The 51,230-nt window shown below is 46.1% G+C and overlaps 2 protein-coding genes across 2 annotated transcripts in view; both read right to left on the reverse strand.

Moving 5' to 3' along the window:
- Positions 1-5,725: 5,725 nt before the first annotated feature.
- Positions 5,726-29,339, reverse strand: LOC137896174 (L-threonine ammonia-lyase). Its single transcript, XM_068741705.1, has 11 exons — positions 29,233-29,339; positions 24,941-25,262; positions 22,286-22,402; positions 16,747-16,988; positions 15,334-15,499; positions 13,135-13,234; positions 12,966-13,041; positions 12,647-12,772; positions 9,892-10,059; positions 7,548-7,605; positions 5,726-5,824 (listed from the first exon to the last, which is right to left on the reverse strand). The coding sequence occupies exons 1-11, from the start codon at positions 29,337-29,339 to the stop codon at positions 5,726-5,728; spliced, it is 1,581 nt and encodes a 526-aa protein (XP_068597806.1).
- An 18,548-nt stretch (positions 29,340-47,887) lies between these two features.
- LOC137895738 (serine/threonine-protein kinase 32C-like) overlaps positions 47,888-51,230 on the reverse strand; it is a 57,742-nt gene continuing 54,399 nt past the window's right edge. Inside the window, exons 11-12 of the mRNA XM_068741240.1 lie at positions 49,918-49,985; positions 47,888-48,068 (exon numbers count right to left, since the gene is read on the reverse strand). Coding sequence (XP_068597341.1) covers positions 47,888-48,068; positions 49,918-49,985 — 249 coding nt within the window. The remainder of the gene's footprint in view (positions 48,069-49,917; positions 49,986-51,230) is intronic.

Consider the following 51,230-nt stretch of genomic DNA (forward strand, 5'->3'; position numbering starts at 1 on the left):
TACGTCCATATTTTCAAGGGAAACCTGAATTAACCAGGCATCTAATCGGATTTTGAGCAGGACAGTAACCTACTTGCAAACTGCTGTGGGACTGAGTGTCCTCATGAAGACCTGATATTCGTTTATGAGCCTCCCTACCTTGGATGTTTACACTTCAAAGGATGCTACTTTGATATTTGATTACAATATTTGGCATTGCCTTCAAAACAATGATAATGGAGAAGTGTCTCCGAATACTTTGTGGGATGGAGCAAAGGCCGTCATCCGTCATTACAGCCTCTCGGAAAAAAAGACGAATTGAATTAGAAAAAGAAATGATGTTAGTAGAAGTTAAACACACTAAACGAAAAGACCCACAAATATTAAATAGAATGAATAAAACCAAAAAAGACAGTAATGGGATGAGAACATTTTAAAACAACCCAAATTCACTAAACAAGTGTGGTGAGACAGGGTCCAGGGCCGGGGGGCAACGCGTGCCTCTTTACAATGTACTAAGCCCCAGAGCGCCATCAATTACTTCTTTAATGGAATCATTTGTAAATGATCTGTTTTTATGTTTTATTGCAGTATTTAAGCGTGTTCACTAACTAACTAGCATTTTGGCTCAGTTGGTAGAGTTGGTCAGAACCGATCAGAAAGTCGGTGGTTCGAATCCCAGCTCTGACTGTCCGCATATTGAAGTGTCCTTGAGCAAGACACTGAACACCAAATGTCTCCCAGTGGGTCTGGCAGCACCCTGCATGGCAGCAGTCGCCCACTGGAGGGTGAATGGGTGAATGTGAGGCCTCATGTAAAGTGCAGTCCGTTTACCATTCACCTCCTAATCCATCACGTGTTCGGCATACTATGTTGCATTAAAGTAGTTTGATTACATGTTTTTAAAACCAGACTCGTACTTGGAGAAGAAGTCACAAACCTCAAGAACATTTCCTCCTGATTCTGACCGTCCCTCCCTGCGTCCACGAAATGGCGATCTGAGTTTAGACAGTCGCCTCATCATGTCCATGACCTTGACCTTGACCTAGGATCTGTTCTGTTCAACAGCAGACTTGTGGCTTTCAGAGCGTTTGGCTGCTTATTTTATATTACATAAATACAACAAAAAACACAGAACTAGTGAGGGCAAGGTCATTACGGTATTATGGTACAATTTGTAGAAATGATGAGAAACATCAGGTACAGTTCAGAATAAAGTCAACAAAGGTCTTTAAGGACGGTCCCGTTGTCCCAGAGTTTATCCCCCTTCTCCTGCAGGCGGAGAGAAAAAGTCATTTTCTCCGTACTACGGACAGAGTTGATAATATTTTGAAGTAGTTTGATGGTCGGAGGATTCTTCTGGAGCCAGATTTTTATTATTGCCTTCTTGCTTGCAGCCATGAGAATCTTCAGGAGACACTCATCTGTCTTTCTGAGACCGTCTGGGAGTTTCCCGAGGTACAGAAAGACAAAGGAATATTGAAATAATATTCCTAAAATCTAAAAAATTAAACGTTCCACACTCCTCAGGAAGGGCTGGAGGAGTGGACAAGACCAACACACATGTACGAAGTCGGCAGTGTCTGCTCCACACTCCCTCCAGCACGAATACTGTGACCCGCTCGATTTTGCCTTCTGGTGAGGGGTAATAAAAAAACGAATAATATTTTTCCAACATAAGTCTCTCCAAAAAAAGGAATTTGTGGATGCGGTTTGAGTTTGCCATATTTGAAGCCACCTTTCATCAGATAGATCAGTGTTGGCTTCTTTTTCCCAACGTTGTTTTATACATGTTGTATTGTTACCCCCGCCGAAGGGGAGGTGAGGGTATTGCAATTGGGTCCGTTTGTCTGTTTGTTTGTTTGTCTGTCCGCGCGCATAACTCAAAAACTAGTAACCCAATCGACTTGAAAATTTTACACAAGCAAGGTTCTGTCCGTGGCTCGGTCCTCCCCGAGAATGGCGTTGATCCGGATCTGGATCCAGATTCTAGAATTATTTTTACATCTGGAATTGTGCCTGTGCTGTAAACTGCCACTTTAAGAGGGAGGGACACGAATGGCATGATGGGAAAAAGAGTCCAGAAGGAGTCTTGTAGTACGTTCCGGAGCAGCAAGCTAGAGCAGGTTTGGCCCCTCTGATCCGGAAGCCCTGTTTACTGTCTCACAAGATCCAATAGTCTATTGGAGGCGGGGTCTGCAGTCTCTGATTGTCTCTCTAGTTTTTCTTGAGGTTGAGTCCTCTGTACAATTGACCAACACTTCCTCTGGTACCCTTTGAACTATAAGCATCAATGAATAATCGTATTACTTTTGATGGTTTTATATCAACAGAAGCTCGCATCTCCTTATGAAAGAAGTGGCGGATCTGTAAATATCTCTAAAAATCCTCTTTGTCCAACTCGTAAGTCTGGCATAGATCCTCAAAACGCATTAACCTTCCTTCCTTTACGACTAAACAAAAGGCAGTGATGCCCCGCTTGGCCCGTTGCACTCTCTTTGAAGCTGCTCCGTTTAACCAGTTCAGGTGTGCATGCTTGTTCAGTTTACGGCCCAATTCACTGTCACTGATGCCCGTGTGAAAGGAGTCCCCCACGCCACCGTCACTCTGGAAGGGGCGCCATGCAAAGCAGAAGACGACATCCTTCCAAGAAAAACAGCATTTTGATTTGTTTATTGGTTGTTTCATGTGTTATATTATATTTTTTAAAATTACAATAATTTAGCAACAAAATATGTGTTAACTAGGTTTTAAGGACAGGGGGGGCTTAGCCCCCAGGACATGTACACAGAGCCGGCCCTAACCATTTTGGTGCCCTAGGCGAGATTATGATTTTGCGCCCCCCCATACACGGCAAACATTATATATATAAAACATTAATAACAACAGCCATATGATGGACCTTAAAAGTTTAACTATTCTTCAAAACAACTAGCACACGCTATACAATACAAATAATAATAATAAAATAAAATAAATAAACAGAAATAAAACAGGGTTACTGTTCAGATTAAGAGGAAATTAAAAGTCCTGACAGCTTCCACACAAACAATGCAAAACAGATACAGAGCAAATAATTTAGCCATGATAGCTTACATTTAAAATGTTACACGTCTGGACTTCCTTGCAGCAAAGGCATCGATGGTATCATCAAATGATACCTGTCTGAAAGCTCATGATTTATGCTTATTAAAGCAAGTCCATTGAGACGCTCTTGTGACATCGTGGATCTCAGGTCAGATTTTATAAGCTTTAGTTTGGAGAAGCTCCTCTCTGCAGCAGCAACTGTCAACCTCCACGGCTCCATGGCCTTACAAACCGTTGATTTCTTCCTTACAAAATACAAAATAACCTTACACCATATATTTTTTTTCAAATGCGTTTATTTATGTACATAGTTGGAAATTATTAATTAGGATACAGTTTAATTTTGATATTTTAACTAAACTAAAATAACCATTAATAATGCTTGTAATTTAAATTTTTAAATAAGAAACAGATATTTCGGGGGGGGGGAAATCGTTAGCATTTTTATTTTTGTAAACCAAACTTAAGTATCGATCAATGATGCTTGTAATTTAAATTTCAAACAGGGGTTAACGATTAATAAAAGCTTGTTCTGAGACCCATCTCGTCCTTGTTTCAGCGTCCGACGGACGCTACAAATTTGCGTTTTCCCGTACAGATGTTCTTCTACGCCGTACACGTCTTAGAATGCATAAAAACGTACTGGTTGACAGGTATGCTGCAGCAGCAACTGTCACGGTCTAGCCGAGGTGCGCACTGATAAATCCCCCCCCCCCCTCTTCTTGGACGGTCAAGGCATTGTGTTTCAGGTCATACCAAGAATGACACACAACGAGGGGGGGGTGTTGGTTTTCATTTTTTCTGTATTTGTTTGTTTTTTATTTTCTAGGGCAGAGCATGAGAAAAGGGCGCCCGTTGGGGCAATAAATTATAACTATTATTAGTTTATTTTCATTTTTTTTTTATATATATATAATTTTTTTTCGAGGCTTGGAGTGGCGCCCCCTCCAGCTGGTGGCGCCCTAGGCAACCGCCTAGTTCGCCTATGCCTCTGCATGTACAGGATGTGAGCAAATGTAGCGAACGAGCACAAAACCCCTCCAGGTCTCACTGTCATTGCCAACATGGGCGTTGAAGTCCCCCAACAGAACGAGGGAATCCCCAGAAGGAGCACTCTCCAGTACCCCCTCCAGGGACTCCAAAAAGGGTGGATACTCTGAACTGCTGTTTGGACCATAGGCACAAACAACAGTCAGCATCCGTCCCCCCACCCGAAGGCAGAGGGAGGCTACCCTCTCATTTATTGGAGTAAACTCCAACATACAGGCACTGAGCCGGGGGGCAATAAGTATTGCCACCCCTGCCCGGCGCCTCTCACCAGTGGCAACTCCAGAGTGGAAGAGAGTCCAACCCCTCTCAAGAAGGGTGGTTCCGGAGCCCTTGCTGTGTGTCGAGGTGAGGCCAACTATATCCAGTCGGAACTTCTCAACCTCGCACACCAGCTCAGGCTCCTTCCCCGCCAGAGAGGTGAAGTTCCACGTCCCTAGAGCTAGTTTCTGGAGCCGAGGGTCAGACCGCCAAGGTCCCCGCCTTCGGCTGCCGCCCAGCTCACATCGCACCCGACCCCTCTGGTCCCTCCTATGGGTGGTGAGCCCACGGGAAGAAGGTCCCATGTTGCTTCTTCAGCCTGTGCCCGACCAGGCCCCATGGGTGAAGGCCCGGCCACCAGGCGCTCGCCATCGTGCCCCGCCCCCAGGCCTGGCTCCAGGAGGGGGCCCCGGTGACCCACGTCCGGGCGAGGGAAGCCCAGGACCAATTATTGTATTCATCATAATGGGTTTTTGGAGCCAGGACAGGATGTGTGACTGTACTTGTACTGTAATACATGCTACTGTGTGACTGTACTTGTACTGTAATACATGCTACTGTGTGACTGTACTTGTACTCCAACATTCTATCTAATAAATATATTCATCATCACGCGCCTACCAGGCATGACACACGTGTCTTAGGATGCCGGGGCCAGCAAACGTTTTAACCTTTTAGAACCTTTTATAAGCACGCATGGCCTTGTTAAAACCAATAAATAAATCTAACCACGCTGGATGGATGTTGCTTCCTCTAATATGAGTAACAGAATAGAAATAATCAAAATGAATGTAGTGCCATGAATTATCTATCTCTTCCAGTCAATGCTTTTGGAAGCTGATGAGGCGATGCAGGGGTGAGGATGAAAAATGGGTCTGTGCGATGTCGTCGGGCTCCGCCACAGGTAGCTGTACCTGAAAAGGTTTGTTCTAAGTTTTAGGGAAAATATAAAAAATGAGTGACTTCTAAAAATAAAGAACGCCTGTCTTCTGTGGCTCTTCCTTACACTCACAAGCCACACCTCTATACCAGTTTGGTTATTAATGCACAAATATCACCGAACATCACAAAACCAGCATAACCTGTAATTAAATTAGTCTTTTTATTGTGGAATATTAACTTTGACTCTTATCATCTCAGACAATAAATACAGAAACATGTGCAAAAATGAAATCCATTGAAAACCCGTCTTTTATTCCTGCTGCTACAGTGTTCATCTAAAGTAATATATCGTTGCATTTAACAGGCGCAGCATAAAGTCGTCTGTGTACTGCTTGCTCTATATACTTGAAGCTATTCTGTATACAGGTACCCGTGGTCTTCATCCATGGTTGATGTGTTCACATCGTACTCAGTGGTCCAGCCAGCATATCGACGGATAGCGCTCATTCAGGGTCTTGCGCAGCTGAGCGCTCTGTGTCTTGTCCCTGGTTTCCACCACGCACTCCACCTGTCAACACGCGGTCATAAGGTTAGTATTTGGGCGGGGCGGGGGAGGGGCTGGAATCAATCTAGCAGTTTCACTATATTATGAAAAAACTTCAGTCGTATTTGTATTCATTCATTTTCTTAGCTGCCTCATTCGAAAGGTTACCAAGGCCTATCCCAGCCGTCCCCGGGTCATCGCGGGGTCACACATAGACAGCCATTCAAGCACATACACACCTATGGACAATTTAGCTTAACCAATTCCCCTAACGTGCGTGTTTTTGCTGGTGGGAGAACCCGGAGAGAACCCACGCAGACACGTGGAGAACATGCAAACTCCACACAGAAAGGGCACGAGTCGGATTCGAACCTGCGACCTTCTCGCTGTGAGGCGACTGCGCTACCTACCCACCTATAATTACTATAAGTAGTTGAATAGTCTTTTTATTATCCATTTTTGCATTATGAAATAAATAAAACTAGAACATTTTAAATCTGTGATATGTGTGTTTATTTGTGATTCATCAGGATGCTTTGTCACCATAATACTAGTAATATTAATAATATTATGAACATAATTCTCCACTGTTGAACGTTTCAGATTTTTATGAACACCTAGTTCTAGTGACACGGATGAACAAAGCGAGAGGAAGCTAGCGGCTTGTACTGGTCTTCCCTCCACTCATCCATTCACAGATGTTTCACTATCAGCATATGAATTTATAGATGGCTGAACAGGACCGTTTACTAGCCATAAATATATGTACACGAGTACTGGGCTTTGCCCCCTCAGTCTTAAGATTTCCTTCCAGCCAATGGCAATTATGCAACACGAACACAGCTGGTCTTCACTGAACTCGTTTAACGACGACTCCGCGTTATGGCGAGCGTTCTGAAATGTACAATTCTGTTTCGTTTTTCCTCGCCACTCATTGCTTGAGGGATAGTTTGGTTCGAATAAAAAGCCAGTCTAGACCTACTCTTTGAGGATTCCAGAAGTATTTCTGTGAATGTTTAGCAAAAAATGTACAAGACGGGAAAATCAGTCGGAGAGCACAGACCTCCCCCAAGCAGCTGACCTCATTCTGGATCTGATCCGGATGAAATTCGGTGATGAGATAGAGACCCCCCCCCCCCCCCCCCCCTACATGACTGTGTCAAATTCCATAAACATCGGTCAATATTCAACCGAGATATTGAGGAACAGATTTTAAAGCTCTATTGAATGCATTGTTAATGGAAATTTCAAAGTGATCCAGAATCCAGAATCTCTTCTGGATCATCACCCAAATTTACTCGATTGTTTCTGGTAACATTCCCAAAATCAAGATCTGTCCGTGAATCTTTGCGTCATCTTGCTAACAGAACCAAAACATAACCTCGGCTGATCGTGAAATATTGTTTGGAAGATTAGAATACAATCTGTATATTTGTGTGTATATATATACATGTGTATGGATATATATGTATGTATTGATATATGTATGGATATACGCTGACAATTTCTGAGAAACAAGAAAAAATAACTTTTTTGTGATGTTCTCGTAAGGGAAGGGGGCGGTTCCAAATCAAATCAACCCACCCCCACCCGGTTCATTTGGGTTAAAAAGCCTTTGAAATATTGTCCTTGGTCTCTGTTTCATTGAAAAGTGAACCGAAATAAAAAATCATTCAAGTGTGGTCTGGCTGAACTAGATGAGCAGGCGGAATTATGATGAGGCGTTGGGAACGAGTCAGTCGCCGACCTTTGCCTTGAAGAGTTCCGACTTGTCGCTTTGCCTCCGATGGCAGACGTCCAACAACCTGGAAGGCAAAACAGAGAGCAACAATTTAAGGGTGGGGGGGAAGCGATTATTTGGTGAGTTTGGTTAATTTGTGGTTATTACTCGGTGGGACCCGGTTAATAAGAAGGGGGCTGTCACGGGCTTCTCCTGACTTGTTTTGCCCCATCTGCTGGTCTTTATTGTTACCTGCAGGTGACTCTGGAGAAGGGGGAGGAGCTCTTGGTCAGCGTCCACCTGGGCTGATTGAGGCTAGTGATGGTAAACTCGATTCTTTTTACTGAATCGAGTTTAAATGAGTCACTCACTAAAGTGAATCGAGTCATTTGAGTCAGTTACCCAGAAGGAGAAACTTGTGAATACAAGTAATAAATAAAAAAGTTGTATCTTTATTTTTATTAATTATGTTTCCACCAATATTCCAAAAATATATTTTCTAATTTAAATTAAATAATAAAAAGGCTGAGTTAAATCGCTTCTGTTAAGTTTCACCTTTTCATTACAGTAGCTGCAGCGGCAAAAGGCCGCCGGACACTAAAGCGTATCTTCACAATAAACAGTGGACGAACTGACTGAATATATATTTTACTTTAGCATCTTAATGATCTTTGCGAGACAAACATAACGTGCGGAGCAGCAGCCCCTCGGCTCCGGCGAGGAAGGACCCCCCAGGCCCAAGTCGAGTGGCTGCTGCCGCTGAAAGCGGGGGGAGGGGGTCAGTGAGTCGTTCAGAAGAGTATGTGAGCTTCGACTCAGTGACTCGTATGTGAGTACAAGTTATGTTAGAACAGCAGCTAACTAGCGGTAGCATGGAGGAGTCAGTGAACGATTCAGTGGGGACTGAAAATCGTGACTCGTGAGTCAGTAAAGCGCACTAATTGAGGCTGAAGGCTTGACGCGCCAGCTTTGACTGCTGTTCTGGGGCACCGAGATGGATTGGTTTGGTTCTCCTCTTTTGCACCCGAGCGCACCGGCAAACCACTGTGAAGGTCATGTTGCTGCACCTCATGATTTGCCTTATTACGCACACCTGTGTCTGCCTTATTATGCACACCTGTGTCTGCCTTATCACGCACACCTGTGTCTGCCTTATTACGCACACCTGTGTCTGCCTTATTACGCACACCTGTGTCCGCCTTATTACGCACACCTGTGTCTGCCTTGTTACGCACACCTGTGTCTGCCTTATTACGCACACCTGTGTCTGCCTTATTACGCACACCTGTGTCTGCCTTATTACGCACACCTGTGTCTGCCTTATTACGCACACCTGTGTCTGCCTTATCACGCACACCTGTGTCTGCCTTATTACGCACACCTGTGTCTGCCTTATCACGCACACCTGTGTCTGCCTTGTTACGCACACCTGTCTGCCTTATTACTCACACCTGTGTCTGCCTTATTACGCACACCTGTGTCTGCCTTATTACGCACACCTGTGTCTGCCTTATTACGCACACCTGTGTCTGCCTTATTACGCACACCTGTGTCTGCCTTATCACGCACACCTGTGTCTGCCTTATTACGCACACCTGTGTCTGCCTTATTACGCACACCTGTGTCTGCCTTATTACGCACACCTGTGTCTGCCTTATTACGCACACCTGTGTCTGCCTTATTACGCACACCTGTGTCTGCCCCTCGCTCCTGGACCTGCGGCGTGCGGATTGGCTGCGGTCACCCCGGACACACCTGAGGCAGATTGAGGCAAATCTCCACCAGCCCTCATAAGCCCTGCTCCGCCCGGTCGGACGATTCTTTGGATTTTGCCTCGGTGCAAAATGTCTTTCTGCCGCTCCCCGTCCCCGCTCCCCGCTCCCCGTCCCCGTCCCCGTCCCCGGGTCTCGCCTCGCCTTGCCGACCGCCGCTGATTCGTGCGCCCGGGTCTTGCGTAGCGTTTTCCTTTTGTTTTGCGAACGGCTGTGAGTAGAGCTGGCTTTTTGTTATTCTTTCTCGGCTGTGTCTTGTGTTATGTAGATATTTTCGTTGGGCTCCAGCCACCCCGCGATCCTGCGTACAGCTCCAGGAAGTTGAGCTTTCTTCAGTAAAATATAAAGTACACGTTCGCACCGTCTCCGCCCTCTGGTCCCTGGGGTCCCCTCGCCTCAGTCCGTAATAACCTTACTGCTTTACACATGACAGATATGTTGCTTGCTTCTCTTTTGGTGATTATTAATTATTCAGTTTAGACCTGGAACTGTCTGGGGGGTCCCCTTTTGACCTTCCCATTGAGCCAAGGTCAATGACAGATTTATCGTTAAACACATTGACCCTGAGGTATTTCGAACTTGGCGAGCATTGCATTTACCTCATGTCTTCTCTAGACAGGAGCTCCAGCAGCTTGGCCATGTCTCGAGGCCATTCTCCTAACTGCACAGAAAACTTTTTGACACGTTCGTCCAGCACCAGCGCCCGGTCCACACACTGCCTCACCAAGTCCAGTTCCATGTTGGCACTGCTCACCACCACAGCAACCCTGCAGCAGACAATGGGAGACTGCTGCGTCAGCTACTGCTTTGTGATTCAAATATTTAGACATGACAAAAATACTCCTTCGTCACCATTCAAAATACTAAAACAGTTATTTTTCATTTGATGGACAGTGTTCATCAGCAACGCACTGAGATATTTCCTCCCAGGAATGTAACATCATACGTGGCCAATGTTGACGTTCAATCAACATTAGCATCAAAAGATGTATGCACTGATCTTTTCTGTATTTTTGTACTTTGTAGCGGATATTCCTTCTGTCCGTGGTGCTGCAGAACCTGGACCTGTGTCCCTCAGCGCTGATGTCCACGTCGCTAGCATTAGCATTTATAGCATTATATCGCTAGCATTAGCATTTTGTTTTTGTCTGCTCCTGCTCTGTCTCGCTATCACTTCCCTATCCATCTCCTTGACTCGTCTCCGACCTGCCATTCTCTCTCTCTCTCTCTCTCTCTCTCTCAACCCAGCCGGTCAGACAGATGGCCGTCCACCATGAGCCTAGGTTCTGTCCAAGGTTTCTGCCCGGTAAAGGGAAGTTTTTCCTTGCCTCCGTTGCGCTTGTGGGTCAAGTTGGGTTCTGTGTTTCCCTGCAGGTCTTTCCCTGCTAATCCTGTAAAGTGCCTTGAGACGACTTTATGTTGTGATCTGGCGCTATAGAAATAAAACTGAATTGAACTGAATTGAATTCTTTCACTCATCTTCTACTGCTTTTCTGTTTTGCTGGTCACCGGAGTCGCTGGAGCCTTTCCCAGCTTGCTTCACTTCACTTCACTTTTATTGATTTGTCCCTCGGAGGGCAATTTGCTCCTGTCCACCTGGAATTTAGCGGGGGCTTTGGCCAGGAGGCGGAGCCACACGGAGACAGACAACCAATCTGGAGGTGGGAAGAAACAGGAACCTGGTACCCTCTGGCCATGTGGACATGCAGGTTCATTTTAAAGTGGTTAAAAAAACAATTCCGTCTGTAGCTGGCCTCCTTACTCCGTTGAGGGGGGGGTAGAGCTGAACTGGTTAAAGTGTCAGCCATCATGGACAGCACCCCCCACCCCCAGCGAGCACCTTAAACTCCTTCTGTGACAGACCGAAAGTGTAAGAGGGAGAGCCTCTTCATTCCGACTGCAGCCAGGCTGCAAAGTGACTTCCTGTAGCCTGGCAAGGGTTTTAATAGCATTGTACTACCAGTAATACCAGTACCTCAATGTTTCTAGAGGTAAATGTTTCAGTAAATCAGTAAAGTATCTTAACTTACCCTTTAGGGCAGGGGTGTCAAACTCATTTTCTCCGAGGGCCACATCAGCATTATGTTGACCCTTAACAGTGCAAATGTAACTAAATATAATGTAAAATAAATGTAACTACTCCTTAACATGCTGTTAAACAACTGTACTTATTACTTAATTAAGTTAAAAACATTACATATACAATTGCATAGTTGTAAAAATATATGGATACCTTATTGCTGTAATTATAAATCCTTTCAATTTATCAGGTTAATAAAACCACACCAACAACCAAACTTATTCAAGTAAATAATATTCAATGATAAATACAGAAAAATATCCAACAAGTTATGACATTAACTTTGTTCAACTCTTTAGTCACAGCTGAGAAGCAGAAGCAACGATTGTGAGCTGTTAAGAACACGTGTGACCGATGCAGCATTTCACAAGAACAAACGTCGGCACACAGCTCTCGAGGGCCGCAAACAATGACGTGGAGGGCCACATTTGGCCCCCGGGCCTTGAGTTTGACACCTGTGCTTTAGGGCAGTGGTCCCCAACCACCGGTCCGTGGCCCGGTACCGGTCCGTGAGGCAATTGTTACCGGGCCGCACAGAAAGAATAACTAGTGTAAACAATTTCCGTCGTATTGATGATTAGCGTCTAAAAGGTGTTTTAGGGTTAGGTTTAAGGATTTTCGCCAACGTAAAACAATCGCCTGTGACTTTACATGCTTTACGTGATACGTTACTAAAACAGCTGTAAACTAGTGAACATTTATTTAAAAAACAAACGTCTTTGGAGAGCTTCTTTGCTAAGGGGAAAGTCCAACTGAGGAGGAAGGAGAGGAGTCGACGACCTCCAAGAAAAGAAAACTTATTTTAGCAGACAAACCAGGAGTCAGACTTAAAACTCGGGTTTATCTCCAGCTGCCTTGCTTCAGTAACGAGGCAATGAAGGGTTCAAAAAGGGTTCGGGACAGAGAGACCAAGAACCCGGATTAAGAGACAAGAACCTGGATTAGAAAACAAGAATGTGGAATTTATGAAGCAAAAAAATGCGAACATGAAGGACAGAAGCAGTTATTGGTAAGATTATATTCCTGTTTTTTTTATAAAATTACACACACACACCCCCGCCCCCGGTCCGCTTGTGTCTGTAATGTTACAACCTTAAGCCACAGTCAGATTTCCCTCACATGAAGCAGGAATCTTCCATGAACTTCGTGCTCTAAGCTGTTCGTATATTAAAAGCTACTAATTTAGACGTTTTTCCTCTGCTTTGCCTTGAAGAGGAAATTAAGAGCAATTCTGTTTCCTGGACTCCGGCGGGTTCAATAATGAACTGACCCACCTTTTGCCTCTCAGTTCAGGTAGTTTCCCAGCCAAGATGGCCGCCAGGCCCATTGCTCCCTCCGTGTCCACAGTCGAGTGCTCGTACTCCTGAATCCGCAGCATCGCCAGCAACGTGTCCTCCTCACTGTCAGGCAGAAAGAAAAGTGTTGCTGCTTTTTCAACCAAAGTTCATATATTTCTATTTATTTCATGTTGGGAGATAATCCTATAATAATTAAGTTCTGCATCATAATATCTGGAATTCAGTCATTTTACAAGCGTCAACCAAAATCTGAACGTCAACACATATTTGTAGATGTCCTGTGCAGAAGCAGTACCTGACACAAAGGATTTGATCAACAAGGGTCTTTGCCAGCTGGAAGATGTTAACACCCAGTGAATGCTCCATCAAATCTGAGGTAAAACAAATCAGCCCAATAGAGGTTGCTCATTTTTCAACATTCAATCAACATTCTATTACATATGTGGAAGCACGGCTGACGTCACCTCTGTAGAGTTTCTTATTGGGGTTGCAGGACATGTCTTTGAGTGGGCTGTCAGTTTTGAGAGATTTCAGCAGCAGAGGAAAATCTTCTGGTTCAATTCCCTGTTGAATAGTTTAAATAATTACAATTTTGCTGATACAATATTTTCATGATGTTTCCAAATGTCGTGAGATATTATGGGCTCTGTTCACTGTGCAAGTGTGAAAGCAATTGTCCAACTTTTGTCGTTATATTTGTCCTACTATTTAAAGGACTGTGACACCTTTATTGTCTTATTTTATTACTACACTCACACCTTCCATCTGGGGGTAATCTGATCAGGACCTGTCCTTTCAGTCCCAGATAAAGCACGTTTCAAGGACTGCGTTCTTTCACCTTCGGAATATCTCAAAGGTCAGGCACCTCCTAACCCGAAAAGATGCAGAACAAATAGTCCATGCTTTTGTGACTTCCAGACTGGACTACTGCAACTCCTTACTGTCCGGCTGCCCAAAAAGGTCTATTAAACATCTCCAGCTAATCCAGAATGCAGCAGCTCAGGTTCTGATCCAGAATGCAGCAGCTCGTGTTCTGATCCAGAATGCAGCAGCTCAGGTTCTGATCCAGAACGCAGCAGCTCAGGTTCTGATCCAGAACGCAGCAGCTCGAGTTCTAACGGGAACCAGACTGAGAGAACACATTTCCCCTGTTCTGGCGTCTCTGCATTGGCTTCCTGTTAGGGAACGGATTGAATATAAAATCCTTCTACTTACTTTTAAAGCCCTCACTGGCCAGGCCCCTCCTTACCTTACAGAGATGATTATCCCGTATTGCCCCACTAGAACCCTGCGGTCCCAAAATGCTGGCCTGCTCGTGGTTCCTAAAATATCCAAGAGCAGACAGGGGGGCGGAGCTTCCAGTTATCAAGCTCCTTTAATGTGGAATCAGCTCCCTGATTGGTTCGTGAGACAGACACCATCTCTATGTTCAAGAGTAGACTAAAGACTTTCCTTTTTAACAAAGCTTATAACTAATCGATGCAGTAATCAATATAATCAATATGCTGTCATTAGGCAGCACTGGTGGCTTAACATCATGACACACTGAGCTCCTCCCCCTTTATCTGGTTATTCATGTTATAAATATATGTCAGTAATCTCTCTCTCTTCCTGTAGTCTTGTTCTCTCTCTCCCTCTGTTTGTCCCTCTCTCTCTTTCAGGTCCTTCTGTCCGTGGTGCTGCAGAACCTGGACCTGTGTCCCTCAACGCTGATGTCCACGTCGCTAGCATTAGCATTTATAGCTTTATATCGCTAGCATTAGCATTTATAGCTTTATATCGCTAGCATTAGCATTTATAGCTTTACATCGCTAGCATTAGCATTTATAGTTTCATACATCTCCTTGTTTCTGTCTCTCCTCCGACCTGCCATTCTCTCTCTCTCTCGCTCTCTCTCTCTCTCTACCCAGCCGGTCAGACAGATGGCCGTCCACCATGAGCCTAGGTTCTGTCTAAGGTTTCTGCCTGTTAAAGGGAAGTTTTTCCTTGCCTCCGTCTCCAAAGTTCTTGCTCTTGTGGGTCAAGTTGGGTTCTGTGTTTCCCTGCTAATCCTGTAAAGTCCTTAAGACGACTTCCTGTTCTGATCTGGCGCTATATAAATAAAACAGAATTGAATTGAATTGAATCTGCATAAACATTTCACCTCAAATACATGAATATGTATTTTAAGATGAATGTATTAATAGTTTAGGATCCAAATACAAACCCTGCACCCAAATTCTATGACATACCTGTTAGCGGCTCATTGTATGTGACACAATAGTGCTAAATGTGACCATGAACATGTCATGTTACAAAGCTAGCACACAGATGATTAACATCGAGGAGGTTTCTACCATCCATTTCCTATTGTCGGTGTGACTGAATGTTTCTAGACTGCGGGAGATACCAGAGAACTCAGAGGGAACATTTGGAGTGAGCCACTCTTTTGAGTCTTTGAAGACACAATTGCCTGCCAAATGGGGAATCCAGGACCAGTCCATTTGATTGGGTTTCCCTTGTCCCGTCCAACAAATACAACAAATACACAGACAGAGGACGAGCAAGAGGGTTTGAGATAGCCACACAGATTCACCATCTTGTGCTTTATAAGTATTGTGAATTTGACATCAATGAACTTTTTTTATTCTTCATTCCATGAATTACCATAGCTGCTAACTTACTATGACCAGAATTTTAGAATTGAGGTGCTTGATAGCTGCAGCTGTTCCAGCCAAGAGACCATATTGTCCAACAGCAGGTACAAGAACTGCATCCAGTTTCGGCACTTGGTCAAAGATCTCCATGCCCATTGTGCCCAATCCAGCTAGGTATGCTGGGCTTTCATCTCTGGAACACAGAAAGGTAAAGCTATGCATCATGTAAAGGCCACTAGTCTCCGAAGGATCATTAGAAAAAATAGAAGGGGTCATTTTATTAAAAGCATTCTCAATTATGTTCACTCAGATCTACACTGTTCAAAAAGGTTCCAAACCGCTTTGTCCGTTACCGGGTCGCGGGTCGTGCTGGAGACTATCCCAGGTCGCCAGGTCATTCCAGAGCGCTCACAACTACCGTGGGACAAAAAGGTTTGGCAGCTACCGATTGTGAAAGTTATCCCACTTAAACAGATGAGAGAGGTCTGTAATTTTCATCGTAGGTACACTTCAACTGCGAGACAGAATGTTAAAAAAATCCACATTGTATGTTTTTTAAACAATTTATTTTTATAATGGTGTAGAAAATAAATATTTAGTCAATAGCAAACGTTCAACTCAATACATTGTAGTGTAACCTTGGTGGTAGAGGTCAAATGTTTCCTCTAGTTCTTGACCCGGTTTGGACTCAAGCTGGTATTTTTACCCACTTCCACGCAGATCTTCTCTCGAGCTGTGATGTTTTGGGGCTGTTGCTGGGCAACACTGACTTTCAACTCCCTCCACTGATTTTCTTCTTCTTTTTTACCTTGTCTGCATTCGTGCTCCACAGTGACGTACACAACGTCAGTCTCTGCTAGAGTTCTCTGCTTTTTATTCTGATAGTGATTGTGACCGTCACCTGCCCTCTTGGCAGACTAGCCTATTCATATTTTATTAGTTTTATTACCTGCTTACCGCCGTAGAGGGCTGTGCACACCGCAGTGAACACACAACATGGACAAACACAAAGTGACAAATACACAGTGTTCTGAGGAGAGAGTGCAACGGATTTATTTGTGCCCCTTAATTCTACCCCTTCATCCAACCATCACCAAGAATTATCCCAAAACACTGTAAGTTATGCACTAACATACCAAGCCTCAAGTAGACGAACTGTTCTCGAGGTAGACAAATTGCACCCAGATACAGACAGACTAACCATAGGACCCGGGGTTAGGGACAGGACAGATTGTATTTGTATTTAGATATCACATGTTTTTAGGTGCCACATTTGTACCCTACGAGGTGAGACACCTGTAAAGTGCCTTGAGATATTTTTTTGTCATGATCTGGTGCTATATAAATTAAAATGAATTGAATTGACTACAATTTTGGTGAAATTACATTCTGGCTACATTAAAACAGTGAAAGTGAAAGGTCATCATTTGTAGCACCTACTCTTCAAGGTAGAGATATCCATTTTCTTTGGCCAGATGGTGGGCATGGTTCCTCGAGTCTTGGAACGTGCTGCCATATGAGATGAGCATGGCACCATAGTCTCTGTAAATCCTGAGGCGAGGCAAAGTGCAGCTCAACGGCATGATAACAAACACAGGGATTTTCAGCTCCACTGCATGATGAGCCATGGCCATGGAGAAGTTACAGTCATTGGCCACAATTACACCATTCCTCTGCTGCTTCTGGAAGGATATGAACACAATAAAAGGTAGTCATTTCTGCTGGCCTGGAGATCGTCAGAATTAGACAATTCTAATTTTATAAATTGTTTGTTTGGTTTGTAATTATCGAATGCAGATGGTTAGATGTTGTTTTTCTTTAACAGGGGTAAGGATTATTGCACGCTTGAGAGAAATGAGAGAAAACCCACTTTTCAATAATGAATACTGAATTATACTGTTTCGGATGTCGCCTGAGGCAAAAAAGGCTCACGTTTGGTATCCAGCACAACCTGATGAGAAATGGGCTGCTGGAACAGGATATCACTGGACACGGGTGAATACTTTGAAACCGACAAACAAAGAAGCAGCTGTTCGCCCAGTGTTCCAACATCCGTTGGCAAAAACTATTCACAACCAGAGATTGATGAAATACTACAACAATGCGATGGCACGTGGGAACCATGATGCCATGTCAGTGGTGTCATCATCAACCCCGCAATCAGAGATGGGGCACCAAGCCCCAGCTGATAACAACAACCTTTTTCCAAGAGTTGTTCATCTGAGACAGAATATCGTGAACCAACTAGAAGAGTGGAGGCCCCGGCAAAAACCAAAGCACAGTTGCCAATTACCTTCAGAAGACCTGATAGCGGAAGTAAATACTGCACTAAGAGGTATCCCTATGGGAACCATCACTGACTCCAATAAACTGATACAAAGTACAGCAACCATAATCCTTGAGAAGCCTAGGTACAAGATGGGCTTGGACCATAACAAGCAGTATCCGCCATGGAAGAGACGGTTGGAGACCAAGATAATGACAAGACAGAGCGTTAGCCAGCTAACAGAGCACCAGAAAGGGTACATGTGTGGTGACCACTTAGTAATAGGTCTCTCACCCAAGAGGTTTATGGGTAGTGGGCATGGTGTTGCACCCATAATGTTTTGGCGCTCAGATTGTCATTCATTCTGTTGTTGGCATCTGAAGAGTAAAGAGCAGTAACCCACCTTGGTCTCAGAGTCATTCCTCATCCTGCCACATGGTGACCCCAAATTGAACATGTTCGAAGCAGCAGATGGCAGCGCTTCCTCGTCAGCCATGTCGCCCCGACTCGCACAACCGTCCGGTTTCACCGCATCAGTGAAACTTCCAGAGTTCTGGCACAACGACCCGGCTCAGTGGTTCCAGCACGTCAAGGCGCTTTTCCACCTTCGAGGAATCACCAAGGACGACTCAAGGTACTACCCGGTGGTCGCAGCCCTGGACCAGCAGTCCACACGCCACGTAATGCAGCTGTTACGCGCCCCTCCACCACTCGGGAAATACGCCGCGCTCAAACAGCTCCTGCTCCGGAGATTCAGTCTGTCCGCCGCGGAGAGAGCGGACAGACCCCTGTCTCTGCCCGGATTGGGCGACCTCGACCTCATGGACAATATGCTGTCATTGTTGGGCTCGGATGAAGATGGCTTCATTTTCCCGCAAATTTTCCTGCGCCAGCTTCCGCCTCCGGTGCGCGCAGCCCTGGCCAATTCCCCGTGCCTGGCCGCTAACGATCTCCGGGGTTTGGCTGAAGAAGCGGATAGGGTCCTGCTGACGTCCAGACGTCCCACCGGGCAGTGGGTGGCGTCAACTTCCCTGCAGCCGACGGCCATGGCGGCTGGAGTCGCCGCGCGTAAACAGCACAGAGGTGACCTGTGTTTTTTCCACCAGCGTTTTGGCTGCAAGGCTCGGCGTCGTGTTCCACCGTGCACGTTTGAGGCGCCGGGAAACGCCAACGCCAGCGCTCAGTGGCAGCTGTGAGCGCTGGTGAGCAGGAAGAGCTGCTGTTCGTGAAGGACTCCCTATCAGGACGCCGTTTTCTGGTGGACTCCGGCTCTCAGAAGAGCATCCTCCCTCCAGCTGACTCGGACCTGTCAGCCCGCGGCAGCGGGCCGCAATTGAGTGCTGCCAACGGATCCACTATTGGGACATTTGGGACCAGGTCTGCGTCTGTCTGTTTCCATGGCCGCAGGTTTGAGTGGGACTTCGTTATAGCCTCCACGACTGTTCCCATCATCGGTGCAGATTTTCTGTGTGCAAATGGTTTACTGGTTGATGTTGCTAATAGATGATTGATTGATGCTGTGTCTTTTGCAACTTTTCCATGCCAGACAGGGGGATCTGGGCCGCTGATGCATGCCAGTTTTTCAACGTCGGGCGATGCGTTTCTGCGGTTACTGGCAGATTTTCCGTCGTTGACCACACCGGCCTTTTCTACCGCGGTTGCTAAGCATGGGGTAGAGCACTTCATTCCCACTGTAGGTCCACCAGTCTTTGCACGCACACGGCGCCTTGACACTGTCAAGTTGGCTTCGGCGAGGGAAGAGTTTGCTACTATGGAGCGTCTGGGCATAGTGAGGCGTTCGAACAGTCCTTGGGCTTCGCCGCTCCATATGGTACCCAAAGCGGATGGGTCGTGGCGGCCATGCGGCGATTTTCGCCGCTTAAACAATATCACCACACATGACCGCCATCCCATTCCGCATATCCAGGATTTTTCTGTTCACCTGGCGGGAACAACGGTTTTCTAAGGTAGACCTGGTGTGCGTTTATCACCAGGTACCGGTACGTGCAGAGGATGTGCCCAAGACCGCTGTCATTACTCCGTTCGGGCTTTTTGAGTTCATGCGCATGCCTTTTGGCCTGAAGGGGACGGCACAAACGTTTCAGAGACTCGTGGACTCAGTGAATTTTTCTGCCATGGCTGCTGTCCAGCCTGGTGATCGGGACATCCTCAACCTTAAATCTGCTGGTACAGGCCTCAGGCTTGAGGATGTTGTGGTGCAAGCAGGCGGTCCTAGCCTCCTCTGCGACGTCTCCATGGGCCGTCCTCGCCCGGTCATCCCAGTCACCTGGCGCCATTGGGTTTTTGACTCTGGTCACTCCCTCTCGCATCCAGGAGTCCGTGCTTCTGTGAGGCTGGTCAGTTGTAAGTTTGTGTGGCCCGGTCTTCGCAAAGAGGTAAAGGAGTGGGCTGCTGCATGTGTGGCATGCCAGCATGCGAAGGTTCACCAGCACACCAAGACTCCACTCGAACCGTTCTCAATTCCGGAACGGCGGTTCAACCATGTGCATGTGGACCTGGTGGGCCCCTTGCCTCCCTCTCAGGGTTTTACGCACCTGCTGACGATGGTGGACCGTACCACCCGGTGGCCAGAGGCGGTTCTGCTGTCCTCAACGACTTCTGCAGCCGTGGCGCGTGCATTTGTGTCGTCTTGGGTTGCACGTTTCGGTGCCCCGTCTGACATCACTTCTGACAGAAGCCCTCAGTTTGTTTCAGAGCTCTGGTCAGCAACAGCGAGTTCCCTGGGCACGCAGGTTCACCGCACTACCGCGTACCATCCTCAGGCTAACGGCTTAGGTGAACGTTGTCACCGCTCGCTCAAGGCTGCTTTGTAACTGGGTAGATTGTTTGCCTTGGGTGATGCTGGGGTTCAGCTCCAAAGGAGGACCTTTTTTTTAATTTTTATTTTTTTTATTTTTTTGATGCTTCACCTGCTGAGTTGGTGTTCGGGCAACCGCTCCGCATTCCGGGTTAGTTTTTTACGGAGAGTTCTGCCCCGCAGTAACATCGTTTTTCGTCAAACGCTGCTCTGTCTCCAGTGCCTGTTCATCACTGTTTTCCACGGCCGTTCGTGCCGCTGGAGCTCGCAAAAGCTCGCAAAAGCTCGCAAAAGCTCATTTTGTTTTCCTGCGAAGAGGTGTGTCCGGCCCAGGTTCCCCGTCGGGGTCGTCCCCCTTCCAGACTCACTGAGGTTGAAGGTCCTGAAAGGAAGCCTTCTGCGGATGTTGTGACTCCTAACTGTGATGCGAGTGGACGCCTGGCGCTACAGGTTCCTACGGTCGGACAGCATAGCCGATATGGCAGGCGGATCAGGCCCGCTGTCAGATATTGACTGGTTATCCAGATGTTCCCTCTGGGTGTCCAGGGGGGGGCTGTGTGGTGACCACTTAGGGTGCTTTCACACTGCACCAAGAGGACTCGGTTCCTTTGGGAACAAATTCCTGCATTTATAATTCGCTGAAAGGTCTGCGTTCACACTGATTTCTTCACGAAACGAACTTTCTGAGCAGCGTCGCGTGGCTGAAAGGGCGCTCGTCGATTGGACACAGTAGAAGGGGAAGTCCCGCCCTCTCCCATGTTTTTTTGAGTGCCCAGTTGCAGCTGCTGTTCATTCAAGGAGGGAAGCTCATTTAGTTCTGGCCTAAATCATAAATGTTACACAACGCTAGTCGTTGGGGATCCATAAAGTCTCAGGATCAGTTCAGAACAACGGAATGAAAAACTACAGCTGATTCTCCGCTCTGCGCTTGACTGTGTTAAAGCGCTGTGGAGCTGCGGGGAGAAGTCGTGTCAGTTACCGCTGATAAGTAGCTGGTTCTGAAAAAAATATTAAGGTATTATAACGCATATTTAGTAAATGAAATCTACACACAGTGGTACAGTGTCCCTTTATTTACACATGGTAAATAAAGGGGAACTCAGGAAATACAACAAGCTCTCCATATCTGAGGCACTCAAAAACTGCCAAAGACTAACAGCGCTGGTCACCCGGTTGAAGAGATTCATAAAAGAGCTAGAGGCAAAGAGAATAAACAAGTTCTTCTCTACTGAACCCATTGTCAGCTTGAGGAGGATCTGTATTTTCTTCATTTATTAACATATCCTGTCTCATCAGATCCTCCCCCCTACAGTCAGTTCATTCCAGTCACCTGTGCTCCGGTCATCAACTGCAAATCATCTCTCATCAGCCTTGCTGCCACATTGGTTAGTGATGATACCTACTTTTCAGTGTTCCAGATTCACCTCCTTTGTTTTGACCCTGCCTGATTCTTGGATTCTGTACACTTACCTGGCCCTTTGTATTCAGTTGCCTGATTATCCTCATTACGGGGTTTGTGACCTCTGCCTGATTAATGGAACTATCATTTGGTCTGCCCTTATCCTGATCTTTCTGCTGGATTTGACTGGGATCATAAGATGGCCAAAGGAGAAGATAGAAGAGACAGGTATCAAGACAAGAAAGCTCCTCACCAGCACCCTGGGACTGTACACTAAGCAAAAAGAGGGAGTGAAAGGACTAGTAGTATCAAGGCCACGATCAGCCTCGGGTGTCAGAGGACCAGTACGATATCTCTGCATTGTAATGGTCTCACTTTAATTTTTCTTTGGCGGATGAATAGCTTTCTTGCAGGACTTGAATGAGTTTGTGATGTTGAAAGATGCAATATTCTAGAAATTTGGAATGCCCCTCTCATGTGGTTTGTGTGTGTTTACCTGTTCTAAGCAAGTGAGCAAGTACAGAGCTCCTCTCTCTTTCACAGACCCTGTGTAGTGCAGGTGCTCCTTCTTAAGGTAGATCTCAAGTCCGTACTGCTTTGACAATCTAGAATACTTAAAACACAAAACAGCAGCATTTTAGCATTTCCAGTTTAATCTTGCATGTAAATGCAATTTTACAGAAGGTAACATAAGCACAAACTGTATTTTATTTATTTCTAAAACAGAGATAGTACACAATCATTCCCCATGGAAAGAATTTGTGTCTTTGCATTTTCTTTTTAATTAATGGTCACAGAATGAAAACTGTGTTCTTACATTCAAAAGCTGTAAATAAATTGTATAAGAGTAGACTTGAATATACTGTAGTCCCTCGATATAATACGGTTCATTTTCCGCGACTTCGCTGCTTTGCGGAGTTTTTTAGTGCAATTTCAGATTTTTTTTTTGCACTTGAACGCGCCTTGAAACGGTGAAGACGAATGTGCCGGTCGGAGGAACTGTGAAATACGCGCGGGTTGCTATTAATAACTTCTCATGTGTTCAACCTCGTAGGTTGATCATTAAAATTAAATTCGTTATTTCTAAAAGCTATCATATTTATTTGTTAAGCGTTTGTTTAATAGCGCTCTTATTCTCTGTGTAAAAAGAGGCTTTTATTTTGTAGGAGCATAAACGTCGCGTCCCTTTTGGGTTTTGTTTCTTCCTGTTGATACATGTAGCCGCTGCCGTTCCGCTGTGCTAAGCTATCCAATAAAGCAGCATGAGAGGCTAAAGACAGCACGAGTAGAATATTTGTTCTTCTGCACTCCAAGCGGCTCTTTCCTCGACCTGCACGCCTTAACATTATTAACAGGAAAACGTTTACTGTACGTACTATATATTTATATTCCTCAAACCAATGTTTAGTTCTGAAAAGCTGGGTGCATGGCTCCAGTAGTGATCGGAACACTTGGGGCAGTAACCCCCAAGCTGGGTGCATGGCTCCAGTAGTGATCAGGGCACTAGGGGCAGTAACCCCCAAGCTGGGTGCATGGCTCCAGTAGTGATCAGGGCACTAGGGGCAGTAACCCCCAAGCTGGGTGCATGGCTCCAGTAGTGATCGGAACACTTGGGGCAGTAACCCCCAAGCTGGGTGCATGGCTCCAGTAGTGATCAGGGCACTAGGGGCAGTAACCCCCAAGCTGGGTGCATGGCTCCAGTAGTGATCAGGGCACTAGGGGCAGTAACCCCCAAGCTGGGTGCATGGCTCCAGTAGTGATCGGAACACTTGGGGCAGTAACCCCAAGCCGGGGAGAAGGAAGTCTGAACTTCCCTGCTTGGGCTGCGGCCCCCCCGACCCGGCCCCGGATAAGCAGTTGAAGATGGATGGACAAACTGTATGTGGCAGTAAGCTGTAAAATGGGCCACTTTACTGGGTATCACTAAAAGGTCTTCCCTGTATTACTGACATGAATGTATTCTTATTTATCAATTTGTAGATTCATTCATGGATTGTTGTCAACAAATTTACCGGTAGTTACTTTGAAGTTTGTTCTCCTGTGTGTGTTACAGTTTCCATTTATTTCTCTGGCAATTCATAAGAGAAAACATTCTAATATTCAGAAAACATTTGTGAGATAGATAGATAGATAGATAGATAGATAGATAGATAGATAGATAGATAGATAGATAGATAGATAGATAGATAGATAGATAGATAGATAGATAGATAGATAGATAGATAGATAGATAGATAGATAGATAGATAGATAGATAGATAGATAGATAGATAGATAGATAGATAGATAGATAGATAGATAGATAGATAGATAGATAGATAGATAGATAGATAGATAGATAGATAGATAGATAGATAGATAGATAGATAGATAGATAGATAGATAGATAGATAGATAGATAGATAGATAGATAGATAGATAGATAGATAGATAGATGATAGATAGATAGATAGATAGATAGATAGATAGATAGATAGATAGATAGATAGATAGATAGATAGATAGATAGATAGATAGATAGATAGACAGATAGATAGATAGACAGATTAATAGATAGATAGATAGATAGATGTTAGATAGATGATAGATAGATAGACAGATAGATAGATGTTAGATAGATAGATAGATAGATAGATAGATAGATAGATAGATAGATAGACAGATTAATAGATAGACAGATAGATAGATAGATAGATAGATAGATAGATAGATAGATAGATAGATAGATAGATAGATAGATAGATGTTAGATAGATAGATAGATAGATAGATAGATAGATAGATAGATAATAGATAGATTAATAGATAGATAGATAGATAGATAGATAGATAGATAGATTGGTGTGTGAATGCTCAATGGAATGCTTATTTGTATTTGGAGGTATTTGGTACATTCACTCCATTTTTTAACACTTTACCCTAATAACCGACTCTGTGATGGACTGAAATTTTTGGTCATCTTCATTTCAAGTATGATTTTTATCTAACTTTGCATTGCATTAATCAGACAACGAATACTGATCTTATCATTTAAAATTACATAACTACACACCTTTTTTTCAGCTCAATTTGAGACCATTTTTCAGTGTGCAGCAATCATTGCTCTCTTTCTTTCCTACAATACAATATCAGATCTCAGTACTTTAGCATACCGTGCAGGGTGTTTTCTGGATCCCTGTCTGGATCCGGACAGCTGCGGCGCTGATGTCCTCAAAGCGGACGTACTGAGGTTTCGGGACAAACCTGAACTCGCTGATGCGTCTGGTTTTTGGAGGGTCTCTTAGAGTGATCTCAAGCCCTCCCACCACTTTGGTTTCAACAGCCTTTACGTCCCCATTAAGAAGCTCCTCCTCACCAAAGTCCTTCAGTCTCTCTGGTTCAATGAGGGTGGCTCTGCGGCCTGCAGTGCTATTACTGACAGCACTGCATTTGGAAAAGCTTCCAGGCTGACTGGGGCCCAGTTGCAATTCTTCTCTGGGAGAGAAGAGAACAGGAATATGCTAAGATTAAAAAAACAGATATCGTGTGGTTAGTTTTTGTTAGAGTGACTATATAGATTATACCAGGTAGGAAGTGAAAGGTTTTCAAAAAGATAGTGTTGAATTCTGCAAAGCTATAATTTCACAGTGACGTTTGGAATCCATTCAAAACATTAATTTAATCATTCAAAACATTTACAGCGAATTCTATACAATAGAGACACACATATAATCCATCAGCATAAAATGAAGAATCATTTTTCATGTGGCCCAAGCTTTCATTGGGCAGCATGAAATGATTCATTTGGACACTTGGTACATTTGTAACACTACTAAATGGGCATTGAACTTAATTAAACATAACACATCTAATATTATACTAAAAATATGATATGAAACAGGCAGATGAAAGCATAGGACCTAAATGTACATAAATAACTAGAAAATCTCAGAGAGCACAGACCTCCCCCAAGCAGCTCGCTCCCCTCCTAACTGGATCTACACCGTCCACACGGTGATCTGGATCAGCACCAGAAGCTTCTAGATTGTTCTCGGTATCTTTATACACCAACATGAAAAGTGAAAGTGAATCAGAGTTGGTGTGTATTGTGTGGTGATTTTGAATCAGTAAATCAATGATAAGATTTTACATTTTTTCCTGACTTCATTCTGGATCACATCCAGATGAAATAAGAAACCTCCACCCGACATGACTGTGTCAAATTCCATAAACATTGGCCAATAATCAACCGAGCTACTGAGGAACACATTTTGAAGCTCCGTTGACTCCAATGTTAATGAAAAATTCAAAGTAATCTGTAATCCAGGATCTCTGTTCCTGGTAACATTCTCAACATTTCCTAAAAAATGTCATCAAGATCCGTCGCTAACGTTTTGAGTTATCCTTCTAACAGACAAACAAACCAACGCCGGCGATTACATAACTCCTGCCTTCATTAATTTACTTTCATTTATTGTATTATTTTGAGCATGATATAAACAGACGTGCAATACAGCACAAAACTGCGATGAAAACAATGATCAAACGCAAGCTTTGCTGCTGCCTTGGCGGAGGTAAGAAAGCATTTCATTCTTTGTTCGTCACTGATCCCTTCAATCAGCCTTCAACCCTTTAAACTTTTGCAAAATCCAGAATTTATTTCATGGATACATGTGTTGGCTTGTATCTATCAGCTTTTTCGGGGGAAAAAAATCAAACTTCTGAAGTAGAAGTCTCAAAATCCTGAAAGGCCATGTGTACCAAATATGATATGTTTGGCAATAAAGGATTAATGCAGCTCACCACCAGGTATCAATACAGTGGTTAAGATCCTGAACATTCTCAGCAGGGATTTCTAGTATTGCTGTCAACCATGAAAACATTTGAGGGATTAATAAATTATGATCTGAGTTACCGGTACATGTCGATGATTTATGTACGAAGGACTTTCAACGGAAACAAGACCGCAAGGGCTTTTTAGAAATGCTCCTCTTAGACAGGATGTTTGACTGTACTTGTACTGTAATACATGCTACTGTGTGACTGTACTTGTACTGTAATACATGCTACTGTGTGACTGTATTTGTACTGTAATACATGCTACTGTGTGACTGTACTTGTACTGTAATACATGCTACTGTGTGACTGTACTTGTACTGTAATACACGCTACTGTGTGACTGTATTTGTACTGTAATACATGCTACTGTGTGACTGTACTAAATAAATTTATTCATCATCTGTAATTACCTCCCTGTGAAACCATCACCTTATTGTGGTGAAGAGGTTTGTGTGTCCCTATGCTGTGTTGTCTGGAGCCTGGTGCTCCTGGTAGGGTCTCCCATGGCAAATTGGTCTCAGGTGAGGGGCCAGACTAAGAATGGTTTATGAAGAACCTATGAGAAACCGAGGAAGAGGAGATATGACCCGGCACAGAGGAAGCCCGGGGCCCCGGCCGGGACAAGCCCGAAAGAGAGACGTGGCTCCATCTCCATCCTGTGGGTTCACCACCTGCGAGAGGACCCAATAGGGTCGAGTGCGCTGTCATAAGGCGTCCAGGGACCTCGACTGACCAGACCCAGGCAGCAGAGACTGGCTCTGGGGACGTGGAATGACACCGCTCTGTGGGGGAAGGAGCCTGAGCTTCTGCTGGAGGTGGAGGGGTACCAGTTAAATCTGGTGGGGCTTACCTCTACGCACAGCCTCGGCCCCGGAACCATTCTCCTGGATGGAGGTTGGACTCTATTCTTCTCCGGAGTTGCACAAGGTGTGAGGTGCTGGGCGGGTTTGGGGATACTCAGAAGTCCCTGGCTGAGTGCTGCTACGTTGGGGTTTACCCCAGTGGCAAGAGGGTCACCTCCCTACGCCTTTGGGTTATTGCGGGGGGGGCGGGGGGGGATTCTGTCTTTTATCTGTGCATATGCACCGAATAGCAGTTCAGCTTATCAGGCCTTCTTGGAGAACCTGTATGGGGCTCCAGTAAGGGACTCCACAGTTCTGCTGGGGGGACTTCAATGTACACATGGGCAATGATGGCAACACCTGGAAAGGCGTGATTGGGAGGAATGGCCCCCCGATCTAAACCCGAGCTGTCGTTTGTTATTGGACTTCTGTGATAGTGATGGACTGTCCATAATGAACACATGTTCAAACAGAAGGATGATCATACGTGTACCGGTACATGGTACCAGAGCATGTACAGTAAAGATGGGACACAGGGGGGTTGATGAGATCCATACAGATCCAGCTTTTTACTCTCGCAAGCATCCTGGATGGGGCCTGGGAGTATGCCCATCCAGTCTACATGTGTTTTGTGGACTTGGAGAAAGTGTATGACCGGGTTCCCCGGGAGTAAGAACATTTAAGTATTGTTACGTTTCCTCTGCTTCAGATAATGTAAAGTAATACAGACCCATCAATTACAGTGCTCTAAGTTAGCACATCAACAATGGATGGATGGATTGTTGGTGTGTAAAGATACCGAGAACAATCTAGAACTTTCTGGTGCTGATCCAGATCACCGTGTGGACGGTGTAGATCCAGTTACTAAATACTTTTTATTGATTTGTCCCTCGGAGGGCAATTTGGTTTACAGTTGCAGTCTAACTGTAGTCTGCTGCTGGTCGCCGCATGCGCATGCGCCCAGGCAATGTGGGTGAAGTGTCTTGCCTAAGGACACAACGAGCCGGGAATCGAACCGCCAACCTCTCAATCACAGGACGACACTCTCAACCGTCGCCCCCCGGCATGCTCTGAGTGAGTTCTAGTTTATTTTTTACTTCATTGCTAGCATTTTCATTGCTGTTGCTTTTGACGTTGTTGTTATTCAAATAGTGCAAAACAGTATTTTCATTCCACGCTGGCTCTGAAGAATGAATAACTATTTGCTGTATTTCGTCCTTGTTATTTATTTGCCACCATTCAATGTTCAATCAGTGCTCCGTGACTTATAATTTGTTTTAGCACACATACATACCAATAAAGTGCATTTGCTTCATTGTTTTTTCTCTCAATGTGTCCAAAGTGACAAACACAGGAACGCTTTCTGGACTCGATGCCATCTCATTTACATATTGCACATTGCATCAGAAGAGATCTCAAATGGACGGCCTTTTTCATTGCATTACACTGATTTCATTCATGAGCACCAAGATGGGAAGACGTTTGTAGAACGATATTGCTCACTGCTACAAGGAGTTGGTTTAAAACATTGGGGATTGCAGCAATCAAGTCAAAGGAAAACAAGTTGACAAGTCACCAAAGTAAGGAGGAATTTAAGGTGGAATATATCATTTCAGAGTGTTTTTTTTCTGGGTGGGCTGCAGAAAATGCAAATGAGGAAGAGGAATGGAAGTGAAAAACAGATACTTAACATGTGGATGCAGTAAGAAGGAAACTCTGTCGCGAAGAGCTGGTTTAGAGAGAGGTGAGGAGGTTCAAGGCGACGACATGTTCTAAGCTCCAACCTTTGCCAGAAGGGATCCTTCTCCTCTCTGTCTTTCAGTGCCGACCTGGACCTGAACAAGCGTTCAGTAAAATAGCTTGAGTAGAATAACTGGGCAGCAAAATTCATCCTGATTGCAATAATGCACTCCTGAAATCCAGAAAGTCTTCTCCTGCTGTGGGGTGAAAGAAATAACACTGGTTGGAGCTGCTGCCACAGTGACACATGCCCCCGCCAGCTCCCTCCCTCCTTCCATGCCCTGGAGCTACTTAAGTAAGGATTAGCTAGCCACACATCTCCAGTGACGTCGCTCTTCCCAGGGCTCTATTCCGAGTCCCAGACCAAGATTACTTCCACTTTCAATGACGCGATGCTAATCAGACAGTCTAAGGAGATGTGCCCACACCTTTTAGCTTGAGAGCTACTTTTAAAATGACAAAGTCAAAACGATCTACCACGAGAAAAATGTAAAACATGCACGCACACACACGCACACACACACACATATGTATTTATACCGAATATACCTTATATTTACAATATATATAGCTGCACCTTGCATGACAGTATGAACTTAAGACAATGCTGTGCATTACCTACTCTGCTGACTTGCACTCAGTGGACATCACAGTAGCTGTGTGTTGTTTAGTGTCTGTGTGTGTGTGTGTGTTGTTTAGTGTCTGTGTGTGTGTGTGTTGTTTAGTGTTGGGGTGTGTGTGTGTGTTGTTGAGTGTTGGGGTGTGTGTGTGTGTTGTTGAGTGTCTGTGTGTGTGTGTGTGTTGTTGAGTGTCTGTGTGTGTGTGTGTGTTGTTGAGTGTCGGGGTGTGTGTGTGTGTTGTTTAGTGTCGGGGTGTGTGTGTGTTGTTTAGTGTCGGGGTGTGTGTGTGTGTTGTTTAGTGTCGGGGTGTGTGTGTGTGTTGTTGAGTGTCGGGATGTGTGTGTGTTGTTGAGTGTCGGGGTGTGTGTGTGTGTTGTTGAGTGTCGGGGTGTGTGTGTGTGTTGTTTAGCATCGGGGTGTGTGTGTGTGTTGTTGAGTGTCGGGGTGTGTGTGTGTGTGTGTTGTTTAGTGTCGGGGTGTGTGTGTGTGTTGTTTAGTGTCGGGGTGTGTGTGTGTTGTTTAGTGTCGGGGTGTGTGTGTGTGTTGTTGAGTGTCGGGGTGTGTGTGTTGTTGAGTGTCGGGGGGTGTGTGTGTTGTTGAGTGTCGGGGTGTGTGTGTGTTGTTGAGTGTCTGTGTGTGTGTGTGTGTTGTTTAGTGTCTGTGTGTGTGTGTGTGTTGTTTAGTGTCGGGGTGTGTGTGTGTTGTTTAGTGTCGGGGTGTGTGTGTGTGTTGTTGAGTGTCGGGGTGTGTGTGTGCTGTTGAGTGTCGGGGTGTGTGTGTGTTGCTTAGTGTCGGGGGGTGTGTGTGTTGTTGAGTGTCGGGGTGTGTGTGTGTTGTTGAGTGTCGGGGTGTGTGTGTGCTGTTGAGTGTCGGGGTGTGTGTGTGTTGCTTAGTGTCGGGGGGTGTGTGTGTTGTTGAGTGTCGGGGTGTGTGTGTGTTGTTGAGTGTCTGTGTGTGTGTGTGTGTTGTTGAGTGTCTGTGTGTGTGTGTGTGTTGTTTAGTGTCGGGGTGTGTGTGTGTTGTTTAGTGTCGGGGTGTGTGTGTGTGTTGTTGAGTGTCGGGGTGTGTGTGTGCTGTTGAGTGTCGGGGTGTGTGTGTGTTGCTTAGTGTCGGGGGGTGTGTGTGTTGTTGAGTGTTGGGGTGTGTGTGTGTTGTTGAGTGTCGGGGTGTGTGTGTGTTGTTGAGTGGCGGGGTGTGTGTGTGTTGTTGAGTGTCGGGGTGTGTGTGTTGCTTAGTGTCGGGGTGTGTGTGTTGTTGAGTGTCGGGGTGTGTGTGTGTGTTGCTTAGTGTCGGGGTGTGTGTGTTGTTGAGTGTCGGGGTGTGTGTGTGTTGCTTAGTGTCGGTGTGTGTGTGTGTTGTTGAGTGTCGGGGTGTGTGTGTTGTTGAGTGTCGGGGTGTGTGTGTGTTGTTGAGTGTCGGGGTGTGTGTGTGTTGTTGAGTGTCGGGGTGTGTGTGTGTGTGTGTTGTTGAGTGTCGGGGTGTGTGTGTGTTGTTGAGTGTCGGGGTGTGTGTGTGTTGTTGAGTGTCGGGTGTGTGTGTGCTGTTGAGTGTCGGGGTGTGTGTGTGTTGCTTAGTGTCGGGGTGTGTGTGTTGTTGAGTGTCGGGGTGTGTGTGTGTTGCTTAGTGTCGGGGTGTGTGTGTGTTGTTTAGTGTCGGGGTGTGTGTGTGTTGTTTAGTGTCGGGGTGTGTGTGTGTTGCTTAGTGTCGGGGTGTGTGTGTGTTGTTTAGTGTCGGGGTGTGTGTGTGTTGTTTAGTGTCGGGGTGTGTGTGTTGTTGAGTGTCGGGGTGTGTGTTGTTTAGTGTCGGGGTGTGTGTGCTGTTGAGTGTCGGGGTGTGTGTGTGTTGCTTAGTGTCGGGGTGTGTGTGCTGTTGAGTGTCGGGGTGTGTGTGTGTTGCTTAGTGTCGGGGTGTGTGTGTTGTTTAGTGTCGGGGTGTGTGTGTGTTGTTGAGTGTCGGGGTGTGTGTGTTGCTTAGTGTCGGGGTGTGTGTGCTGTTGAGTGTCGGGGTGTGTGTGTGTTGCTTAGTGTCGGGGTGTGTGTGTTGTTTAGTGTCGGGGTGTGTGTGTTGTTTAGTGTCGGGGTGTGTGTGTTGCTTAGTGTCGGGGTGTGTGTGCTGTTGAGTGTCGGGGTGTGTGTGTGTTGCTTAGTGTCGGGGTGTGTGTGTTGTTTAGTGTCGGGTGTGTGTGTTGTTTAGTGTCGGGGTGTGTGTGTTGTTTAGTGTCGGGGTGTGTGTGTTGTTGAGTGTCGGGGTGTGTGTTGTTTAGTGTCGGGGTGTGTGTGTTGTTTAGTGTCGGGGTGTGTGTGTTGTTGAGTGTCGGGGTGTGTGTTGCTTAGTGTCGGTGTGTGTGTGTGTTGTTGAGTGTCGGGGTGTGTGTGTGTTGCTTAGTGTCGGGGTGTGTGTGTTGTTTAGTGTCGGGGTGTGTGTGTGTGTGTTGTTGAGTGTCGGGGTGTGTGTGTGTGTGTGTTGTTTAGTGTCGGGGTGTGTGTGTTGTTGAGTGTCGGGGTGTGTGTGTGTTGTTGAGTGTCGGGGTGTGTGTGTGTGTGTGTTGTTGAGTGTCGGGGTGTGTGTGTGTGTGTGTTGTTGAGTGTCGGGGTGTGTGTGTGTGTTGTTGAGTGTCGGGGTGTGTGTGTGTGTGTGTTGTTGAGTGTCGGGGTGTGTGTGTGTGTGTGTTGTTGAGTGTCGGGGTGTGTGTGTGTTGTTGAGTGTCGGGGTGTGTGTGTGTGTGTGTTGTTGAGTGTCGGGGTGTGTGTGTGTTGTTGAGTGTCGGGGTGTGTGTGTGTGTGTGTTGTTGAGTGTCGGGGTGTGTGTGTGTGTGTGTTGTTTAGTGTCGGGGTGTGTGTTGTTTAGTGTCGGGGTGTGTGTGTGTGTGTGTTGTTGAGTGTCGGGGTGTGTGTGTGTTGTTGAGTGTCGGGGTGTGTGTGTGTGTTGTTTAGTGTCGGGGTGTGTGTGTTGTTTAGTGTCGGGGTGTGTGTGTTGTTTAGTGTCGGGGTGTGTGTGTTGTTGAGTGTCGGGGTGTGTGTGTGTTGCTTAGTGTGTGTGTGTGTGTGTTGTTTAGTGTCGGGGTGTGTGTGTGTGTGTGTTGTTGAGTGTCGGGGTGTGTGTGTGTGTGTGTTGTTTAGTGTCGGGGTGTGTGTGTGTGTGTGTTGTTGAGTGTCGGGGTGTGTGTGTGTTGTTGAGTGTCGGGGTGTGTGTGTGTGTGTTGTTTAGTGTCGGGGTGTGTGTGTTGTTTAGTGTCGGGGTGTGTGTGTTGTTTAGTGTCGGGGTGTGTGTGTTGTTGAGTGTCGGGGTGTGTGTGTGTTGCTTAGTGTGTGTGTGTGTGTGTTGTTTAGTGTCGGGGTGTGTGTGTGTGTGTTGTTGAGTGTCGGGGTGTGTGTGTGTGTGTTGTTGAGTGTCGGGGTGTGTGTGTGTGTGTGTTGTTGAGTGTCGGGGTGTGTGTGTGTGTGTGTTGTTGAGTGTCGGGGTGTGTGTGTGTGTGTTGTTTAGTGTCGGGGTGTGTGTGTGTTGTTGAGTGTCGGGGTGTGTGTGCGTTGTTGAGTGTCGGGGTGTGTGTGTGTTGTTGAGTGTCGGGGTGTGTGTGTGTGTGTGTTGTTGAGTGTCGGGGTGTGTGTGTGTGTGTTGTTGAGTGTCGGGGTGTGTGTGTGTGTTGTTGAGTGTCGGGGTGTGTGTGTGTGTTGTTTAGTGTCGGGGTGTGTGTGTGTGTGTGTTGTTGAGTGTCGGGGTGTGTGTGTGTGTGTGTGTTGTTTAGTGTCGGGGTGTGTGTGTGTGTTGTTGAGTGTCGGGGTGTGTGTGTGTGTGTGTTGTTGAGTGTCGGGGTGTGTGTGTGTGTGTGTTGTTGAGTGTCGGGGTGTGTGTGTGTTGTTGAGTGTCGGGGTGTGTGTGTGTGTGTTGTTGAGTGTCGGGGTGTGTGTGTGTTGTTGAGTGTCGGGGTGTGTGTGTGTGTGTTGTTGAGTGTCGGGGTGTGTGTGTGTTGTTGAGTGTCGGGGTGTGTGTGTGTTGTTTAGTGTCGGGGTGTGTGTGTGTGTGTTGTTGAGTGTCGGGGTGTGTGTGTGTGTGTTGTTGAGTGTCGGGGTGTGTGTGTGTGTGTGTTGTTGAGTGTCGGGGTGTGTGTGTGTGTGTGTTGTTGAGTGTCGGGGTGTGTGTGTGTGTGTTGTTTAGTGTCGGGGTGTGTGTGTGTTGTTGAGTGTCGGGGTGTGTGTGCGTTGTTGAGTGTCGGGGTGTGTGTGTGTTGTTGAGTGTCGGGGTGTGTGTGTGTGTGTGTTGTTGAGTGTCGGGGTGTGTGTGTGTGTGTTGTTGAGTGTCGGGGTGTGTGTGTGTGTTGTTGAGTGTCGGGGTGTGTGTGTGTGTTGTTTAGTGTCGGGGTGTGTGTGTGTGTGTGTTGTTGAGTGTCGGGGTGTGTGTGTGTGTGTGTGTTGTTTAGTGTCGGGGTGTGTGTGTGTGTTGTTGAGTGTCGGGGTGTGTGTGTGTGTGTGTTGTTGAGTGTCGGGGTGTGTGTGTGTGTGTGTTGTTGAGTGTCGGGGTGTGTGTGCGTTGTTGAGTGTCGGGGTGTGTGTGTGTTGTTGAGTGTCGGGGTGTGTGTGTGTGTGTGTTGTTGAGTGTCGGGGTGTGTGTGTGTGTGTTGTTGAGTGTCGGGGTGTGTGTGTGTGTTGTTGAGTGTCGGGGTGTGTGTGTGTGTTGTTTAGTGTCGGGGTGTGTGTGTGTGTGTGTTGTTGAGTGTCGGGGTGTGTGTGTGTGTGTGTTGTTTAGTGTCGGGGTGTGTGTGTGTGTTGTTGAGTGTCGGGGTGTGTGTGTGTGTGTGTTGTTGAGTGTCGGGGTGTGTGTGTGTGTGTGTTGTTGAGTGTCGGGGTGTGTGTGTGTTGTTGAGTGTCGGGGTGTGTGTGTGTGTGTTGTTGAGTGTCGGGGTGTGTGTGTGTTGTTGAGTGTCGGGGTGTGTGTGTGTGTGTTGTTGAGTGTCGGGGTGTGTGTGTGTGTGTTGTTGAGTGTCGGGGTGTGTGTGTGTGTGTGTTGTTGAGTGTCGGGGTGTGTGTGTGTGTGTGTTGTTTAGTGTCGGGGTGTGTGTGTGTTGTTGAGTGTCGGGGTGTGTGTGTGTGTGTTGTTGAGTGTCGGGGTGTGTGTGTGTTGTTGAGTGTCGGGGTGTGTGTGTGTGTGTGTTGTTGAGTGTCGGGGTGTGTGTGTGTTGCTGTCCTGCTCCTCATGCTTCTTCACTTTGCTTTCTGTAACTAACCGGGTCAAACTCACACGTATCACAAACACAGCAGCCAGAATCACCTCACAGAGCTAAACAGCAGGTCCAAACTCCATAATACAAGACATTACCCACTGAACCAGTGCTTCTCAGTTATTTTCTGTTACCCCCCCCCAGGAAAAAAAAACATTTTGTGACCCCGCCCCCAACTATAGATAATATAATTTGCCAATAAAATGGTTCAGTGTACCTCTGCATAACATTGTATCTATTAACAATAAAGAAAATTAAAGAAATATAGATCAACTTACAACAAATAATAACTTTATTAACATTGTTTTTAAATTTGAATGAAATGAAATTAAAATAAATAAATACATTAAATCCTTATTTAAACTACAACTTTTTTGCTAAATTGAACCATTTGATACTGAAAAATAAAATAAAACAAAAAAATTATAAATTAAAACTGATCAGCAACATTAACTCAGGTGTGCAATATATATATATATATATATATATATATATTAACTCCCACCGTCGTCACTCTGAAGCTAAACGCTACAGACACTTTGTCATATTTCCTCGTCTTAGCTTCCGGTTGTCTCGCTGCTCGTTACGTTATAACTCCCGCTCTTTGCTGTGTGCACGGTGAAACCACAAACATTCGCCACAGAGAGAGAGAGGACCGGTGCACTAAACCAACACATCATCCCACTACCATCAGGACACAGATACAGGACCAACAAGTTGAGAAGGGCTCGACTCAGGAAAAGTCGGATGCCTGCGGTTACAGCTGCCCTGAACAGCAGACCTTCTGATCAGCCTGTCTGCTCCTGAATGTCTGTTTTCTGGATGTTGTGTCACACGTGGTTTATTATTGGTTGTTGTCTGTGATGTGTGATGATGCCGTTGATGTTCAGTCAGTGAAGACAAATTTCCCTACAGGGGCTAATAAAATCTATCAATCTAAAAGAGAGATCACTGACTGGCTGCACTGCACGTCAATCAAGTGGCAAACGCCATCGTGAGGACGGATGTTCTTGAAACAGATTTCTTGATTTTTATTTTCATGCGATCTAGTCATACGACCTACGATCAACCGGTTGATAGCGATTAACGCAGAGGTCTCCAACCTTTGTCTATACTTTCTTTTGGAAAGGAAAGCCTGCTAATGAGCCTCGAATCCATGGTGTGGGTTTTGCTATCAAGAACTGCCTCATCAACCACCTCCATGAACTCCCTGTGGGCGTCAGCGAGCGCCTGATGACCGGACGTCTGATGCTTTCAAGCAGTCAGATGGCCACTGTTATTAGTGCCTACGCCCCAACGCTTGATGCACAGGACGAAGTAAAGGAGGCCTTCTGCGCTGACCTGGACAAAATCCTACCAGAAGTGCCCAAGGAGGACAAGTTAATCCTGCTTGGAGATTTTAACGCCAGAGTGGGTTAAACCACCACCTATGGAGGGGTACGCTGGGGAGAGAAGGGGTTGGAAACACCAACTCCAACGGCTTACTACTGCTAACCAAGTGCTCAGAGCACAACCTGGCCATCACCAACACACATTTCCGTCAGAGAACAAAGTTCAAAACATCATGGATGCATCCTCGCTCCAAACTGTGGCATCTGATCGACTCTGTCATTGTCCGCTCCAAAGACCGCCGTGATGTCATCAACACCAGAGCAATGACCGGTGCAGACGACTGCTGGACTGACCACCGCCTCATTCGCTCCATCATGTCTATCCGCTTAATGCGGAAAAGGAGGGTGCAGAAAAGGCAGAGCCGGCCGAAGCTTAACCTCGAGCGGCTGGATGACACCGCCTACCGACAACGGCTGCAGGACGCTCTCGGCGCTGCCTTGCCCAAACAGTATCCGGAGGATACTGAGACACACTGGCTCACGCTTTCCACTGCCATCACGGACTCCTGTAAAAACATCCTCGGTCACAAAAAGCGGAGACATCAAGACTGGTATGATGAGAACGACAAAATTCAACAGCTCATTGACATCAAGCGGCAAACGTTCATAACCTGGCAGAATAACATCCACTGCAAGGTTAAAAGAGCAGCCCATGCTAAAGCGAAGGCATCTGTCCAAAAGCTAGTCAGGAAACTGAAGAACCAGTGGTGGACAACGAAGGCTCTGGAGATTCAGCAACTTGCTGACTCTGGAGATACGAGAGGTTTCTGCGATGCCACGCGAGCGGTATATGGCCCCAGCTACCGCCGCCTGACCCCCCTTCGCTCCAAAGATGGGCTTATGCTGCTGAAGGACAAGGAGGCAATTTCTAAAAGGTGGAAAGAGCATTATGAGGATCTCTTAAACAGGGACACGATTCCTGAGATGGAGGCCCTTAACAAACTCCCTCAACAGCCCATGGTTGAAAGCATGGGAGAACCACCTAGCCTGGATGAGGTGCAGGATGCTATCAGGAAGATGAGGAACAACAAGGCTGCTGGGCCAGACGGCATCCCAGCAGAAGTCCTGAAGAAAGGCGGGCCCGATCTTCTTAACAACGTCCATGCCCTGCTTCTCAACATATGGCAAGAGGAGAAAATCCCTGCCCCGCTCAGGGATGCCTTAATTGTCTCCATATTCAAGAAGGGAGACAAGGCAGACTGCGGGAATTACCGTGGCATTTCTCTCCTGTCCACCATAGGGAAAGCCCTTGCTCGGGTCTTGGCCGACAGACTCACCCCCCTGTCAGAAAGCATCCTTCCTGAGTCTGAGTGGATTTCGCCCAAGCAGAGGAACCACAGACATGATTTTCATCGCTCGACAACTGCAAGAAAAATGCCGGGAACAGAATCAACCACTATACATGGCCTTCATAGACCTCAGCAAAGCCTTTGACTCGGTAAACCGTCAGGCCCTTTGGCTGGTTCTGGCAAAGATTGGCTGCCCTGACAAATACATCCGGGTACTGAGACTGCTGCATGACAATACGTCAGCCACGGTGCTCAGTGGCGGTGGAGACGAATCGGAACCCTTCCGGGTTGACACTGGAGGCAAACAGGGCTGTGTCATCGCTCCATCATTATTCTCCATCTTTGTTGCTGCTATACTCCATCTCATAAGCAAGCATCTGCCACGGGGAGTCGAAATTATGTATAGAACCGACGGTCAACTCCTCAACATCAACCGATTCAGGGCTAAAGGTCGAACCACCACCACGTTCATCATGGAGCTGCAGTATGCAGACGACAACGCCCTCGTAGCCCTCTCAGAAGAGGACCTACAGTGCATGCTATCTGCCTTTGTGAAGGCATACAAACAGCTTGGTCTAGCCATCAACATAAAAAAGACACAAATTCTCCACCAACCACAACCAGACAGCAGTATGCCTGTCCTACCCCCAAACATCTCCATTGACAACATCAGACTGGAACATGTGGACCACTTCCCATACCTTGGCAGCCTTTTATCTTCAAAGGCTGTCATTGATGACGAGGTACACCATCGCCTCAGTTGTGCCAGTGGAGCTTTCTCAAAGCTAAGAAAGAGAGTCTTTGAGAACCGCGACCTCCAAGCAAAGACCAAAATCTTGGTCTATGAAGCCGTGGTACTTCCCACCCTCCTGTATGGATCAGAAGCCTGGACTACATACAGCAGGCACTTAAAGGCACTTGAGACGTACCATCAGAGATGCCTCCGAAAAATCCTCAGGCTGAGCTGGGAGGATCGGCGCACCAACACCAGCGTCCTGGAGGAGGCCGATATTCCCACCATCACTGCCATCGTTGCCCAACACCAGCTCAGATGGACTGGCCATGTTATCCGCATGCCAGACTCTCGCCTCCCAAAACAAGTCCTCTATTACCAGCTCGTTGAAGGGAAACGGGCCCCGGGAGGCCAAAAGAAGAGGTTTAAGGATAACATCAAGACAAACATGAAGAAGTGCCACATCGACCTTAAACCCTGGGAAGACACGGCAACAGTCAGAGCGACCTGGAGAGACCTGGTTCGTGAGGGGGCGGGACAGGACAACGATGACCTCCGCCATGCTGCGCAAGAGAAGCGCAGACTCAGGAAGGAGAGAGCAACCACCAAACAGGCCCAACCCAAACCCACCACCACTACGTTCCCCTGTCCACACTGCACCAGAATAACTGGGTCCAGGGTAGGCCTGTAGCCCACCTGAAGACCCACAAGGACCAAGAAGGAGGACCGTCATGCTCGACTACGAGAGACCGCCGATGATGATGATAGCGATTAACGCAGAGGTCTCCAACCTTTTTCCTGCCACGGACTGGTTTCATGCTGGGCAATTTTTTCGCGGACCGGGGTGGTAATTAAATTAAAAAAGAGGAATATAATCTTACCAATAAACTTTATATTATGCACTTGCAATACCTATTAAACAAGTATCATACCAGTATCTACTCACCATTAGTTGTGGTCTCAATAACTGCTTCTGTCTTTCATGTTGATGTTTTTTTCTTTCATAAATTCCACATTCTTGTCTCTTAATCCGGGTTCTTGGTCTCTCTGTGCTGAAACAGTTTTGAACCCATCGTTGCCTCGTTAATGATGCCAGGCAGCTGTAGATAAACCGTGTTTTAGGTCTAAGTTTGTCTGCGAAAATAAGTTTTCTTTTCTTGGAGATCTTCGGCTCTTCTTCTTCCTCCTTAGTTGGACTGTTCTCCAATAGTTAATTTTCGGTAGTTTACTGCTGTTTTTTTTTTACGACCAAGAAAATTCACAGGCGAATGTTACGTTTTTCAAAATAAAACACATTTTAGATGCTAATAATCGATACAACGGAAATTTAATAAATGAGTTCTTCTTTCTGTGCGGCCCGGTAACAAATGCCTCACGGACCGGTACCGGGCCGCGGCCCGGTGGTTGGGGACCGCTGGATTAACGTATTGGGCACCACTGGTTTAGATGACTGATGATCGTGGATCAGAAATTAAAGTAACGGTGAAGTTACAAGGAATAGAGGTAAAGAAGGTCGAGGACGACCCAGGAGAAGAGACATGGACGTAGTGAGGGAGGACATGAGAGTGGCTGGTGTTGGGGAGGACGATGCAAAGGACAGGACTAGAGGACGACCCAGGAGAAGAGACATGGACGTAGTGAGGGAGGACATGAGAGTGGCTGGTGTTGGGGAGGACGATGCAAAGGACAGGACTAGAGGACGACCCAGGAGAAGATACATGGACGTAGTGAGGGAGGACATGAGAGTGGCTGGTGTTGGGGAGGACGATGCAAAGGACAGGGTGAAGTGGAGAAGTTTGGGTTGCTGTGGCAACCCCTCACGGGACAAGCCAAAAGTACAGTAGTATTATTTTAGGCATATTATATCTGTCAATATCTTAGAAGAAGATTTTATTGCATTTTATGAACCTCTGGGATCGGCTCCAGCACTTCCTGCTACCCAGTTATGGGTAAGCAGGTGAGAGAAAGGATGGATGGATTATAAAGAAAACCATGAAATTCCAAAACGTTAAATTATTTTCTTGCCACTGTTTCATATTTCCTTTCGCTAAACTTAATTTGTCTGCAATATTCATAGCAATGTGTATTGATACAAATAGATGGATTAGCTGTTTGCTTCTTGTTTCATAAATTTACCATTTGTGAACTCGCTATCTGCTGAAGAAAAGAATATTAAATGCTTTTTTGTTAAATGTTATATTAGTGAATGTGACATATATATTATAAAAAAAACAAGATATATGATTTTCCACTGATTCTCCTATAAGTATAACTCATTGACAGAAAAGGTTGTAACCGTTTCTCTCTTTATGTTCTCGGCTTCTATGTCTTGTGACATCTCCCTTTCATCCGTTCACTCACATTCTATCTTGATTGGTTTTCTGCTGCTTAATCTGAAGATCTGCTCGACAACAGAGCAGAGCACAAAGCTGATGATAGTTTAAGACCTTAATAGCCTTTGCTGAGTGTGTGTTTGTGGGGGGACGGTGTATGAAATAGAGAGAGAGGGAAATTCAATGATTAAAACAAAACCCACTCAATGTGACAATAAAATTAAGAATTCTGTTTAATTGATTTTTCTGACAGTGAAATCTTTCTGAGTGGAAAATACACATTATCTCAGAAAGAGTTCAGCTTTTAGACTTTACTCTTTTTTATGTACTCTATTTTCACGTCCATAAGGCGCACCTAAAAGTCTTACATTTTCTTCAAAATGTGCAGCGCGCCCTGTGTGTTGTTGTAAAGCGGACGTAGCCGAGGACACCATGAGAACGTTAAAGGGGGGAGTGTGGGCGTGGATGAATGGTATATAAAAGAACAGGTTTGTGCATTATGCAGAACATCGTTGTTTTAACAACCCTGAAAATGGCAAAGAGACGCGCTTATGAAGCGCAGTTTAAACTGAAGGCCATCGGCTACGCGGAGGAACACGGGAATCGAGCAGCCGCGAGAGAATTCAAGATCAACGAGTCGATGGTTCGCAAGTGGAGGAAGCTGGAAAACGAGCTCCGCCAGGTGAAGGAGACGAGCTCCGCCGGGTGAAGGAGACGAGCTCCGCCGGGTGAAGGAGACGAGCTCCGCCGGGTGAAGGAGACGAGCTCCGCCGGGTGAAGGAGACGAGCTCCGCCGGGTGAAGGAGACGAGCTCCGCCGGGTGAAGGAGACGAGCTCCGCCGGGTGAAGGAGACGAGCTCCGCCAGGTGAAGGAGACGAGCTCCGCCGGGTGAAGGAGACGAGCTCCGCCAGGTGAAGGAGACGAGCTCCACCGGGTGAAGGAGACGAGCTCCGCCGGGTGAAGGAGACGAGCTCCGCCGGGTGAAGGAGACGAGCTCCGCCGGGTGAAGGAGACGAGCTCCGCCAGGTGAAGGAGACGCAGCTGAGTTTCCGCGGGCAGAAGGCGAGGTGGCCCGAGTTGGAGGAAAGACTCGAGCAGTGGATCAACGAGCAAAGAGTGAGTGCGAGAAGCGTTTCCACGGTCACCATCGACTCAAAGCAGTCACGCTAGCAGAATAAATGAAAATTGAAAATTTCTAAGACAGAAACTATGGTGATTTTTAAGAGGAAGACTTTGCCTAAAGAGAAGTTTCCAGCTGGAGTCATCATTAAGGCAAATGACTGGATGGACGAGGAAATGATGAAAGAGTGGCTGAAACAAGTGAAGGAGATGAACTCTGAGCTTGCAGTCATTCCGGGAGGCCTGACGAAGGAACTCCAACCGCTGGACATCGGCGTGAACAGGCCGTTCAAAGTAAGGCTGCAAGCGGCGTGGGAGCGATGGACGACAGACGGAGACCACAGTTTCACCAGGAGTGGAAGGCAGCGCAGCGCCGGGCGAGATACACCACAGTTTGTGAATGGATTGTAGATACTTGGGCTAACGTGTCTGCTGGCACTGTTGTTCGAGCCTTCGCAAAAGCCGGCGTCATTTCCGAGGCGCCCCACGGCACGGAAAGTGACTCTGACAATGAATTGGTTTTGATAGCACATCAGTAAACTGGATGAAATCGTACCTTGAGGGACGAGAACAAATGGTGGACATAAACGGAACCTTGTCCTCGTCCCTCCCGGTGAGCTGTGGGGTTCCTCAAGGCAGCATTCTAGGGCCGTTACTGTTCCTCCTATACATTAACGACATGAATGCTGCCTGTAACTGCAAATTGTTCCTGTTTGCTGATGACTCAGCACTCCTGATTTCGGGAGAGGACAAAGTGCAGGTTGAGGAAGCTCTCAGCTCTGAGGTCACCAGAATCCGTACTTGGCTTACCGATAACAAACTGTCACTACATCTTGGTAAAACCGAATCGATTCTTTTTGGGTCTAAACACTCTCTGCGTGAGATAAATGTTAATGATTTCAAGGTCACAGTCGATAATACAGTAATCTCCAGCAAAGAAGAGATTACCTATTTGGGCTGTGTTCTTGACAAATACCTGTCTGGCGATAGTATGGCAACTAAGGTGATCAAAAAAGTCAATCAAAGAACAAGATTTTTGGGCAGAATGTCTGCTTTTGTCTCCGGACGCTTGCTGGAGCCTCGTTCAGCCCCTCTTTGACTATGCTAGCACCTCCTGGTATTCAAACATCAAAATGTCCCTGAAAACCAGGCTCCAAACCTCCCAAAACAAACTGATTCAGCTACTCCTCAATCTGGGGCCCATGACCCACCTTCTTCCTGGACATTTTGCTAGCCTAAAATGGCTCAGGGTAGCAGACAGGGTTAAACAACTCAAAATGGGATTGGCATTTAAAATAGTCAATGCAGCTCTGCCCTCAGTCCCCTCAATCCCTGCATACCTGAATAAACACCTCCACAGCCACAACACTAGAGGGAGCTCAAACAACAACCTGATTACCCCCTCCTCCAGGACTAACATGGGTAAATCATCTTTTTACAATACTGCCCCCTAAGGGTGGAACTGTTTGACTCCTGCCCTCAAAACATGCACCTCTTTGACCTCCTTCAAAACGGCCCTAAAAATACACCTTTCAGGGGGCAGAAACGGAGATAGTCATCACGACTCTCTCCGGATCAAACCCCCCCCCCCCTTTTTTGTCCACCTATGTTGTACATATTATGTGTCTTTTTAATTTATTGTTAATTTGCATCAATTGAGTAATTTAATACTAGTTTTATTTGTATTGTTAAATGTTGATGATTTATGTACGAAGGACTTTCAACGGAAACAAGGCCGCAAGGGCTTTTTAGAAATACTCCTCTTAGACAGGATGTTTGACTTTACTTGTACTGTAATACATGCTACTGTTTGACTGTACTTGTACTCTACAATTCTATCTAATAAATATATTCATCATCATCATCAAGAAAAGGAACCTGGCATGTTTGATGGAGATCTAGCGCAGCTGTTAAATATAGAAACAGAGGATGAGGACTTTGATGGGTTTGATTGACAATTAAAAAAATGTGAGTTTTGCTCCCGCTCTATTTTACGCACCTATCATGCCGGCGCCTTTTGAACCGGCGCTGCATATGTATGTTTAAAATACAGAACAAGCAGCCGTTACTGAGACAGCGCCTTATCACCAGGTGCGCCATATGGTAGTGAAAATACGGTACTCATATTTAGTACTGTAGGCGAATGTGTGTTTGCTTTCTGTCATCCGATGCTCCTGCGCAGCTCGTAATTTAATTTATCTTAATCTTTGGTTAAGATTAAACAATGATGGCAAGCTCCGAATTAGATCACTTACCAACTTTACAGTAGTATTATTTTAGGCATATTATATCTGTCAATATCTTAGAAGAAGATTTTATTGGGTTTTGACAGTGACCTGCGGTCGCGAGCTTTGAGTAATGGCTGAAAGATCAAGGTCGCGGGTATAAGCGGCCAAAACGAGCTTCCTCCGTAGGGGGGGCTGGGCTCTCCCTTAGAGATCGGGTGAGCAGTCACCTTTTCAGCATGAATAGTCTGATTTTTTTTGTCAACCAGTATCTGTTTTCTGCTTTGCAACTCTGCTCACACCTGTTTTGTTTCTTATTTAGTTCATGTACTTCTTTATTTAGGTGTTTATACTCAGGTGTTGGAGTTAACTGTCCCCCCACCGCTCCCTCTGTCACACCTTGAGGCGGGCCTGTTTCATTCCCCCACTAAATCTGCCTGTCTTCCCCTCCTGGTGCTCCTGCAAACAGTTCATTCCCGTCACCGGACACTACTTATACTCTGCTCACACACCACACCCCCGCCAGATTGTTAGCGGTGATCGCTACTTTCCAGCGCTTCAGACTGACCTCCCGTGTACCGACCCTGCCTGCTTCCAGGGACCCTGTCTTTTCACCTGCCCCTTGAGATCTGTCTGCCTGTCCTTCTGGATTTCCTGGTTTGTGACCTCTGCCTGCCTTTTGGACCTTCCTTTTGCCTGCCCCTTCGGGTCTGTCTGCTGGTTTGGACGGACTACCCGGTAACGAAAAATAAAGCTCAATTTTTGGATTCCCACTCTCCTGTCATGCGTTTGGGGTTTTTCCTGTAGCCTGTAGTCTAAGTCTCATCCGGCTCTCATTATCCTCCTGTAGAACATTATTTATTGATTTTTTTTTGTACATGTTTTTTGGTTTTTAATTTTATCATGCCCTCTCTTCTTTTAATTGCCTCCTTAATCCTAAGCGGTTAAAATCTTCAGTTTACTCTTTTTCTGAATTGTTCTTACTCTCACCTCTACTGGGGTCGATGGTGGCGCGGGTGGTTGAGAGGGTCGTCCTATGATCGAGAGGTTGGCGGTTCGATTCCCGGCTCGGGCACACGTGTGCACTATCGTTGTGTCCTTAGGCGAGAGACTCCGCCCGCGTTGCCTGGGTGCATGCACGCAGAGCGACCGGCTGCAGTTAAAGTGTAACTGCTGTAAACCAAATCGCCCTCTGAGGGACAAATCAATAAAAAGTATTTAGTACTCATTCGAACTTGTATTCCCTGTAATGGTTTTCCTTGGAAGTTTCCAGTTAATCAATAACTTTCTTTCCAATGTTTTGCGAGATCTTTGGCGATGGAGGCAAGAAAAGCTGATTGGTGATGCGCTGCGGCTGGTGACGGGGGCACGGGTGCCCGGAATCAGCTGATGGCACTATGTGTGTGTGTGCGTGTGCGCATCTTACAGTTCACAGGAGCATTTACAGAAGGCTTTTGCGCTGTGACCCAGACGGTGTCGTGATCAGGAGAGCGGTGAGGTGTGATCTCAGCCATAGCTTGTACTTCTCAGACAATAAGGTCAAATGGCCGTCAAGCTTCTCACATAAAGGCATAAAGGCTTGAAACTCTTTATCATCTTGGAAGATACCGATTATTGTTCCATTAAATAACATTCTTAAATTAATCAATCCATAATGTGAAGTGTTTACATTTTGGAAATGAGACCTACTTGTCTTTCTGAGGGTAAATTAAGAAGATTGATAGAATATCTGCATTTTGGAAATTAAGATTATTCACTGGGACAGGCCTTGAGGCTAGATGGGGAAAGAATAATCCTCATTCAAGAATAAATAAATGAGTTATTTCTACAGCCATAAAATAATAAACCATTTCTGATGTCACATTCACACTTTTTATTATGCTACTTTGCTCATCTGTCCGGTATGACACTTAATATAAAATAAATTCTTCATTGTAGCAAAGCACAGCCGCTTCCATTTGGCTTGATTAGAACATTTTGCTCCAAACAGAGAAAGGGAAGAAGCAGCTGGTTTTTATCTCCCCTTCCTGCATTGCTTTGTGCCGTTTACAGAGTTGAACACTAAAAGAACGTCCAAGCTCAGTTTAATGCAAATGATGAAACAACAAACATTTTAAACTGTAAAATACCATGCCCTCTTGTCCTGGTCATGCAAGTATTAAAACCAAAATCAAAGCAGGTTCTCTAAGGTAAGGCCATGCCATTAAATAGTCAAATCCGAAGGTTCGTGACAAAGGCTAACGATCTGGCTGCTTCGATCAGCACACAGCAGCGGCCGCTGCTCAAACGCCAGCAACAAAAAACCTCTGGAAGTGATGTCTACGCATGAATTACTTCAGAGAATTCACTTTTACATAGTTCAATCTGAGAACATTATTTGGGCAGAAAATCATGCTTTACAAGGCATCCCTGATGTTATATACAGAGAAAGAATTCTGTGACACTCAAACATTCATTCATTCAGTATCTAATACAAAAGTCATAACTTATTCTTCTTAACTGTGGTTTTCAGTATAATGTTTCCAGAGCATCCCAGCAGCAATAATCTACATGGTCCTATTTAACTCACTGTAAGACAACAATTAGGGGCATTTCCCACAAATGACAAATTGCTGCTTCAGGCCTGACCTTAAACAAACACTTTGAGAATAACCCCATTATGAATGTACAAATGACAATTTCATTTGCAGAAGGAATACTGAGATGACGTTCTACTTGGAAAAGACACATTCAGATGCTCAAAGTTCCTCGTAGATGGTGATGCGATGGTAGAAAAGCTTTGGGATGTCTTGCCTACAAGTTGTGCCTGTACACTCGGAACAAAGAGCAGAAGCCACCAGCGTGGAGCTTTGTGCAGCTCGTCCTTCGCTCATGGAGGTCTTAGTACCACATAGAACTGTGGCGCGGCGGCTTACGGACATTACATGCTATTTACATGCTTTCATTGGATCATGACTAAGTGGGTTAAGATGGACCTGGACAGATGCGCTGCCACTTTAAACGCGCTACTTTCACCGTGACAGTAATAAAGTAACTCATCTATATGATCTGAAGAAGCAGAGCACAGACACACACTTAGGAACAGCCTCATAATGGCCTTAATTAATATTCACTGAAGCATGACTATATCTAATACAGCAAACAGGGCTTTCCAATAGTCTTAAAATGGTTATGGTTTATGGTTACTAACGTCCTAAATCCTTCCATTTATAGAACCTTTCATTAGGATGCATTACATTTTCTTTAGCTGTAAATTAATTGCAAGATTTACCATATCACCCAAAAGGTAGGATAGGATTTATTTTTCAGACTAGCATTTTGGCCCATCCATTGCTACAATTATTTCAATAATAAATGATATCATCAACAACAACTACTTTAGATTCAGGTCATACAGTACATACAAAGGAAAGGCTGAACTGAGTGTCTGTATGCTAAATAAATCTCTCATCAGGAGATTCTGACACTGCGTTGAGAATGTCGGCATTCTCATGGAACGTTCTGCTTGTCATCGAGCCTTCTTTCAACGGTGGATCCTTATTTGTCATGCGCTACTGCAATATTGCATAGATGTTGGAGCTTACTCAAAAAAGCAGACAGATACAATAAGTGAAAATCTGTAGCTCTGCTTCATTCATTCTTTCCTGGAAAGGGGAAAAAAAGAATCAGAAATTGTGGAAACCATCTTGGGTCTTGATGTGCACCAAATGGAACTCTGCACCGAGCGGCGAATGCAGGCAGATCTGCCGGTGTCACTGTGATGCAGCGTGGAACTAGCAACTGCCAGAGGAGGAGCAGACGGCACTGCACATGCTCAGTTTGGGGGAGAACGCAGGAATTTGCTTGGGTTCTTCCTCTTTCTTTATGGCCCCAGCTTCAGTCCCACCATGCACATCTCCACTTGCAGTACCGCCCCCAGCCTCTGGCGGGCTCTCCTCCCGGCACCTTTTTAACCTGTGACAGGTAGAAACAAATGCATAGTCCTATGTGGCGTACCATTCTGCATGGTACATGCAGACATATTATGATGTTTTGGAATCCTTCAGCTTTCAGTCAAAGTCAAGAAACAGATTTTCAGAAACGTTCATCTACTCAGAAAGGTACCTCTTGATAGATCACTAATACTCATCCATACTTGAGCTTAACTTAAAAAAATACCTTCTCTGTCCAGGTTTGTTGGACTGTGCATAACATGTTTTTGGTTTTGTGAGTCTAAATTTAAATAGTGAACAGAATTCAGAGAGTCGACAGTCATCCCACGCTGAATGGTGCAGGTCTCACCTCTCGCAAGCTAGCCAAATTTATTTTATTTTACCTTTAGATAACTTATGCTTTTAATTATTTTATTTTTACTCGAGATTTCTCAAGATTGGCCGGTGAGACTCCAGAGGCAACAGACAGGTACCGGCAGGCCAAGCGCAGATACAATATTTTGCATCTGTGGAGCAATTTATTTTATTTTATTTGTACTGTTAAATATCGATGATTTATGTACGAAGGACTTTCAACGGAAACAAGACCGCAAGAAATGCTGCTCTTAGACAGGATGTGTGACTGTACTTGTACTGTAATACATGCTACTGTTTGACTGTACTTGTACTGTAATACATACTACTGTTTGACTGTACTTGTACTGTAATACATGCTACTGTTTGACTGTACTTGTACTGTAATACATACTACTGTTTGACTGTACTTGTACTGTAATACATGCTACTGTTTGACTGTACTTGTACTGTAATACATACTACTGTTTGACTGTACTTGTACTGTAATGCATGCTACTGTTTGACTGTACTTGTACTGTAATACATGCTACTGTTTGACTGTACTTGTACCCTAACATTCTATCTAATAAATATATTCATCATCATCATCAGCTACCGCGGTTGCTGAAACAAAAACCCGGGCATGGGAGGAGTTCGGTGAGGTCATGGAAAACGACTTCCGGACGGCTTCTAAGAGGTTCTGGACCACCATCCGGCGTCTCAGGGGGGGGAAGCAGTGCACGGTCAACACTGTATGGTGGGGATGGTGCGCTGCTGACCTCAACTCGAGACGTCGTAGATCGGTGGAGGGACTACTTTGAAGACCTCCTCAATCCCACCGACATGCCTTCCAGTGAGGAAGCAGGGCCTGGGGACTCGGGGGTGGGCTCCTCTATCTCTGGGGCCGAGGGTGCCGAGGTAGTTAAAAAGCTCATCGGTGGCAAGGCCCCAGGGGTGGATGAGATCCGCCCAGAGTCCCTTAAGGCTCTGGATGTTGTAGGGCTGTCATGGTTGACACGACTCTGCAACATCGCATGGACATCGGGGGCAGTGCCTCTGGATTGGCAGACCGGGGTGGTGGTCCCCCTTTATAAGTAGGGGGACCGGAGGGTGTGTTCCAACTACAGAGGGATCACACTCCTCAGCCTCCCCGGTAAGGTCTATTCAGGGGTACTGGAGAGGAGGGTCCGCTGGAACCACCAGGATCCACCAGGGAGGAACTCAGAGTCGAGCCACTGGTCCTCCACATAGAGAGGGGCAAGCTGGGGTGGCTGGGGCATCTATTTCGGATGCCTCATTAACTTGGGAGGAGGCCTCTGAGAAGACAGAGGACACGCTGGACAGACTATGTCTCTCGGGAATGCCTCGGGATTTCCCATTAAGACCTGGAGGTGGTGTCAGGGGCGAGTGAAGTCTGAAGCTTAGAGTGTTGGTGCCGCGACCCAGTGGAAGAAGATGGATGGAAGAATTTTTCATTATTGTTGATGATGATTTATCTGTGGTATAAATAGCATGACACTCTTATCTGCTCTTACTTTTCACGGTTGAAGATCATGAACTCTTGCTGCACCACTTCAAGGCACTCCTGGAGATAGTCACCCTCCTGCAGGGAAGTCACCGTACAAAAGATCAAGCAAAGCAGTTCAAGCTTTCTTTGTCGTGGATAGAAGAAAATAAGAAGCTTCTCTTCTCACACAATTTCTATTCTGAAAAACTCTCTTTCCCATGTTTCTACTCTATTCTGGTGATTTTGGGTCCTGATCAACCCAAAACAGCAAAACAAACCATCCAGTCAGTCCTTCGTAGTTTGGTAGATCTGTAATCACCTCCTGAAACACGTCTGGAAGAAACCCCCCCCCCCCTTCTGACATCAGGAGGGGCAAACGTGCACATGCGTGTGTGTCCCCGTGTCTGCGCTCTGGCCGTCCACGCTCTACAGCATTTTCCCTGCATAAAGTTTATTTATGGTAATTAAGGCTTTATGTAGCAGGAGACAGACAGACAGACAGAGACAGACGGAGACAACTGGAGACGGAGACAGACAGAGACAGACAGACAGAGACAGACGTCGCTGTGTCCGTGTTACTGCCGACGGCCGATCCGTCACGGTGACGAGGGAGCTGAAAGGTGAAGCTCTCCATTTACGGTCGATCTCCGTTCCCACCCTCACCTGCCGGTCGATCTCCGTTCCTCCCCTCACCTGCCGGTCGATCTCCGTTCCTACCCTCACCTGCCGGTCGATCTCCGTTCCTACCCTCACCTGCCGGTCGGTCTCCGTTCCTACCCTCACCTGGGGGTCGATCTCCGTTCCTACCCTCACCTGCCGGTCGGTCTCCGTTCCTACCCTCACCTGTGGTAACGAGCTTTGGGTAGTGACCAAAGAACGAGATCCCGGGTACAAGCGGCTGAAATGAGCTTCCTCCGTAGGGGGGCGGGGCTCTCCCTTAGAGATCGGGTGAGAAGCTCAGTCATCCGGGAGGAGCTCGGAGTAGAGCTGCTGCTCCTCCGCGTTGAGAGGAGCCAGATGAGGCGTCTTATTTCGGAAACGTCCCTCACGGTTACCATGGTAGCGTGCTCGCTATGAACAAACTTTAGCTTCCTGGTTTAGAGCGTTTCAGCGGTCTGAGACAGAAATGAGGGACGCTGTCCTGCAGCATCTGTTTGAGACAGAAATGAGGGACGCTGTCCTGCAGCATCTGTTTGAGACAGAAATGAGGGACGCTGTCCTGCAGCATCTGAGACAGAAATGAGGATGTCGAAGACCACAAGCAGGTGGGGGCTTCTGGAAGTGAAGATCTCTGAACACCAGATTGAACAGTGTCCTCGGTAAAGGTTTGAGTTCTGCCTC

This window comes from Brachionichthys hirsutus, chromosome 7 (assembly GCF_040956055.1).
Source record: "Brachionichthys hirsutus isolate HB-005 chromosome 7, CSIRO-AGI_Bhir_v1, whole genome shotgun sequence".
NCBI lineage: Eukaryota > Metazoa > Chordata > Actinopteri > Lophiiformes > Brachionichthyidae > Brachionichthys > Brachionichthys hirsutus.

Coding starts and splice junctions, on each gene's coding strand:
- LOC137896174 (XM_068741705.1), bottom strand. CDS start 29,339: ATGAATTTTGCTGCCCAGTTATTCTACTCAAGCTATTTTACTGAACGC. Junction 10,060..12,646: donor CCTGAACTGAGAGGCAAAAG/GTGGGTCAGTTC, acceptor TGTCTGCTGCAG/GGTTGCTGTGGTGGTGAGCA. Junction 7,606..9,891: donor CTGTCTAGAGAAGACATGAG/GTAAATGCAATG, acceptor TTTGCCTTCCAG/GTTGTTGGACGTCTGCCATC.